This window comes from Sus scrofa, chromosome 7, assembly GCF_000003025.6.
Source record: "Sus scrofa isolate TJ Tabasco breed Duroc chromosome 7, Sscrofa11.1, whole genome shotgun sequence".
Classification (NCBI taxonomy): Eukaryota; Metazoa; Chordata; class Mammalia; order Artiodactyla; family Suidae; genus Sus; species Sus scrofa.
The window spans coordinates 52,593,061-52,664,014 of record NC_010449.5 but is presented as its reverse complement, the minus strand read 5'-3'; the positions used below and the strand labels follow the sequence as shown (position 1 = coordinate 52,664,014).

Below are 70,954 nucleotides of genomic sequence, written 5' to 3'. Positions count from 1 at the left end.
TCACCCTCAGATTTGATAGTAACACTAATTTCTACAATTCCCCCATGAAAACGGGATCACATTTGATTTACCATTTTGGCAGGGAGAGGGATTCTAATAGCTTGTGCTTATCCTAGCTACCAGCCTAAGACTCTTACCTCACTAATCAGATCCATTGTGGGGGTTATGCCTGTTTCAAAATATATTCCTTTCAACAGTATACTCAAAATAACCCCGTTTGGATTTGAGATTCCACTGGGTCTACAGTGGCCCAAAACTTGGTCTCTTAAAACATCTCCATGGACTGCCAGACCACACGCTTTCCTATTGTCCCCAGAAATTAGACTTAGCTTGGAGCCAGAGTCCTACAGAACCCCTCTCCCCAAGCCTGAGTGTTTTCCCTTCCCCTCCATCCCCAGATAAGTGAACACTTCAGGAGGGCTGAAAGGAAGGTTCACATATGCATCTAAGTGCTAAAACAGTTTTTCTTCAAAGATATTTGACTTTCTCTCCATTGAAAGTCTGGTATGTAAGTGGGAGATTTTCACTCTCCCTTGGCAGCTGGAGACAGACTTCTTTGCCCAACCGAAAGTCTTAGTAATGGCAATAACTAGGGATATCCTAGGTACTGTCTGATCTTTTTCATTTGTGAGGCCCAGTGACTAGACCCAGTGGGGCACAGGTAGGGGGCTGGTTTATACGCCCACGTCTGTTCTGCTGACCCCTCTACTGTGTTCCTTCTGTCTGTCTTTGCTACTGAGATCAGGGGGTTCATGTTCATAGCAACTCCTCCAGCCAGCATTCCAGGCCTAGCGAGGAAAGCCAGCAGAGCCTCACCTGCTTCTCATGGCAGAGAGTGGGAACATCTTCTGGATCCTATCAGAGGACAGTGAGAGGGTAGATGGGCTGGGTGCCTGCCAGGGACACAATAAAGCATTATTGCTTCCTGAAATCTCTGAGTTCCTGCATCTCTTGGATTTTTGGTCTTTTGCTGTCATTTAGCATGGATCAGCATTTAGTCCAGATTTGTACTGTCCACACCCATCTCCCAACCCCACCCAGATGATAAGAACCATCTGGCTGTTTGAACTTCTACAGAATCTCTGGTAAGTGAACCTATCAATAAATAAAACCTGAATTTAAATTATGTTCTGCCATCTTGGTCAAATAGCCTTAAAAAAGTTCATAAATTTCCCGTATATTTTTTTGGCAATGTATATTAACTAGCTCATACAGTTTCTTCCAGGAGTAATGCTTCTTTTTTCTCATCTGATTCTACTTCTCTTCCCCTGGGTTGCACAGAGCATGGATTCTGACCTCGGGCAGATCAACAGTGTCCTGTGGGGCAGGGTCTGGGTCTCAGCTTTGCAACTTGATGCTGTCAGTACCCCTGAGCTGATCACACTTGGGAAGGCTGTCTCATTCATTAAACTTACAAGAACATGGAATTGTCACACTAAAAACCCACCTTGCTAATTTTTTATGGGAAATGTAACCACCTGAAAGACCGGATGCTTGTCTTTATCTGACAAGTGAATTCTTCCCTTCTTTTGAAAGGAAAACTTCAAGGGAAGCCAGAATATCAGAAGGTTGTTGCTGAGCTTAGAACAAATCAGACAAACCTCGAGTTCAAATCCAGCTCTACTAGCCATGTGAACTTGAGATGTTGCTTAGCCTCTGTGAGTTAAGATGCCTCATCTTTTTTGAAAAATCCTTTTACTGATACTTGCAGATTGCCTATCACATGTGATCATTGTATGATCTGGGTACATAGTAGTGAGCAAAACAGACAGATTCCTCCCTTGTGGAGTTTTAAGCAGAAGAATGGGAGGGAGTACCAGCAGAGAGGGGGACCCAAATTAGATTGAGGGTTTTTTGTTTGTTTTTTGTTTTGCTTTTTAGGGCCAAACCTGCAGCATATGGAAGTTCCCAGGGTAAGGGTCTAATTGGAGCTGCAGCTGCTGGCCTACACCACAGCCACAGCAATGCCTGATCTGAGCCACATCCGTGACCTACACCACAGCTCACGACGACGTTGGATCCTTAATCCATAGAGGCCAGCGATTGAACCTGAAAGCTCATGGTCACTAGTCAGATTCATTTCCGCTGTGCCACAATGGAACTCCAGATTGAGGGTCTTTTTTTAGGAGTCAGTCTGAGTGTGTGATATTTGAGCTGAGATCTTGAAGGATGTTGGTAGTGCCAGGAAGAGCATGCCAGGCAGGCGAGATGACTAGTGCAAGGATTCTGAGTCAGGTCATCTTAGAGGGACAGAATGAAAACTTGCATGTTTAGAGGACCTCAGTATTGCAATATGAGGGTCACAGAGGGACAAGCCCAGCCCCTGCAAGGGCATTTCTATTGAACCCTAAGGTCAGAGGTTCATCCATTAGGATCAGCTACAATTGGCAATAATAAGAGAAACACTCAAATGATAATGGTCTTAAGCAAGACAAAGTTATCCCTTCCCCAGGAAGAAGACTGTGGGCAGTATGAGATCTGGACGTGGCCCATTTAGGGCTGGCACGGCAGCAGGAGTACAATAGAGGTAGAAGAACTAAAATAGCAAGACAATTGTCAGACATCAGAGACCTAAATCGTCATTGTATAAAGCCAATAGATAACATCTAAAGCTGAATGTAAAAAAATAGCACCTATGTTTATATTTTTATCTAGCAATCTTCTATCTATCCATTCATCCATTTATCATTCATTCATCTTTTTTTAAAAGGCATACCCACAGCATTATGGAATTTCCCAGGCTAAGAGTTGAATCAGAGCTGCAGCTGCCAGCCTACATTACAACCACAGCAACTTGGGATCTGAGCCACATGGGCAACCTACATCACAGCTCATGACAACACCAGATCCTTAACCCACTGGGCAAGGCCAGGGATCAAACCTGTGTCCTCATGGATCCTAGTTGGGTTCTTAACCCCCTGAGCCACAGGGGACCTCCTCATCTATCTTATTTATACAGGTTACTACCAGAAGTGAAAAATTAAGATTAGCTTATTTGTAGTTGTCTGGAGTAGGGGTTGAAGTTGGGGCTGGTCTCTAGTTTTCGCAGCTCTGGTCTCCTTGAGACAACCCAGTGATGAACTTCCTTTAAGTTTTCTTTGCTAGTCACTTATTTTGATCTTACCTGAAACAGAAAGGCCTCTAGGGGGACTCCCGCAACTTCTTCTGTTTCAGGAACTGCCTACTGAAAGTTGAATCTATTCCAAGTTCCCGTTGTGGCTCAGTGGGTTAAGAATCTGTCTAGTATCCATGAGGATGCGGGTTCAATTCCTGGCCTCCCTCAGTGGGTTAAAGGATCCAGTGCTGCTGTAAACAGCAGTGTAGTTTGCACCCCAGATGTGGCTCAGATCCCGTGTTGCTGTGTTGCTGTGGCTGTGGTGAAGGCCGCTGCAGCTCCAATTTGACTCCTAGCTTGGGAGCGTCCATGTGCTGCAGGTGTGGCAAAAAGGAAGGAAGGAAGAAGGAAGGAAAGGAAGGAAGGAAGGAAGAAAGAAAGAAAATGAAAGAAAGAAAGGAAGGAAATTGGATCTATTCCATTCAACCAAACGTATTTGAGCCCCACTGTTAAACTGCCATGGCAAACATGAGACTGATGGCCAAGCAGGAGCGATCAGTCTTCAGGAGGCTGTGGGTATATGATTGAAGTCAGCTCTGGGTAGGCGTGTTAAGGAAATTCAGCTGAGTAAATATGAAGCTCTAACTGACTTTAACAAGTCGTGAATTGGGCAGCATCCCATCAAGCAAGTAGAAATGAACTCTGAGGAGCTGCGCAAAGTGGAAGGTTTTTAAAGGCAGAAAGTGGGTGGGACAAGGAAGTCATAAATTATTTCAGGCAAGGTCGCCTTCCCTTGGGGCGAGGGAGTAGAATGGGTCATACAGATTACCTCAGTTGTGCTGATCAGGTGATTGCAGATTGCAGATTGACTGGTTAAAGGTCATATTCCTGGGAGTGACTTAAACTGTAACTGAGTCTTGGTTTGCTGTCCTAGGGGCAAGTGACTCCTTTTGGGTCTGTTGTTCTTTTTTTTTTTAAAAAAAAGAGGCATCCCCTACTGACACCCAGAGGTCTTGGAACCCCTGAGGCAACTGTCCTCTGACCTCAGAATTGATGTGGTTCAGAGATGGCTCTTTTCTGTTATTTCCAAAGGGCAGCAAGAAGCAGCAGCCACCATCTACTCGGCCTCAGGGGGTACACCACCTAAGTAAGAGGATGAAGGACCCTCACCCTGGCTATTGCAACACACACCTGAGGTAGAGTAACAACAGGACATGATTATACGGACTCCTGGGCTGGAGTAAGGTCTAGTCAGCTGCCCTTATCACTGGCTTTTTGATGATTGGAATCTAGGCCCAGGATGGGACATGTCCCTGTGGTTTTAACCAGCTGACACTTTGACCTTCCTGAAGAAATTAAACACTCTTGTTTCACACTAAACCTCTTTGGTTCCACCAACCCCTCATGAGTAGCCTCACAGCAGCAAGGTTGTGCACAAACCCTGGGTCCTCTCAGATCTCCTGAGTCCCTAGGGGGAAGCAGCTCTGTTTTGGCATGGCCGGTGCCTGGGCCAGTCCAGTAGCCTGGCATGAGGGATGCCAGCAGAACTAAGCTGGAGTGGATGCCACTGGTGCCCTGCCCAGTTCCCCTTTCCCTGGGGACCCATCTCCTTCCCAGGTGCTGTGAGTCAGCTAACAAGCTGCCCCTGGTCTGAAGAATTGCCAGGAGTCAAATGGAAGCCACCACACCTGGGAAGTGGTGCTCACTTTCAAACCCTTCCCCAGTTCTTGGCCTGGCCTTACCTCAAGGTGGGACTAGCTTAGGGGACAGTTTGGTCCCAGTTTCCCTGTGGGATCAGAACCAGACTCTAACCAAGACCATCAGTCTCACTTCTTACCCCGCCCTGTTATGCATCCCTTACTCCACTCTGCTATGAGCACACACTCCCCCAACAAGCAAATCACTTGAACAAGAATCCCCATCTCAAGCTAAGGATTCTGCCCAAGATGGATCAGGCTTCCTGCTGTGTAGACTGTCACTAGCAGAGAAATTTCATTTGAGCTCTTTTCTTTTTTCCCCCTCTCTTCCTCCCTCCCTCTTTCTTTCTTTCTCCATCCTACACCACAACCACAGCAACACCAGATCTGAGCCACATCTGCAACCTACACCGCTGCTCTTGTCAATGCGATATCCCTAAACTGCTGAGCGAGGCCATGGATCGAACCTACATCCTCATGGATACTAGTTGGGTTCTTAACCTGCTGAGCCACAGCGGGAACTCTCTGGGCTCTTTTGCAACAGGGCAAAACATATGTTCTCAGAGCAGTTGGAGTCAAGTTATTTAGGTTATGTGGCTGTAAGCCCAGTAAATCTGCCCCTGCAGAATTTAGGCTGGGTCTTACTCAGGAAGTTTCTCAGAGATACGGTTTCCCTGATTTCATGGAGTCTGACCAGAGAATACAATTCACAGCCATTAGGTCTAAGTGTGGGCCCAGACTTCACCCTGCCCACTGAGCAGCAGGTGAGGAGGAAACGGGGTGGATGCACCTTAAACACCAGCTCAGATCTTCCGTATGCAAACACACGGTCCATGGTTCTACCTTCAGCTATTCAGCTTCTCAATAGTTGCTCTGTTTATGGAGTTGGCTCCTCCATCACATACCCCTTCATGGAGGACAGATGTCCCCGGGAAAGGATGACCTGTACTTACCTCACTGGATTATCACGAGGATTAACTGAGATAGTTCAGGTAAAGCTCTTAGCACTGCCTGGCACTTGCCAGCCTCTCAGCTGGTGCCATTGTTGTCACCGTCTACTGGAACCACAGTTTATCTCTGGGCCCACCCACCTGCTGCTCTTTTCCTCCAGGCTGGGAGACCTGGGGTTTTTCCCTTCCTTCAAGGTGGGGTGGCTAACAAAGACCTCTCCCTCCATGCCTGAAAATCATCTTTCTAGCTCTTGTCCCATGGGAAACAGTCAGCACCAGCCCCTGACTCACAAGCTGGCCCGTGTTCAGCTCCTGTGGTGGGTCAGGTTCTCCACAAACCTCCATGTCATGGAACTGCAGGGAGTTGGACATAACCTTGGGAATGGTGAAACTGGCTTTTGCAGCAGAGTGGAATGGAAGGCAGCATTTCAAAGTGGGTCATGATATGTACCTGGCAGGCCCACACAGGAAGAACTGTTGATACCAATCAGAACGTAAAATGGCGTTCTACAGCATTTTTTTTTTTTTTTTTTTGTCTTTTCAGGGCCACTCCCGTGGCATATGGAAGTTCCCAGGCTAGGGGTTGAATCAGAACTGCAGCTGCCAGCCTACACCACAGCCACAGCATTTCCAGATCCGAGCCAATCTGTGATCCACACCACAACTCACAACAATGCTGGATCCTTAGCCCACTGAGTGCGTCCTCACAGATCTTAGATTCATTTCCACTACCACAACAGGAACTCCCCTATAGCCTGATATTGTTGGTGGAATTCCATGGGGTGGAGGAAAGCAGGATATGCCTGGAAAGTTTCAGTGTCTAGATGTGACACTCAGAAGTGTCCACTTTTGTTCTTCCTAACAATTGTTTTGAACTTGTGACGCCCAGTTTGCCAGCACCTTTCCTTTCCTAGGACACTTCTGATCTGTGGTAGATTCATTTTACTGGCTTCTCCCAGGAGGCCTACAGTCCTTCCCATGGACCTTCTGTAAAAATGTCTGGCTTTGCTCCAAGGCTCATTGGTGCCACATCAGACCACTTCCCTGCCAGGGAAAGAGGACAGAACAATCAAGGAACCATTTTTGCCTGTGTAATTAACCCGCTTGGCAGCTGGGACTCAGCATCAGGCTCTGGACCAACAAAGCAATGGATATTAGAAATAAGAGCCCCCCAGCCACTGCCCTTGGCTGGCAGGAAATGGGTGCCTTGAAAAGGAGGATATACCCTTTCATATAAAACCTACAAAAGCCAGCGATGTCATCTTTGAGTCCAACAGGATAATATGAATTAAGGCCTACATTGGTGGAACATCTTAACCTGGTTCAAACTGAAAAAGGAAACATCTCAAACTCTTAGTATATGAAAAGCTAATATGAGGTGGAAGGCAAGAGGTATAGAAGGTAAAACATCAGCAACAAGGGAAATACACTTCACAGACTAGCAGCCAGTTAACTATTTGGGAAGAGTGATCTGTTAGCTGCTTGGGGATAATTTCCCCACTGGTGGCCATGAGCCCTCATGGGTGTGGGACCAGGTGTCCTTACTTTACTGGCCTTTTACTGTTGTGCCGAGAGATGAGCCCCAGATCCATTCTTTCATCTTATGTTAGATAGAGGCCATTTGGGCCCATCTGATCCCAATGACTAGAAAGTCAAGGGGTGGACTGTATCAGGAGATGGTGGGACAGTCATGGCAAGTAAGCTGGGCAGGAGTTTGGCCTTTTGGTTATTTGGAGTATTCTCTTCCCCTGGGAACCCCTGAAAGAGCTATATAGGTGCTGGAATAGCACTGTGTTCTAAGTCTTGAGAGGGTCCTTTCCCATGGAAAGTGTGTAAGAGTTACAAGTAGTCAGTGTAAACATCTAAGAGAATTCTTCTGTTTTTGTATTTTGCTATCTGTCATCAGAATTTGTACATGCTTTCTAGTTTAGAATAGTTCTACTCGGACTCTAGGAAGCTCATCTTCCAACACCCCCAGTGGGAAAGGGAACATTGTACTAGATGTCCTTTCTGCCAACAGCTCAGGATTAAGAAAGAGAGAAGCAGGCTTAGGAAAGAGGAATGCTTGTGGAACTTGACCAGAGAGGAGCCTCTCTTTTTTGGCCACTGCTTGGACTCATGAATCAATGCGATGAAAGAGACCTCATCTACAAAGAGCCAAGAAGTGAGAGCGGGCAAAATTGTGAGAAGAAAATAAAGGGAACGGAGTTCCTGTTGTGGCTCAGGACACATGAACCTGACTAGTATCCATGAGGACACAGGTTCAATCCCTGGCCTCACTCAGTGTATTAAGGATCTGGTGTTGCCATGAGCTGTGGCATAGGTCACAGACATGGCTTAAATCCCTTGTTGTTGTGACAGCTGCAGCTCTGATTTGACCCCTAGCCTGGGAACGTCCATATGCTGTGGATGTGGCCCTGAAAAGACAAAAAAAAAAAAAAAAAAAAGAGAGAGAGAGAGAGAGAGAGAAAGGGAAAGAAAATAAAGGGATTTTTGACCATCTCTGATGAGGTCTGATATAATATGATAGATCTGATATTACATGTGACATCAGATGTGTTACATATGGTATTATAATATCCTCAGCATTGTATCAGAACCAAGCAAGGAGAATGGATTCCCTCCCACTCTGACCAAGAATTCCCCTGAAACAGGAGTGGCCCCAGAGCACTGAAGCCAGAAACAGTAAGGGATTGCCTCTGAGGAATGGGCTGGGGTGGGAGAGGTGGAGCCTCTCCTCACATAAATCCTTCTAAACTTCTGTCTTGATTGGAAGGGAAATCACACATATATAGTCCTTGCCTTCCTCTGCCTGGACCCCGTGACCCAGCCCTGACTCAGTCCCAGGCCTCACTCTGCCACCCCAGTGACATCATCTCCTCAGGAAACAGGTCAAAGGGGGGTCAAGTGCACAGTGAGGTCCCACAGCTGGATGGGGCCAGGACCACTGAGGTCGACCAGCTCTTGTTCCTTCTCTGGGGTTTATCCCAACCCACCCAGCCTCCCAACCACCCAGGTGTGGCTCTCAGCCCAATTCCACCCAAAGGAGCATCTGGCTTCTGGGGGCTGGGATCACTGTTGGCTGCCCCTCCTTGATGGCAGGAGCAGGGGAGCAACACAGAATCTCCCAGCCTGGAGGAGGAGAGCAGAGTGTCAGGACAGTCTTGTGATGGGACCTGTGACAGCGATGACACTGGTCAGCCTGATGATGGTGCTAGCCTCTGCCAAGCACCTCACTTGCATGAGCTCATGTTATCCCCATCAATATTTATTTATGAGGTAGGTACTGTTGCTCACCCCCACCACTTTACAGATGAGGAAACAAGTTAACTTAGAGAACCAGCGCTGAATCTGGACATTGGGGCTATAAGCTCAGGTTCATTCCAAGACACACAGCCTATTAAATCCTGGTCTTAGAGGTCAGGGTGCATGAAGATGTCAAGGCTCTACGGGGCAATGTAAGGAATGTTTTGAAACAAGTTTGGCTGCTATTGGATGGGTTGTGCCTCCTGGCTTCTCTCTGGGCACCAGGAGAAACCAAGAGAGAAGGGGAGAGGAGAGGAGGTAGGAGGAAGGGGGGAGGGGAGAGAAGAGGGGGCAGGAAAAGGAGAGGGGAGGGAGGAAGAGGTTAGAAGGGTGCAGAGGCAGAGAAGCCGTTACCATCCCCTCTGCTGTTCTGAGGTTCGCCGGCCAGGGCAGCTGCAAGCCCATCCCTGTGGAGGCTGCCCAGGGTGGCAGGAGTCCTGCTTAGGATAAACCAGATGACACCACAGATCTTTAGTTTCTAATCAGGGCATCACGTGAGTCCCCAACAGGGTGAGTGAGGCATGGTGTGGATCTCCACCCAGAAAAGCAAATTGTAATCAATCTGGTGTAGTGCGAGCCTCTTTTGTAAAATGAGTAACATAAATGGGTATTTGCTTATGAAAAAAGTCTGGAGAAAAATTCCACAAGCTCAATGGTGGTCATCTCCAGAGGGCTTAGATTAGAGGGATTTTTAACATCCTGTGTTTTGTATATTCCTTTCTTTCTTTTTTTTCGGGGGGGGGGTCTTTGGGGGGCCACATCTGTGGCATATGGAGGTTCCCAGGATAGGGGTCAAAGTGGAGCTGTAGCTGCTGGCCTACACCGCAGCCACAGCAACACAGGATCCTTAACCCACTGAGCAAGGCCAGGGATCAAACCTGTGTCCTGGTGGATGCTAGTCAGATTGGTTTTCACTGAGCCACGACAGGAACGCCATATTTCTATAATGCTTACATGTTTAATGATGCATGTGCAATGCTTTGGTAATCAGAATGCCAAAAACTGCTTTTAAACAGAAGAGGTGCCCTTGCGCTTCATCCATCATGGTCCCCAAACTTCCAAAACAACCAGCCTGTGCTGGTAACTCCGCCTCCGGGTACCAGGAAGTGTTTATGCATTGTAGGGGGTTTTGTCCTGACTGCGTATGATTAATTATTAAAGAGATGTCAATGCTGTCAGATAAGTTTAATGTTTAGTTTGAGGATTGAAACCTGAAAGTGTTTGTCCCTTGACTTTGCACACTGTTGCTTAGGGGTCAGTTTAAAAAAAAATGGAAAAGGGGGGCTAACTGTGATTTTTGCTCTGAAACACTTTTACTGCTTGTGGTACCACACTGCTTTCCTTATCTTCAAGCTCAGGAAAATAGGCTGCTGTTATAATTCATGGTCCAATAAGAAAAGGGAGACTTGGTAAGACGTAAAATGAATGATAAAATACACAATTCAAAAAGCTGAATAGGAGTTCCCGTCGTGGCGCAGTGGTTAACGAATCCGACTAGGAACCATGTGGTTGTGGGTTCGGTCCCTGCCCTTGCTCAGTGGGTTAACGATCCGGCGTTGCCGTGAGCTGTGGTGTAGGTTGCAGACGCGGCTCGGATCCCGCATTGCTGTGGCTTTGGCGTAGGCCGGTGGCTACAGCTCCGATTCAACCCCTAGCCTGGGAACCTCCATATGCCGCGGGAGCGGCCCAAGAAATAGCAACAACAACAATAACAACAACAACAAAAGACAAAAAAAAAAAAAAAAAAAGCTGAATAGCACTGATGGCAGGTGGAAAAGGAGGCCCCAGGAGGAGATATGGGGAGGATGCAAATAATAAAAGAGGGCTTACTGGATGAGGTGAGCCTCTTTGGAAGCAGGAAAGAGAGAAGGGTGTCTCAGATGAAGATGGTAGATTCTGTGACTAAGCAGGAACTCCATGGGCCAGGCTCCAGCGAGGCCAGGGATTGAACCCCACTGTAGTAGAGTGGGGCCTCTTTCCCCTGAGAGAGGCTGGGGTCCCTGCCCTAGCCGTGGCCCTGGGCTCTGGAGAGGATGCTGGACAGAGCCGGGTGAGAGGCCCAGCCTACTCAAACTCTGGACTCTGCCCAGGAATTTGCACTGAAATGAGAAGACAGGCCAAAGTTCAAGCAGGTTGGATCTGATCTGTCCCTGTGGAAATACTCCCTTCCGTCTGTCTGTGAGAGGGACTTGTTGACCACGAATGCGTGAGTAGGAAGAGGAGCCTACTGCTCTCTGTGCAGCTGTGTGTCTGTGTTTGTGTGTGAGCAGGGGTGGCTGGACTTCCCCAGGCTCTGCTGTGTGTGCACTTCCCTGTGTGTCTCTGCTCATGTGTGCGCCTGTGCTCGCCCCTGTGCATGTGCATGTCCTCTAGCATTTGCAGAGGGTTGGTTGCTCCTTGAGGGGAAGAAAAAGAGAGGGGACAGGAGTGGAGAGAGATAGGATCTTAGTTAGGGCTCTTATTTAGCCTTCTAAACTGAGCTTCAGCCAGAAAAAAAAAAAAAAAAAAAAGAGAGAGAGAGAGAGACTTTATTGGCTCGTTTGTTTGTTTGTTTTTGTCTTTTTGTCTTTTTAGGGCTTTAGGGATGCACCCGTGGCATATGGAGGTTCCCAGTCTTGACATCCAATTGGAGCTATAGCTGCCAGCCTACACCACAGCCACAGCAATGCCAGATCTGAGCTGCATCTGCAAGCTACACCACAGCTCATGGCAATGTTGGCTCCTTAACCCACTGAGCAAGGCCAGGGATTGAACCCGCAACCTCATGGATGCTAGTCAGATTCATTTCCACTGAGCCATGATGGGAACTCCTAGATTGGCTCTTGCAATTGAAAAGTTGAGGGACAGGACTGGTTTCAGGTATGGTTGGATCCAGGGACTGGAACGATATCTTCAGGATTTGTCTCTCCATCTTTCAGAGAAGGGAGAGTATAATACAATAAAATGATCACTTAATGGCAATGATTTTAACCTGTTGTGGGGACTGATGAAAGCTAGGTCCTGTCTTCAGGAAAATGCCTGTGTCAGATACATAGACATGATGTACATAATTCCTTCCTTTGCTTCCCTGTGAAATGGAAGGCATTTGCCTTGGTTCTGCTTGGCCTCTCAGGTTCAGAAGTAAGTGCAGGAAGAGGGGCCTTCCTCTGTTGCTAGGGCCTCTGGCCTCCTGAGAGTTGCCCCCTGGGGTGGTAGATGTTGTGTTAGGCTGCTGCTCCTCCCCCACAGCCCCCTCCCTCCCATGCTCCTCCCCTTACCCAGCCCCTCATTGGGTCCTGCCTGGCCTCCCCTTTCAGCCTTGGACCCTGACTCTGTCTTTCAGCTGGAAGGTCTGGCACATGGAGGACAATACACCGAGACAGAGGGACCCCATCTCTCTCACATCAGTGGCCAATGGTTTGGAGAACATGGGGGCCGAGCTGCTGGAAAGCCTGGTCTGTCCCCTCCCCCCATCCTGGTTTGGCCCCTTGACGGGAGGGGCCTTTGTTCACATCTTCCTCCCACCCCCACCTTCTCCGCATCTCTTTGCTTCGACACTTAGCAACCCTGCAGCATGTTGAGCCTGCTCATTCCACTCACGAAACCTCTGTTGCACACCTACCGTGTGTTAGCATAGCCTGCCCTCATCCAAAAGGTGAGAGGACTCAACCAGAGAGTGACATTTGAGCTGTGAGCTAAGGACAAGGAGAAACCACGTGATGGGGTTAGGGGACCTTGGGGAAGTCTCTGCCTCTGAGGAGCAGGCACTCATGTCCTTGCTCTGGAATGGCCAGGTCAAGGCCCACCACCCCGAACTTTGGAGCTCGTATGACACCTTCTTCCCTCCCAACCTCCCCTCAACATGTGTCCCTGCCTTGTGCAGACCCTGAGCTGCCTGTGGACAGGCTATGTGCAGCACAGAGCGCAGCACCCAGGAGGTACTCAGTGTGTTTTGGAATAGAATTAAGTTGCCCTCTGTGGAGTTCCCATTGTAGTGCAGTGGAAACAAATCCGACTAGGAACCATGAGGTTGCAGGTTCGATCCCTGGCCTCCCTCAGTGGGTTAAGGATCTGGTGTTGCTATGAGCTGTGGTGTAGGTCGAAGACGTGGCTCAGATCCTGTGTGGCTGTGGCTGTGGTGTAGGCTGGCAGCTGTAGCTCCAATTTGACCCCTAGCCTGGGAACCTCCATATGCTGAGAGTGCAGCCCTAAAAATAAAAGAAAAAAGTTGCCCTCTGGTTCCTTCCTGTGCCCAGCCCCCACCCCAGCCTACTCCTGAGGTGACCGTGAGCACACTGGTGGCAGCCTGGGTCTCTCCACACTCTAGGCCCCCGGCTGTAGTTCTCACTTGAGGCGAGAGGCACACTCTGGTCCATATCTGGTGGCTTTAGGAGGAAGGCCGGACCCCTGGCAGCGACTCAAGCCCGGCGGAAGTGGGAGGCAGCTGGAGCAAGGCTGGCCCGGAGCATTTGGGACGGTAGGTGGGCTCCAGGACGGTGGGCTGGGCTGGGAAAGAGGTCCCTGTGGGGAGCAGGGATGGGGACCCTGGCCCCCTGACAGGGAAGGAGCTCTCTAAACCTTTATTGATGAAAGGAGTAAACGTGTTTTAGCCAAGTGGGTTCCACTGGCCTCTGCCTCAGAGGTGAGCCCTGCCAGCGGCTCCCAATCTGCTTTGAAGCAGCCAGAGTGAAATCCCATTGGGACCTCTGATTTATACCATGGGCCACTCTGGTTGAAGGTGGAGGGGGCCCTGACTCAGCCTGGTCCCTTCTTCACTCCCCATCTGCCATCTGCCCCATTTAGTCGCTGGTGCACCTCGGAAACTTGAGGCTGAGTTTGAAAATCCTGAGACTGGGCCGGGCCCCTCGTTTCACGTGGGGAGGCTGAGGCCCAGAGAGGGAGAGAGGCAGGCCCAGGCTGGGTACACAGGCCACACAGGCAGCAAGTTCAAGCCTAGAGCTCAGCCTCCCAATGCCTAGGCCCACTGAGGGAATGGTCCTCACTGGCCAGCTCCTGAGCTGAGGGGAGCACAGGGTGAGGGTCTTCCATTGGTCTGCTTTGGGGGGGAGATGAGGAATGAACACCTCACCTGGGAGGCGGGAGGTGGGGGTAGAGGAGGAGATAGCTTCGGCAAAACAAAGAGCGTGAATGAGGCCAGACCCCTGGCAGTGACTCAAGCCCTGCAGAAGGGGGGGGGGCAGCTGGAACAAGGCTGTTCAGGTACCAGCCTTTCCTCCAGATTCAGATAAGGGACCAAGTGACCAGGCAAGAATTGGTACTTGCACTGGGTTTGGGAGGTGGTGGGGATATGTGATGGGGGCCAGTGGGCTGTTCACACTTCCTCTCGCTGGGAGGAGCCGTTGACTCAGAGGATGAGGTCCCAAGGGTGTAAATGCAGAGCCGGGAGCCTCCCCACCTTGCTCCACAGACAGGTAGAGATGAGACAGGGCAGGGGAGGCAGCCGCTGTGGTTTGTGCCTTTCTGTGCATTGATTAGCTTCTTGCTTATGGTCTCAGTTCACTCCTTCCTGAGCCCGGAAGCAGCATCATCACTGGGATCAGAGTGCTGCTCCAGGCTGAGGCACAGATGGTACAAACAGAGGCTGGAGGAGAGGATGGCCTGAGCCACTTCTTAGTTTGCTCTGGATTAGGGTTGCCTTTCAGCCCCATGGGACGTCAAGACCAGTGCCTGGCTCACTCCATGTTGCCTTTTTTTTTGCTTTTAGGGCTGCACCCACAGCATATGAAGGTTCCCAGGCTAGGGGTGGAATCGGACCTATAGCTGCTGGCCTATGCCATAGCCATAGCAATGCCGGATCCTTAACCCACTGAGCAAGGCCAGGGATTGAACCTGCATCCTCATGGGTGCTAGTCGGATTCGTTAATGGCTGAGCCACAACAGGAACTCCCATGTTGAGATATTATAGGGGATATACCTATAATATATCCCCTATAATATCTCCCCAGGCTTCTACCTGGAGGTGTTGGGGATCCCCATGGGGGTGGGTTTTGGTGGGGGGGCACTTGTTGACCCTGCTGGCCTTCTCCCCAGGAGGAGCCTGCAGCCAGCCCTGAGAGTGAGACGCTTCTGCAGGGAGCACACACAGCTGTTTCGATGGATCTGCACAGGCCTGCTCTGTACTGGTGAATGGGGGCCCAGCCTCTCCTGCCCTAGCCTGCCCAGCCCCCACCAGCCAGGTTTCAGCCACCATGTCTCAAGGCAGGTTCATTCACTTACCCAATAACTCAACAAAGGTTTGTTAAGCTCCAGCTCAGGGCCAGCTCTCATTCCAGAAGCTGGGACATCTGCATTAAGCCAGACCAGATCTTATTCCCAAGGTACTCTCTGATTGGTAGCAAGAGGAGAACAAATATTCTACATAATGCACACAGCCATCTGGGAGCGCCAAGGAAGGCTGTGGAAGTGATCAGGGAGGACTTCCAGGAAGAGGTAACATTTGAGTTTCACAGACTGAGCAGGAGTTAGCCAGGTAGAGGGACAGGGCAGTAGGAGTGAGGAGGCACACCTGCAGAGGAACACCTGAGCAAAGGTGAAAACACGCAGCATGTGATCAGGCAGCTGATAAATTGTCTAGCGTGGCCAGAGGGTGAAGTTCTAAGCCAGGAGTGCCAAAGCATGAGACTGGAGGAATGAGAAGGGACCTGGTATTGGATGGGGTGGGGGAGACTTGGATTTTACCCTCAGAGAGAGCCATTGAAGGATTTAAACAGGGAAGTGTCAGGGTTCACACTGTGGAACCCCAGAAGAGACAGCAGGAAAGACTGGAGAAGGAGATAGTGGGAAGACCAGGTGGTGGAAGATGCAAGGGAGTAGATTTGAGAAATCCCCGGGGAGCCACATCAGCCAGGCTTGGGAGCCATCAACCCTGCAGGACAAGGGAGGCCCTGGAATCTGGGATGCCTCTGGGTTCTGCCTGGGCCAAGGGGTGGCCAATGCTCTCCCCTAGAGCTAGGGAACAGGGTGGAGGAGGGTGGCTTGGCGGGGAATGGGTGGGGTGCAAGTTGTTTTGGACAGTGTGTTGGAAGTACTGCAGCCAGGCATCTGGGAGAAGAGGGGGTTTCCTAGGGCTGCTTGGAGAATGAATTTAGAGGTGGTTCAAATGCAGAAACCTGGGGACCAGCCATCCCGGAGGAGCTGGAGAGGAAGAGGAGCCCTGAAAAGGCGTGGAGATGGGGTGGCAACAGGAGACCAGGAGCAGAGTTGGTGCTGCAGGGTCTCAAGAAGGAGGGAAAGATCACCAGCATCTCAAGGGACCGGGGGACAGAGATGGAGCCGTGTCCACGGGATTTAGGGACCAGGAGTCATGGTGACTTAGGGAGGAGGTACAAAAGCTGGACTGGAGAACGGGGAGGAGAGGCAGTGCAGACAGTAAGTCTAGTCAGCTCTTCCGAGAAATTTATTTCTTAATGGGAACTGGACGGGAATATTAATGGGAGGGTGTGGCAGTGTCAAGGGAGGGTGTGTTTGTGAAGGGAGACGCTCTGAATGTGTTTATGAGCAGGGAATGAGAAGGTGAAGTGGAAGGAGACAGAGATGATGGGTGGAGCAGGGTCCCCTTGGGAGGGGAGGGTCTTCACAGCAGGGGGCTCGGCCTGGCTTGGTGGGTGGGAGCTAGAGAGGGGAGCTAGAGAGGGGCGGTGGGTGTGGGGGCCCTGTGTGGGAGAGGCCACGGACATGTGACAGCGGTGGCCCCCCAGCTCTTCATGATGAAATCAAAAGCATGGCCATCTGCTGAGATGGGGCTGGTTGATGGCCCCAGAAGCTCGCTCCTGGAGATGTCAGACAGTGAGGTCCACACTGGCAGGAGCTGAGCAGGGCCTTCTCCATTTTTAATAAGACTCAGATTTGCTTCTCTTAAAGAAACCACTGAATTCCTTCTAGCAGCTAATGGAAATGACCAACTCATCCCATGTCCACTTTTGTCAGGGCTATCAGAAAGTCAGTCTCAGTCATGAAATCATCCCTTACTTTCTGCACGTTTGGGTGATTTTGGTTTCTTCCAGCTTTTGGATATCTTTTTTTTTTTTTTTTTTTTTTTTTTTTTTGTCTTTTTGTCTTTTGAGGCCCTCACATGTGGCATATGGAGGTTCCCAGGCTAGGGGTCAAATTGGAGCTACAACTGCTGGCCTAAGCCAGAGCCACAGCAACGCCAGATCTGAGCTGCATCTGCGACCTACACCCCAGTTCACGGCAATGCCAGATCCTTAACCCACTCAGTGAGGCCAGGGATCGAACCCAAAACCTCGTGGATCCTAGTCAGATTCATTTCTGCTGTGCCGTAATGGGAACGTCAGCTTTTGGATATACTTAGTGCATCGTGTCTTCTATGGTGAGGTCCTTCATGTACTTTCTGAAAGCAGGCGTGGTAGAGAAAGGAAGCTCGAGTTCTCAGCACTCGTTCTGAGGCATAGTAATGGCTTTATTGCCTCAGGCAGACTTTCTCCATGGCTGCCAACTGACTGACAGAAAGGGCCTCACAGTCCCGATCCCAGAAGCATGTGCCTCTTGCCCCATATTTCTGGCCAAGTCCTTGGAGGTTTTTGTTGGACCCAGCTTGGGTCAGGTGCCCACCCCTGGGCCCAGGATGGGTCTCACATCCCTGAAGTGAGTCAGGCACTGCTGGACCATGTGGGCTAAGAGTGGGGCAGGGATCCTGTCACCAGTGGGGTCAATGGACCCTAGAAGGATGAAAAATACTTCCTAAGCCACATTTATCCTATTTCCTGCCTGGAGGACTCGTCCAGTCAGCAGCCCCCTCTCCTGCATGACGTGCTCTTCCTCCCTGCATCCCCACCGGCCACAGATAGACCTGGGTTGGACTCCCAGCCCCATCTCCTCCCTGTGTGGGTCATTTACTTCTCGACTCTAATGGGGATCAGCATAGCACCCACTGCGGTGTGACTGTGAGGAGTAACCTGGCAGTGCTATAAGCTCTGAGCTGGGTGCCCCTCTCCTGCCACCTCCCCCCTCCCACAGCCCTGAAAAGCCTCACCTGTGTGCTTCTAAATGACATCCACACAGGCAGGAGTCCTAGCACACAAACGTCTCTGTGAGAGGAAGGTAACTTTATTTTCCGTAACTCAACTTGCTTTCTTTTTTTTTTTTGCTTTTTGGGATCACATCCAAGGCATATGGAGGTTCCCAGGTTAGGGGCTGAATTGGAGCTGTAGCTGCTGGCCCACACCACAGCCACAGCAACGCAGGATCTGAGTTGTATCTGCGACCTACACCACAGTTCACGGCAATGCCAGATCCTTAGGCTAGTGAATGAGGCCAGGGATCGAACCCGTGCCCTCATGGATACTAATTGGATTCATTTAGGCTGAGCCACAATGGGAACTCCCTTATTTTCTATTTCAATTTCATCATTCCAAGTGAGTGATAGGAACTGAAAAATTTCTGTCAATTTCTCTGTCAATCCTGAGAATATCCCCATCCTTAGGAGTCCCTGGGGGCGCTTATCCACCGTCAGTCCTCAGGTGTCTACTCACCTGTCCATTTCTCCACTGGTCCTGGGTTCTCTGCCTTTGCAGGTAGCCATGGAGACATGCCCATCTCCATCACGGCCTGTCCTGTCTCCTTCCTCCCTGAGCCACCACAGCGATCCTTTCTGCTGCCCCAGTGCCTGCTCAGATGTGCAGGACCTCAGAAGCTTTCTATGGACCTGCTTACCCACACAATCCCTGCACATTCCTCTCTCTCTGAATTTTTTCTGCCTTCCTAGGGCAGGGCTCCTCTGCTCGAAATGCCACAAGCACACCTGGGCTTTTGCCACCTCCCCAGGCTCAGAGCCCTTTTCCTTGGGACCCACAGGGATCCTCTGACTAGTTTGGTAGCAGAGGGGGTAGAGGTAGAGATTTTACACTTATAACATTTCACCCCATTTTTTTTTTTTTTTAACCAATGGAAAGTCTGTTAGTCTCTTCCATTTTTCAAGGACCCTGGCTTTTGGAATTCATGAGCCAGGAAGAGCTATTTCCCCTCTACTATGTGTTATCTTATTCCTTACTTTTCTTTTTAAAAAAATTTTTTTGGTCTTTTTAGGGGCAAACATGCAGCACTTGGAAGTTCCCAGGCTAGACGTTGAATCAGAGCTGTAACTACCAGCCTGTGCCATAGCCACAGCAACTCAGGATCTGAGCCTCACCTGAGACCTACACTATAGCTCAGCAATGCTGGATCCTTAACCCACTAAACAAGGCCAGGGATTGAACCTGCATCCTCATGGATACTAGTCGGGTTAATTACCGCTGAGCCACGATGGGGATTCCTTGTATTCCTTTCTTGAGATATAGCATAGACTGACTTAGCTGCTTGAAGGGGAGAAGGGCAAAGTGGGGAAAAGGAAATTTCAGGAAGAAAAATGGTCCTTGATTAATACTCAGAATAGGATCCTGGCCTACCCATCTCTGTCCTCCACAGAACCTAGCATGGCTCTGGGACAGAGAAGGTGCCTCAGTGATGCTTGGCACTTCACGCTGTCTTGCCTCCTCCTTGTACATCTCCCTCACATTTGGTCAGCACTTTATAGTTTGCAAAGCCCTTTCATACTCTTTCTGTCACTTAACTCCCTAACAACCCTCTGACAAAGTAGAGACAGTTCTCATTTCCAGATGAAGAAACCAGGGCTCAGAGAGCTCCCGCTGGAGTAAGGTGGGCCGAGGGTAGGACTGCAGGGTCCTGCAGATGCCAGTGTCATCATCCATGACCTTTCTCTGTTTCATCCCCCACCTGCCCCCAGCTTTCGCTGCCTTTCTGCTGATTGCCTGCCTCCTGGATTTCCAGAGGGCCCTGGCATTGTTCGTCCTCTTCTGTGTGGTCCTCTTCTTCCTGGCCCACAGCCTGCTGAAGAGGCTGCTGGGGCCAAAGCTGCTGAGGTGTGTCAAGCCTCTGAGGCATCCCTGCCTGAACCTCTGGTTTAAGAGGTAAGTGAGCCTCTGGGCGTGTGTGTAGGGGGCAGGCACATTGACGGAGGGCCACTGAGTCAGCTCTGGGGTCACCACCAGGGCCTGGTATGGAGAACCTCAGTTCTTGTCCCACCAGAGGGTTCCTGGGCCATGGCAGCACACCTCACTTGCTTGCCTCCTGGGAACCCCAGGGCAGGCGTGGCCAGGTGACTTCAGAGGCAACTTTGCGGCATGTTTGTGGCAATTGGCCAGTTCTCCTCTGATTCTCTGCTCCAGTTACAACAGGGGATTATGACACCTGGGGACAGGAATCAACAGCTTCTTAAACCCTGAGATCCCAGCCTGTTTCAGCAGGGAGGGCCTGTATCAGTGCCGCCTATCAGATCAACTAGAGTGTGTGTGAGACATACAGCTGCAAGGGACCACCCTGGAGTCTGATTCAGTAGTTTGGATTGGAGTCCAGGAGTCAGTAATGTAGTTCTCCATCAGGGGATTCTGATGTAGCCAGGCATACATATCCCTGGACAAGAGTTTGGGATCCCCTAGTTTTCTTTCTTTTTTTTTTTAGGGCCGCACCTGAGGCATATGGAGGTTCCCGGGCTAGGGGTCAAATCAGAGCTGTAGCCACCAGCCTGCACCACAGCCATAGATCAGAGCCAAGTTTGTGACCTACACCACAGCTCACAGCAATGCCGGATCCTTAACCCACTGATCGAGGCCAGGAATCAAACCTGCGTCCTCATGGATACTAGTCAGGTTCATTTCCACTGGGCCACGATGGGAACTCCCTGGGATCCCCTTGTTTTCAAACTGGGTTCCTTGATGCTCTGGAAACCTTACAGATGCTGTAGGACAGGTGAGGGAGCTTGGAGAAGGGAACATCAGACACCTTGCCTCTCAATCTCCATTTCAATCAGCCAGCTCTATTTTTGTCTGTTTTATGAACAGGTTTGCAAAAAAAAAAAAAAATTAGCTGGAAAAAAATAAAAAAGTTTTCTATGACTTAAAAAATGTCTGAAGGCTAGCAATCTATTCCAGCACTCTTTTTTGTTGATGAAGAAACTGGTGCTCAGTACTCCCGTCATGGCTCGGCGGTAAACAACCTGACTAGTATCCATGAGGGTGCAGGTTCAATCTGGCCTCATTTGGTGGGTTAAGGATCTGGCATTGCCACAAGGTGTGGTGTAGGTCACAGATGTGGCTTGGATCTGGTGTTATAGTGTGGCTGTGTTGTAAGCCATCAGCTGCAGCTCTGATTCGATGCCTAGCCTGGAACTTCCATATGCCGTGGGTTTGACCCTAAAAAAAATTTGAAAACTTGAAAGAGGGAGTTCCCTGGTGGCTTATCAGGTTAAGGATCTGGCATTGTCACTGCTGTGGCTCTGATTACTGCAGTGGTACAGGTTTGATCCCTGGCTCAGGAACTTCCACATGCCATGGATGTGGAAAACAAACAAACACACTTGTAAGAGTCAAACAGACATCAGTTTTAACAATGGCATAACATTATGTGGGCAAATAGACCTGTAATTGAAGTCTGCAAAGGAGAACGAGGGAAGAGAAAAATACTTGAATAAATCATATCCAAGTAATTCCAAATTTGATGAAAATTATAAGCCCAAAGATCTAAGAAATTCTACAAAGCTATAGCACAAGAAACATGAAGAAGACCACACCAAGGCACATCAGAATCAAATTGCTTTAAGCAATAAAGGGAAAATCTTAACAGCTAGAGAAAAAAAAAGGTATGTTCAGAGGAACAAAGATATGGATGACAGCAGATTTCTTCTCAAAAACAATACAAATGAGAAAACAGTAGAACAGTAAAAAATAAAAACAAAAACAAAATTGTGTCAATCTAAAGTTCTTTACCAGTGAAATATCCTTCAAAAAGGAGAAATAGGACTTTTTAAGATGTACAAAATCTGAAAGAAATTTTTAGATATAAAAAACAGAGATGCACTACAAGAAATGTTAAAGGACAGTCTTCAAACAGAAGGCAAATGATACCTGATGGAAACCTAGATTGACACAAAGGAATGAAGAACACTGGAAGGGCAACTACATAGTACTAGTATCTAAACATAACGACTTATTTTTCTCATTATTTAAACCTATTTAAAATCAACTTATAAAGCAAAAACAGTGACAATTTATTGTGGAGTTTATATGTAGAAGTAAACAATCACAGCGCAAAGGCTGGGACAGAAGAAATTAAATTATACTGCTTTAAGGTTTTTACACTGCATGTGAAGTGGTATAATATCACTTCAAGGTAGACTGTGATAAGGTAAAGATGTACACTATAAATGCTAAAGCATCCCTCAAATAACCTAGCAAAGAATTATGGCAACAAGTTTTTAGAAAAAGAGGTAAAGAGAGTTCTCACTGTGGCTCAGGAGTGGATACCCAGCTAGTATCCATGAGGATATGGGTTTGATCCCTGACCCCACTCAGTGGGTTAAGGATCTGGTGTTGCTGCAGGCATCAGCATAGGTTGAAAGTGTGGCTCGGATCTGGTGTAGCCATGGCTGTGGTCTAGGCCTGCAGCTACAGCTCCAATTTGACACCTCGCCTGGGAATTTCTGTATGCCACAGGTATAGCTATAAAAAGACCAAAAAAACAAAAACAAAAACAAAAAAACAAAAAAAGGAAAAGAGATAAAAGAAGAATACTTTGGAAATAGTCAATCTGGAATTCTCAGGTGGCACAGCAGGTTAAGGATCCAGTGTTGTCACTGTTGTGGCTCAGGTCACTGCTATGGCACGGGTTCAATCCCTGGCCCCAGGATTTCTGCATGCCATGGGCATAGCCAAAAAAAAGTCAGTCTGAAAAAAGGTAGAAAAATAGGAAAAGGGGAACAAAGATGGAACAAATAGAAAATGAATAGCAAGATGGTAGATGTAATGACTCCGCATATCAGTAATCATAGTAAATATATTGACCAATAAGCCTCATGACCAAAGATGTAAAAATTAACAAAATTTTATTTATTAAAAAATTTTATTACAGTTGATTTACAGTGTTCTGTCAATTTCTGCTATACAGCAGAATGACCCAGTCATACATATACAGACACTCTTTTTCTCACATTATCTTCTATCATGTTCTATCAGAAGTCATTGGATACAGTTTCCTGTGCTACACAGCAGGACCTCACTGTTTATCCCACTTATTCCGAGTGTAATAGTTTGCATCTATTAACTCCAAACTCCCAGTCCCTCCCACTCCCTCCCACTCCCTCCCCCTTCCCCTCCCCCTCAGCAACCACAAGCCTGCTCTCCATGTCTGTGAGACTATTTCTGTTCTGTAGATAGATTCATCTATGCCATATCTTAGATTCTACAAATAAGTGACATCATATGGTACCTATCTTTCTCTTTCTGACTTATTTCACTTAGCATGAGAATCTTTAATTCCATCCATGTCTCTGCAAATGGCATTATTTCTTTCTTTTTTATGGCTGAGTAGTATTCCATTGTGTATACATACCACATCTTCTTAATCCATTCATCTGTTGACAGACATTTAGGTTGTTCCCACGTATTGACTATGTAAATAATGCTGCAATGAACATCGGTGTGCATGTATTTTTTTTTTTTTGTCTTTTTTGTTGTTGTTGTTGTTGTTGTTGTTGCTATTTCTTGGGCCGATTCCGCGGCATATGGAGGTTCCCAGGCTAGGGGTTGAATCGGAGCTGTAGCCACCGGCCTACGCCAGAGCCACAGCAACGCAGGATCTGAGCCGTGTCTGCAACCTACACCACAGCTCACAGCAACGCCGGATCGTTAACCCACTGAGCAAGGGCAGGGACCGAACCCGCAACCTCATGGTTCCTAGTTGGATTCGTTAACCACTGTGCCACGACGGGAACTCCTGCATGTATCTTTTTGAATGAAAGTTTTGTCCAAATATGTACCCAGGAGTTGGATTTCTGGATCATACGGAAGTTCTATATTTAGTTTTCTGAGGAACCTCCATACTGTTTTCCATAGTGGTTGGGTTTATCCCTGTAATTCAAAGTTGGGTTAACATTAAAAAAATCAATGTCATGCCTCATATTAACAAACTGAAAAGAAAAATGACGTGATCATGCCTATGGACTCAAAAAAAGTATTTGACAAAATTCAACAACCATGGATGATAAAAATTCTGAGCAAACTAGGAATAGAAGGGAATTTTCCTCAATCTGATAAAGGCCACATTTTTTTGTTGTTGTTATTTCATTAGCTCATGTCTTTTATTAACCAATATACAATTACTTATCTCTGGCTTGTTAAAACAATAGCTCAGGCAACATTTGCCACAATAAAGTCTGTCAAAGCGGCTGGCCATAAAACTCCAGCAGCACATTCATCTGAAGGGCACTCCCGACAACGACTGATTTTGCCGTTCTCATCCACCTTATTCAGGACAGCCAGCTTAACATTTCTCTTATGCTTTTCTCTTATTTTTGGGAGTGGTGTAAGACTTCTTCTTCCTTTTCTTAGCACCACCACGAAGTCTCAATACAAGATGAAGAGTGGACACCTTTTGAGTGTCGTAGTCAAAGTAGGTCCATCTTCCAGTTGCTTGCCAGCAAAGGTCAGTCTTTGCTGGTCAGGCGGAATTCCTATCTTATCCTGGATCTTAGCCTTTACATTTTCTAATGTATCTGAGGGTTCAACCTCGAGAGTGATGGTCTTGCCTGTCAGGGTCTTCACAAATATATGCATCTTGGTGGCGGTTCCACCGCAGATGGTGGAGCTGAAAAGAAAGGCCACATTTATTCAACGTTGAACTGGAGGTTCTGGCTTGTGCAGTTGGGTAGGAAAAAGAAATAAAAGGCACTTAGATTAGAAAGGAAGAAGGAAACCTTCTTATATACAAACAACGTGATTGTCTACATAGAAAATCCTATGGAACCTACAAAGAGCTCATACAACTAATAAATGAGTTTAGAAAGGCTGAAGGGTACAAACGCAACTTTTGAAAAACAGTAGTGTTTCTATATGCTAACAACAAGCAATCAGAAATTAAAATTACTTTTATCATTTAGAATAGCGTAAAACATACAAAATACTAAAGGATAAATCTGACTAAAGGAAAACTATAAAAATTGTTGCTGAGAGAGATTAAAGATTTAAACAGAGTGAGAGTTCCCCTTGTGGCTCAGAGGTAGCAAACCTGACTAGTACCCATGAGGATGTGGGTTCGATCCCTGACCCCGACTCAGTGGGTTAAGGATCCAGCATTGCCGTGGGCTGTGGTGTAGGTCACAGATGTGGCTTGGATCTGGCATTGCTGTGGCTGTGGCGTAGGCTGGCAGCTGTAGCTCCGATTCAACCCCGGGCCTAGGAACTTCCATATGCGGTGGGTGCGGCCCTAAAAAGAAAAAAAAAAAAAAAAAAAAAAAGAGCTAGTGAGAGAATAGACTTGCTGTCAGAGTGACTGGGTTAAAATTGCAGCTTTGCTATTTTCTAGGTGGGTGGCCATGGGCAAATCACTTAACCTTTCTGTGTCTCTATTTCTTCATATCTAATAAGATGGGGGTGGTAGCTGTAGGTCTCTCAGCACCTGGCATAGTTCCTGGCACATAATAGGTACTTGATGAACCTTAGCTGTCATGAGTGGTACCCAGTGAGTTGAAGATTGGGTTGGGACTAGACTTTAAACACCCAGTGCCCAGACCTGGGCTCTTGAGCAAACCCCAGCCCCAAGGAGGGAGGTGTTACTGGGAAAGTTGCATCTAGCCCTTGGTCTCAAGTGCTCAGCTCTGCATCCCAGACTGACATTAATGCTCTGGGCCTTTTGGGAGCAGAGCCTGTAGCCCCAAGTGCTGATTCCTAGGTCGCACAGGCCCCACCTGACCATTGCCAGATCAGAGGCTGGGCTGAGCTGAGCATCACTGCAGCTGTGAAAATTCCTGCCTCTTATGGAGCTATGTGCTTAGCCATATGCTAATCCAAGTACATACATCCTCTGATTTAATCCTCTCAGCAACCTTGAGAAATGGTGGGGTATGGTGGGGTGTGGTCTTTGTCTTCAATTTCCCAATGAGGAAACTAGGCTCAGAGAGTCTAGGGGCTCTGTCTGAGGTCACATAGCACTCTCTCTCCTCCCACCAGCCCTGAGAACCCTTTCCCTGGGGTCCTGGGTGCTATCATGTGGGGTGAAGGAGATGCTGACAGTGACGGCTTTCTGCCCCTCCCTGCAGGGGTCTAGCCCTTGCTGCTTTCCTGGGCCTGGTCCTGTGGCTGGTTCTGGACACTGCTCAGCGGCCTGAGCAGCTAGTGTCCTTTGGAGGAATCTGCGTGTTCATCCTCCTCCTCTTTGCTGGCTCAAAGCATCACCGTGCAGTGAGTATTCAGAGTGGGCTTCAGCCCCTTCTCTTTCTGATATCAGATCCCCTGATATCAGGACCCCTCCCTGTTTCACAGTGTTGTTAACACCTACCCCCAGGTGCCAGCCAAGCCTCCCAGAGATCCTGATGCACACCTGGGTTTAGAGTTCACTGCTAAGGAATTAGCACCCCTGCCTGCTAACCAGGCCCACTGCTGCCAAAGGGTGGCCTATTGTAAACTCCATGGGGGAATGTGATGATTGGCAACAGATCCAAAGCTCTGGCTGGGTCCAGCCCTCATCCTACAGACTAGCCAAGCCCCCCAGTGTGCCGTGGCCTCTGCCCTTACCCACCCTCTTCCCCGTGGTGCTCTCAAGGATCTGAGCTCACCAGGACCTTTCTATTGGATGACAGGTGTCTTGGCGGGCTGTATCCTGGGGTCTTGGACTACAGTTTGCACTTGGACTCTTTGTCATCAGAACAGAGCCAGGATTTATTGCATTTCAGTGGCTGGGCGACCAGATCCAGGTGTGTACATGGCATCGTGGGTTCCCAGGGGATGGAGAAGCCTCTCTGTTGAAGGGAGGTGTGCAGTGAGGCATAGAGAGAGAGACTGTGACCAGGATGATGGGTGTGTTCTGGGGCCCCAGACCAGGTGGGCAGTTGGGGGTTGGGCAGTGAAGCTGCTGCTTTCCTCAGGCCTGGTATCACCTGCCCAGATGGAGCAGTCCTTTCAGAGGCTGGGCCTGATGTGGAAGAGAATCTCAAAACAGGAAGGTTCTTAGGGTAGCTGGACACAAGGCTTGTGGCCCTCGGCAGTCGTCAGTGAAGGGACTTATAATAGTTATAAGTGCTTTAAAATTGCAAATGACTTACTTTGCGTATGTGTTTTTAAAAATAATGTTCAGGAATTCCCACTGTGGCTCAGCAGTAGCAAACCTGACTAGTATCCGTGAGGACACGTGTTCGATCCCTGGCCTCGCCCGGTGGGTTAAGGATCTGGTGTTGCCATGAGCTGCGTTGTAGGTCGCAAACTTGGCTTGGATCCTGTGTTGCTGTGGTTGTGGCCGGCAGCTGTAGTTCTGATTTGACCCCTAGCCTGGGAACCTCCATGTGCCGTAGGTGTGGCCCTAAATAAATAAATTAATTAAATAATATTCAGTTTATTGAAGTTATACTTTTTAAATTCCTTTTCTATTGTGGTAAATAACATAACACATAAAATTTACCTTTTTAGGAGTTCCCATCATCGCTCAGTGGTTAACAAATCCGATTAGGAACCATGAGGTTGCGGGTTCGATTCTTGGCCCAGTTCGATCCCACTGAGCAAGGGCTCAGTGGGTTAAGGATCCAGCGTTGCTATGAGCTGTGGTGTAGGTTGCAGACGTGGCTTGGATCTGATGTTGCTGTGGCTGCGGTGTAGGCTGGCAGCTACAGCTCTGATTAGACCTCTAGCCTGGGAACCTCCATATGCTGCGGGTGTGGCCCTAAAAAGGACAAAAAAAAAAAACTTTACCCTTTTAGCTTTTTTTTTTTTTTTCATTTTAACCACTTCTGTGTGTCATTAAGCTCCTTCACATCATTGGACAGCCATCATGATTTACTTTTTAAAATATAAATTGTCAAGACACAAGGTTAGTCCTATACTCACTCCTCTCTCGCTGTCTCCAATCTCTACGTGCTCTCTGCAGGAAGCAGGTGGGTTATGGCAGGGAAATCCCATGTGTCTGGGCTCTGTTTCCAGCCACGACAGTGGTATCCCTGGGTGCTGTGCAGGAAAAGACAGGTGCTGTTCTCATCATGTGCCCATTTTATAGATGGAAGCACTGAGGATAACAGAAGTGACTTGTCCCTGCAGTCACAGTTCTGGTCCTAAATATAGGTCTCATAGATGTGTAGCTGGATCGGAACACTAGGGCCAGGGCCTGGGATGGCGACAGGATGGGTCAAGAGGGGCAGGCACAGAGGGCACCACCTGTGACTACATTGTCTCTTTTTTTTTTCCTTTTGGCCACCCCAGGGCACATGGAGTTCTTGTGTCAGGGTTCAGATCTAAGCCGCAGCTGCAGCAACGCTGGATCCTTAACCCACTGTGCTGGGCCGGGGATTAAACCTGCAACCCAGCACTCCCAAGATGCCACTGATCCCGTTGCACGACAGCAGGAGCTCTTCCCATTGTCTTTTCTTTATTGTTCTTGTCCTAATTACTTTCATCTCAGAGTAGTTCTTTTTTTTTTTTTTTTTTTTAATACCTTTTATTTATTTATTTTTTGTCTTTTGTCTTTTGTTGTTGTTGTTGTTGCTATTTCTTGGGCCGCTCCCACGGCATATGGAGGTTCCCAGGCTAGGGGTCGAATTGGAGCTGTAGCCACTGGCCTACGCCAGAGCCACAGCAACTCGGGATCCAAGCCGCGTCTGCAACCTACACCACAGCTCACGGCAACGCCGGATCGTTAACCCACTGAGCAAGGGCAGGGACCGAACCCGCAACCTCATGGTTCCTAGTCGGATTCGTTAACCACTGCGCCATGACGGGAACTCCTCAGAGTAGTTCTTTTTCTCTCTCTCTCTTTTTTTTTCTTCGCATTTTTAGGGCTTCACCTGCAGCATCTGAATATCCCCAGGCTAGGGGGTCAAATTGGAGCTGCAGCTGCTAGCCTACACCACAGCCATAGCCATGCAGGATCTGAGCCACGTCTGTAGCCTATGCCACAGCTCAAGGCAACGCCAGATCCTTAACCCACTGAGCGAGGCCAGGGATCGAACCTTCATCCTCATGGATACAAGTCAGATTCATTTCTGCTGAGCCATGATGGGAGCTCCCAGAGTATTTCTTTACAATTTACTGAAAAGGTGTTTCTTCTGGAGGATGTCCTCAGAAAAAACATGTGCCCGTGAATGTGGCTTTAAGGATACAAGTAGTGCCCCAGCCCCTGTAAGGCCCAGGGCCTGGGGGCTATTCCTGGGGCCATCCCACCTGGGTTTGAGGAAGACCTGCAGCCTCTGTGTCCCCCTGTCCCCTGGGCTCCTGGGAAGCCACAGAGCAGTCAGGGCTCCTCCAGCTCCCCGCAACCTGGTTCTCCGGCTGCTGTTTCCTTTTTCCTCCCTTCCCAGCCTCACTCCAGGTTTTTTTCTTCTTTTTTTCCTTTCAGATCTTCCTGAGCTACACTGAGGCCGGCTCCAGCTTTGTGTTTGGGGAAGCTCTGGTCAAAGATGTCTTTGCTTTTCAGGTCAGCTTGACTCTTGGCCCACAGAGCCTTTAGCAGCCTCTGCCCAGTGCCCACAGCTAATTGGGAGTTTGAGCCAGACTCAGGCAGGGTGGGGTGGGGAGGGGAGGGGAGGGGACTCCCACAGGCAGAGCAGATGCTGGAAGCTAATGAGGCTTAAGCCTAGGGGTCCTGAGAGAGGCTCCAGCAATGTGCTCACCTGCTAGTATGTTTTCAGTATATTCTGTAAAATTTACAAAAGTAAGTTATATCTGTATTTTTTTCCTAAAAAATGAACCCCCAAACCATAGATTGCTAGGAGGCTGAGGACAAGAAGAGGCTGAGGACATGCCACTGTAACTTTAGCCCCTGACAGGAATCCATACAAAGAGCAGTTTCCAGGAACTCTGAGGCCCAGATAACCCTCCCAGGGTGCTCTTCCTTCAAGGCCCCTCCCAGGCCACCTCTGCCAGGAATCCTGCCCTTATTAGTCCAGCTGTAACTGTAACTCCCTCTTCTGGACCCTCTTACAGTCTTACCCTTACAGTCCCCTCTCCCTCCCTCCCCCCTTCCAACAAAAATGTATTGTATGCCTTCGGTATTGCAAAATATTATAGGGGACATTGAGATAAAGGCTCAGAGACCTTACCAAGTGGGGGTAGAGCCACGGTCCTAGTTTACAACAGGGAAGCCTATGCTGCACATGTGATAGTGTGACTGCTTCTCTGTTTCGGAATGGAGCTGTGGTTGTATTTCTTTTCTCCAAAGCACCCAGGCGCCAACTGTAGTAAGATTTCTAGCACAGCTCCTCTGCCTGCTTCAAACCCCAATTGTCTATGGACCCTGAGGCCGCTACAGGCTTAAGGTCAACTTCCAAATGCCAGGTGGAGAGAGAGAGAAAAAGAAACCTGGACCCTGCTCTCACCCATTAGCTGGCCCCAGTTTTCCACCCTGTTGCCATAGCACCGCAGATGGGAATTTGTGCCACCTACTCCAGTATGTCCTGGACCACTGTCACCATGGGGCCGCTGTGTAGAATCCCATGTGTATGTTCTAGAGAGTTCTGCTTTTTGCCATTATTCAGCCATTGTTCTCAGAGCCTTCCCACTGTGCTGGGGCTGTTGGGCCCCAGAGGCTTCCAGCCCAGCCATGGGCTTGGTCATGGATTTGTGGGCCGGTGTTGAGCCAGGTCATGAATCCAGACACCTCCAGCCCACCCCTAATCATGAGTTGTGGTCAGGTCCCCTGGGAGCTCCAGCATCTGTTTGCACCAGCAACTCTCTGGGAAATGTCCACTTTATCCAAAGGATTCTAATAATGTCAGCTCTAGGAGAAAAGGGGTAGGGGGACTGGGTTCCTGTCCTCTGAGGACAAATTCGTCCATCACGCTTCTCTGAGACCACTTCCATGTAGAGAAAAAATTGGAAGGGGCAGCCTCTGTCAGCGCCCTCCAAAGGTCCCCAAACACCATTCCTGCCGGGCAGAGGAGGGGAGGGGCTGCTCCCTTCCCATCTGCATTTCCAAGTAGGGGCTACCTAAGGTTTCAGGGAAGAGCAGGGCGACTTCTTATAGCCACCAGACAGAGACATAGCAGTGGTGGCTTCTCACCCTTTACAAGACAAACATCCAACACTCTGCAATTGGACCTCCCCAGGCAGCCAGGTTCGAGGATAACTGGCACAAAAGAAAGAGCCTGGGGAGTCCTTTTAGGGAGAGATTGTTTCAACTAGGGACATGAAGATGCCTCTTGAGGAGGTGGCATTTGATGTGGAGCCTCAGGGCAGGAAAAAATGGGACACACAGAGATAGGCAGGAAGAAGAAGGCCTGAACAAAAGCGTGGAGGTGAGAAAGCGAGCAAGGGTGCAGGGCACTGGTCAGTTCAACAGGCATTTAAGCTATCTGAAGGAAGGACGTGTTCAGGGATAAACTGCAAGTCTGGTGGGGCTGTATTTTGAAGAGTCTTAAATGCCAGGCTGACACTCCTGGATTTTGTCTCCATCAAATAAGGGGCCTTGAAGATTTTTGAGCAGGGAGGGACTTGATTGGAGCTTTGGCACTGTTAGCGTGTCAATAGTAGGTGGGAAGGCTCCTTGGAATAGGGGACCAGTGAGGAGGCTGCCTCCCATCCAAGTGGTGACTCAGGGACCAGCAGACGGCCACAAACCGGGAGAGACGTCACCATAGGAAATGAAGTGGGGGAGGGAGACAGCTGAGAAACCAGCTGTATGAAGCTTTTCACGGAGCTCCATGTATTGCAGCTGTGTTTGCATTTAGCTATTTGAGGGCAAAGCCTGGGTTTTACTCATTCTAGTGTCCCCTGACTCTGAGCCCTTCAAAGCCCTGCCCGGTGCCTGGAGCACTGCTTTTTGCCAAATGAATGGAGTGAATAAATATTGGTTCTCCTGTGCATGTGGGAAGCCCCTCTGCCTACCGGGAAGGCCTGGCTCTGTGAGCCCTTGGCTGTGGGTTGGGCTCCCATACAGCCAGCCTCTCCCTGGCTGGGCCACCATTCCCATGACTGTGTGCTCCTGAGCAGCTTGTCCTTTGGCCCAAGACCAGGGCTGAGCTCTTCTTGCTCCAAACCTCCCCAGCAGAGGCCAGAGCTTCCCAACCCACTGGAGCCAAAAGCTACCCACAGGCTTAGCAGTAAGATCCAGGGCCCCCGGAAACCATTGTATCCCCTGCTGACCTGAGATCCTGGTGGAACAGAGAAGAAAAACTTAGGGAGAAGGAAGTCATAATAACAGCTGCTAGTTAAGGAGCAAGGACTATGTGCTTACTTCATCTTCACAACAGCCCTATGGGGAAAATACTGTCATTATCCCCCTCCCTTTTTAAAAACTGAAATATAGTTGATTTAGAATGTGTTAATTTCTGCTGTAGCAGAGTGATTTGAAGGTGTATGTGTGTGTGTGTATTTAATCAAAAGGCAAAACAAAACACAACTAACCCCACCACCACCCCAAACCAGATTAATTTCCATAAGTGGGAAATCCAGAGGCTTCAGGTCCTGCTGGATTCAGGTACTCAACATTACCTGGGATTTGCCTTACTTATATCCTGGTTCTGTGTTCTCAGGATTGGCTTTTGTCTTAGTTTTGTGTAGGTCTCTTGAAGTATGGCAAAGAGGTACCAGGCTTACATCCAACCAACTTAGCAACCTTAGCAGAGAGAGAGAGAAAGGGAGCCTGATTTCCATTAATTGCAGAAGGAAATCCAAGAGTGGGCTCTTTTTAGCCTGGCTTGAAGTATCTGCCATCCTTGAACAGGTAGCCAGGGAGGATACATGACTTTGGGAGGCCAAACCTGGAGCCTCTGGGCTGAGAGTGCAAGAGGGGTGCTTTCCCAAAGGGAATTAAAAGTTTGTTCCCCACAAAAAAGACCAAAAAAAAAAAAAAAAAAAAAAAAAAGCCAGAAAAGGAGTTCCCATCGTAGCTGAATGGAAATGAATCTGACTAGTATCCATGAGGATGGATATAGGTTCGTTCCCTGGCCTTGCTCAGTGGGTTAAGGATCCTGCGTTGCTTTGAGCTGTGGTGTAGGTCACAGACGTGGCTTGGATCTGATGTTGCTGTGGCTGTGGTGTAGGCCCGCAGCTGTTGCTCCAATTTGACCCCTAGCCTTGGAAGCTCCCTATGCTTGGGGTGAAGCCCTAAAAAAAAAGAGAGAAAAAAATTAAACAGCTTTTTCCCAAAAGAAGTAATGGAAGGGACACCGGGCAGTCCAAGCAGCTGTGTCCACCAGAGACCCCACCCGCCTTGTCTCCCATTCCAGCACTGAAAGTATCACCCAGCTTGCTGCTATGTCCATCCCCTCGTCAGTGTTAGCTATGTGTCTTTCCTCCCTTTTTCCAAGAATGTGCACACACCTGCTACTTACCTCTCTCCCTGGATCACTCTTTGGGCCCATGGACTCGTAGACCATTGGGCTGGGAGGAAGCTCATTGATCTTTGGGCCTCCCCTTTGTATTATAGGTGGTCAAACCACCCCCCAGAGAGGGGAAGTGACTTAGGCACAATTTTGCAGTGAGTTAAGTCAGAACTGGGGATAGAACCGAGTTGTTGTACTGGCAGTCATGTGATGTTTTCTTCCTCATACTTGTAGAAGTCAGTGACATCATGTGTCCCTTCCAAATACTGAAAGTATCCCTAATAACAGTAGTGGTAAATTTGAAATCTATTAATGGTTGCTAAAGACTTTGAGACTGGGAGTTCCCATTGAGGTGCAGCAGAAACAAATCTGACTAGTATCCATAAGGATGTGGGTTCAACCCCTGGGCTCACTCAGTGGGTTAAGGATTCAGTGTTGCCATGAACTGTGGCGCGGGTGGCTCAGATCCTGTGTTGCTGTGGCTGTGGTGTAGGCCAGCAGCTGCAGCTCCAATTCAACCCCTAGCCTTAGAACTCCCATATGGCACAGATACTCCCCTAAAAAGCAAAAAAAAAAGACTTTTAGATTGGATGTTCAGTCAAGAGAGAAGCAGTAAGGGAGGTGGGTTTATCATTAACCAGGCTCAGCATTTCCTAGCCAAACACTAACTGTTCCCTGGCCCCTGGAGGCTCTGTTCTCCAGTTAGTGTATTAGCGAGTGGCCTCCTTAGCAAAGGCAGGTGGGAATGAGGGTGGATTTCAGACCAATGCTCCATGGCCACAGAGTTCCCATTCTCAACAAGGTTCACTAATCACAAAACTTCCTTCACACCCTGCCCTCCCCCCACATGCGTGCATGAGCACGAACACACACACACACACACACACACACACACACACACACACACACACGTCAAGCTTGGGGCTTGTCCTCAAGCTGAGAGTGGCTTTGTTAATGCTGAATCGAACGGAAGACTCAGGAGTTTTCTTTCTGTTCTTTCCATGAATCATGTGGACCAAGTCCAAGGCCTTGGCCCATGTCTGCCTGGGGAAGTCTCTGAGCTAGCTTAGATTTTCACAATCCAAGCTGCTTCCTGCTGGGCCACGGTCCAGCTCATCGCTTCTCCAGGAAGCTGAGTCTGCCTGGGACTCCTTCAGCCTTCCATCTCCCCTGGCACAGCCAACGTGGCAGCCACCTCCTGGCTGCATCATCTTGATTAGTCATTCTGCCTTGGCTCCATCTCCCTTCTAGTAACTTTCCACCCCCACGATCACCTCCCTCCAGGCTCCCACATCCTTCCTGGTTCTGGCTGAGCCTGGAGCACACACTCACTCGTTCCTTCCCTATCATCACTCCAACCTCTAGAACATGCACCCACTCCCTAACTCTGCAGTGCTGCTTAAATATTCTCTCTGAGGAACCCCTAGGGAGAGAGAAAATGTTTTCACCTCCCAAGGGTTTCGGGGTGTCTGCCTGGTGCATACTCTGCAATCCCCAATGGTTATCAGTGCCAAATTTGGCCAAAAATAATAAAAAAGATCAGATAAGGACGAAAATGTGCCACTGGATCTAATAATTAAGGTGTAACTGTAGTGAGCAGGATTTTCAGAGGAAGAAATGGAAAGTAAATGGAAATGGGGTGGCTGCTGAAACGAGGGAGATGGGACGATGGAACTGGAGCGATCTTAGGAGAATGTGGCATCTGCAGAGGCCTCAGAAGGAGACTTACACAGAGACAGGCATGAGGGGCAGAGCGGTGAGGCCATTCTGGGGGAAAGGACAGCATGAGCAGGAAGTCAGGAGGCATGTCGGAGTTCCCATCATGCTCAGTGGAAACAAATCTGACTAGCATCCATGAGGATGCAGATTTGATCCCTGGCCTTGCTCAGTGGGTCGGGGATCCTGCACTGCTGTGGCTGTGGTGTAGGCCAGCAGCTACAGCTCTGATTCAACCCCTAGCCTGGGACCCTCCATATGCTTCAAGTGGAGCTCTAGAAAGACCAAAAAAAAAAAAAAAAAAAAAAAAAGAGGCATGTCCCCCTAATTTATCTGACCTTAGCGTAAGTTCCTTCTTCCCTCCTGTGCTCTTGGTGGCAGGCTGGATATTGCAGCCATCCCCTCTGAGGAATTTTCCAGCTCTGGGATTTTGTGGTTCATTGTGGCTGGGGGCTAGTGACAGGGCTCTGTGTACAGGGTCTAGGCCTTGAGGGCTGGGGGTTTGGGGACTGCCAAGCAGTCTCAGGAAGTCATCAGAAGCTCTGGCTTAGCTCCCTCCAGGGAGAGGAGGCAGCAGGGCCAGGTCCTTGGTGGGTTTAGTTTTGCCTTCGGAGCCTGTTTCCTGGGAAGATGGAGTTGGCTCAGAGGGTCTGGTCTAGACTCTAGAGCAGTGATTCTTAGAGGACAGTGTCCAAACCAGCAATATCTAGAAAGGCCAAACTCTCAGGCCCACCCCAGACCTACTGAATCTGAAACTCTCTGGGTTGGGGCTCAGAAATATGCATTTCTAATAAATCCTCAGGTGAAGCTGCTGGCCCAGGGTCCACACTTTGAGAACCACTGGCCTAGAGGCATTCTAATTTCCTTCTCCCTTGAGTGAGGGTGAGCACTAGTACTAGTAGACCAGCCTGCTCTAAATTTCCATGGAGCAGTGGTGGGCACGCCCTTGGGGCTGCTGTGCCCCGGGCTAAGATGCTCCCCTGCAGGGCTGCCTCTCCTAAAGACAAAGAAATGAGGCTCCAGGACTGGCTCCAGAACAAACCTCCTCAGGGTCATGGCAGGGCCTCAGCAATCTGATTCGTGGCCAGGAGGTACTCTGTCCGTCTGGGCAGGTAACCAGTATCTCACAGCCTCGGTGTGCCCTTTGGTGCAGTGAATTGACATTAGCCTCCGTTGCTTTGAGGATCCATGAATCACCACATATTGGGTACCTGGCTCATAGCAGGACCGCACAGTACACGAGGAGCAGGACTTCATGGCACTTTCTACCCCTCCCCAAAGGCAGGCTCTCCAGCTGCCTGCCCTGTCTTCTGCCATCTCACATACCAAGGTCCCAAGGGGATTTCCTGGGTTGAGGCAGGAGAGCGTATTGGCCTCAGGGACCTTACCTAGTATTAAATGTCCCACCTTAGAAATCACCCCTCTTCTCTTTCACTCATCCTCCTCTCTCCCTGGACAGTCAGAGCTTCCCTTCCATCAGACACCCCCATCTCACAGAGAGGAAATGTCCCTTGGTTGCTGCCAGGAGAAAGGCTCAATTCTGCGGTCAGATCCCCCGCTCAACTTCCTGGCCTCGGCCATCTCAGCAACCCTGCCAGGCTGCTGAGCCATCGCCTGCCTGATAAATTGGACAGGCAGTCTAGACAGTACGTGATCTTCTCTGCGTGTTACTGCAAGGGAGAGCAGAAAGCCGTCACCACTCCTCGTGCTGGGGGTGTGTCCAGCACCAGGAAGCCCGGGCCGGAGGCAGGGAGGAGTCAGGGGCAGGAAAAGGGTTTCTCCACCCAGTGCCTGTGTTCCCTGTCAGGTGACATTTCCATGCAGTGAAGCTGGTGACAGAGATGCCAAGTGGAGCAGGTCCAGATAAAACCTGCAGCCCTCATCTGGAAAGGGAAGGGGGAAGGCAGGGCTTGTTTCTCTCCCCAGGGGTGCTGCCTGGGCCACCGTCTCTGCTCATCACAGACCACTCCATAGTCCAATTCCTTTTGAACTGGAGCTTGAACTTGATTGCTCAAGACTCTCCCTTCTGAGAAAACAATAGCAGGTCTTCCTCCCCCTGGCCCCCTCCAGCCCCTCTTCCTTCCTGCACAGCTAGGCCTCTTGAAAGATCTGCCTAGCCTGCCATCTCTCCCTCTTCTGCTTGGTTCACTGACCCCTGGCCACTGCTCTCATCCTGGTCACCAGGGACCCCAAATCGCTAGGTGCCCAAGGGCCATCTCAGTCCTTACCTTTCCAGAGTTCGCTGACATCCTGGCACAGCTGACTGACCATCCCTTCTAGAAAAGCTGCCCTCAATTTCTGTCTCACACCTCTCCTGGGTGTCCCCCAACCTCTCTCTTTCTTCTCCATCTCCTCCATGCGCCCCCACTTCCTCTCGCCCCCTGCAGGGTTCCTGACCCGAGGGCCCTGTCCTCAGTCACTATTCTTCTCACTCAGGGCAATTTGCTCAGTGAATCACATCCCGCCCACAGCCTCAACCTACATGTCAGTGCTGACGAGGCCCGAACTGAGGCCTGGCCCCGACCTCTCCTCTGAGCCACTCCACATCCCACATGGGTGTTCCACAGCACTGCAAACCCAGCAAGTCCCAAACCGAGCTGCTGAGCTTCCTCCAAACTCTCTTCTGGCCATGCTGTCTTCCCTTGAGAAGCATCCACCTTGTATAGAAAATGATAGGAGAAGATGAGAAATTGGAAATGGAGAAAGAAGGAAGCAAAAGTCCCACAGTCCTAGCACACGGAAGCAACGAACTGACTATGTGGGTGTAGGCTTCCCAGCCTTTTTTTTTCTATGCTTTTAACATTATAGTTTCCCCATTTAACATTTTAGCTTTAAGAATGCTCTGATGTTCTTACCAGCTCTGCATCACTTGTTGTTTTAAAGCTGCTTGGAGAGTTCCTGCCGTGGCTCAGCGGTTAACGAACCTGACTAGTATTCATGAGGAAGCGAGTTCGATCCCTGTCCTCGCTCAGTGGGTTAAGGATCTGGCATTGCCATGAGCTGTGGTGTAGGATGCAGACATAGCTTGGATCCTGTGTGGCTGCGGCTGTGGTGTAGGCTGGCAGCTACAGCTCGGATTCAACCCTGAGCCTGGGAACCTCCATATGCCGCGGGTACGGCCCTAAAAAAAAATAAATTAAAAAAATAAAGCTGCTTGGAACAGGTAGCACATTCCAGCAGTACGAAAGGGGTTATGGTGAAAAGCAAGACTCTCTCCCACCCCTGACCCCAAAGGCACCCAGTTCCCTCCCCATGGCAGCCATCTTTCCTGGTCCTTTGCATATCCTTTTAATGATACCCGCACTCACACACGTAGGGCATGCAATGCTGCCCCCGCCTTTCTTACTCATAAAGCAGCACATCATCCGCCCTGTTCTACACCTTCCCTTTTTTTCATGTAACAACCTACCTTGAAAATCATCCCCAAACTGCTCATAGGGAGCTTCCTCCTTCCTGTTTCCTGACTTTGCATGCACCGCTGTATGGCCACACTGCAGGTTCTCAAACTAGTCCTCTGCTGAGGGACGCTGAAATTGTTGCCAGTCCCTGCGATTTTAAGTCAGACCACAGTGGGGAATCACTGGGGGAGAGTCAGGACGCTGGAAAGAAGGGACTGGATGTGAGGAAGTTTTTTTGTTTGTTTGTTTTGTCTTTTTGTCTTTATAGGTCCCAGACTTGTCTTGGATTTGATGTTGCTGTGGCTATGGTGTAGGCCAGCAGCTACAGCTCCAATTTGACCCCTAGCCCGGGAACCTCCATATGCCATGGGTGCAGCCCCTGAAAAGACAAAACAAAAACAAAAAACAACAGTGGTAGACTCAGGTCCTGCTTCTCTACCATAGCCCACAGGATGGCTGGGTGGCTAGTTAATGCTTAGAAGGGAACAGAGAGGCCAGGTGCCTCCACAGGGGTCCCACATGTGATTTCATGCACTGAATTCAGTGCTTACTCCCTCACCCTGTCAGACCTCTTTGCCGCAAGCCCTTGATAAAGCAGGCTGCCTGGGGTCTCCAAGGCCCTGGGTGGTACCCTGACACCTATTACCTCTAACCCGAGGTCTGTGCTCTTCCCTGGCAGGTTTTGCCCATCATTGTTTTCTTCAGCTGCGCCATGTCAGTTCTCTACTATGTGGGTCTCATGCAGTGGGTGATCCTGAAGGTGAGTTTCCACATCCTAGCCTGGACCTTCCCAGAGGCATGGGCTCCCAGGGCTCACACTCTCCCAGAATGCCTTGCTCCCAAGCCCAAACCCTCCCCATGTCCCTGCTCTGAGAGCCTGGACCTTCCCAGAATCCCCAGCTCCTAGGGTCGACACCCTCTCAGAGTCCACTGCTAGCCAAACATCCCTTTGCAGAATCTTTTGTCATGTTGCTAAGGAGAAATGGCACCAAAATCCAATGTGGTCTTTGGGGGAGGTCAAGTTTACAGCATTGAGGCTGCACTGAGGAGAAGTGTCAGGGGAAAAAATAATTTATGCCAAAAAGATCTTGAGAGCAGTGGGCCACATTGGCCAGACTTGGCTGATATAAATATCACATCCTGAACTCATCTTTATAAAATCTGCTGCTCAAAACCAGGATGCGGGAGACAACATCGGACAGAATTTGGACCTGATGAGAGATTGAGAGGTTTTAGCTAACTGAGCTCAGAGTAAACCAGTACCATCAGGTAGCTGCCGGGAATGCAGCCTTGGTTATGTTAAGAGTGCACGACGCAAGCAGGAGGGAGGCAATTATCCTCAAATCTGGAGAATGTGTTCCACCAAGGGGCTGTGACAAACTGGGAGAGTGAAAGGGCCTGAGACCATACCTTCCAAAGTATGGCTGGAGGAAGTAGGGATGAAGGGCCAGAAAAGAGGAGGTCAGGGCGAAGGAGGTTAGAGGTAGGACTCTAAACAGTTACAGAAGAGGGAGTTCCCATAATAGCTCAGAGGTTGATGCACCTGACTAGTATCCATGAGGACTTGGGTTTGATCCCTGGCCTCACTCAATGGGTTAGGGATCCAGAAATGCTATGAGCTGTGGTGTAGGTCTGACACAGCTCGGATCCCATGTTGCTGTGGCCATGACATGGGCTGGCAGCTACAGCTCTGATTCGACCCCTAGCCTGGGAACCTCCATATGCCACAGGTACAGCCCTAAAAAGACCAAACAAACAAACAAACAAAAAACATTTACAGAAGAAAAGATTAGGGGGAAGTCAGCCTGCGAGGTACCTGAAGTGGAGAGAAATTCCAGGGAAACAAATTTCACGTTGATCGAAAGGGAACTTTTAAATACCGTGTTTCCCAAATCCTTTTCACAAAACTCTAGCTTCATAGCAGCTTAATAAATGCTACTAGGAAAAGAGATCTTATGGTCAAAGAATTTTGTGAAGCTAGGCTAGACACCAGGCTAAACAAATTTAGACATGTTTCGTGCAGGACTTCTCAGAGCCTTTACTAAACCAGCAAGACTTGGTCATCTCCAAGGTATGCATGTATAGCAATTCCCAAGTATATTTGACTAGGAAATCTCTTTTTCATAGAAGCCCTCCTCCGTGGAGGTGTGGAAGGAGAAGATGAATGGACCTTTTGGGGAAATGTAGATGAGGGGGTCCTACCTGGGTTGGGAGTTGGAAAGAAAGCATTTAAGGTACTTCCACCCATGACTCTCTCTACCCCTGGAGCTTGCTGATGCCAGTCCACAAAGAGCACGCTGCTTCCTTCTAGATCTCCTGGCTGATGCAGGCCACCATGGGTACCACGGCCACGGAGACCCTGAGTGTGGCTGGAAACATCTTTGTGAGTCAGGTGGGTACTGCAGCCTCCTGGTTTCAAGGAGGGTGGGTGCCCTGAGGCCCCAGAGTTCTGATTCATCAGCAGAAGAGCCAATCAAAGGCCAAAGAGTCACCAAAGGCTGCTACTTTGGAGTGTATTTGGGGATATGCTCATTGCCTGGGTAGCATCTGCCTGGCACCTCCTACCACCCCAGGCAAAGGCTATTTTCATCAGCTTAGGGACTCACAAGCCTCCAGATGGAATCCAATGTTCTCCTTTTATATATGTGGAAATTGAGCTCGAGGTAGGAATGTCTTGCCAAAATCCTTCAATATTGGCCAGGACTTGGAATCCACGTCTCCTTCTTCCTGGCCAGTGTTCCTTCCATGCCATCAGCTTGTCTTTTTTCCCCTCCTTTTTTCTGCAAATGTATTTTCCAAAGTAAATGTGACTCTGAAGGCATTATCAGTCCTGAATCTCTTTCAGAAGGCCCAACCCTGCTAAGGATGAGACTCTAGTGACCATTTCAGAATCCTGGCCCATCTGCCCAACTTTTGAGTCGCCAAAAGACATACTCGCCGAAATATGCTGTATATCATTGGGCAATTTAAGAAACTTTGGGGAGCATTTACGTCTTTTTTGCTATGATGCAGTGTGTTGATTTCAAAAGTTTTTTTAAAAGCCAATTAAGACAGAAGTACTCTCAGATAAATTGTCCAAAAATCCCTTAGATGTTCAAAAGGAAGCAGACGAGAAAAAGATATTTCAGTATCAGCATTTATTTTGTATGAAATACTGCAAATGTGATCAGTGGTTCTTGCTGAAAAAATACAAATCTTAGGTGATCATGACATTAGGTGATATGAGGTTGCTCCAAAGGTGAATTAACTTTGAGAGGATGGGGAGCCTTCAGAACTTAGTGGTATTGGAGTTCCTGTCATGGCTCAGTGGTAATGGACCCAACTAGTAACCACGAGGATGCAGGTTTGATCCCTGGCCTCCCTCAGTGGGTCGGGGACCTGGCGTTGCCGTGAGCTGTGTGTGGTATAGGTTGCAAATGCAGCTTGGATCCCTCGTTGCTGTGGCATAGGCTTACAGCTGTAGCTCTGATTCAACCCCTAGCCTGGGAACTTCCATATGCCGAGGGTGCAACCCTAAAAAGACTATATATATATATTAATAGTATCATTTCAAGCTCAGTGTTGGCAGGCCTGGGCCCTCTCTTCTTCTCCGTCCGCAATCTGTCCCCAGGGGATTGTGCCAGCCCCTCGGTTTAATGCTTCCTCTCCCCTAAACTCCAATCTGTTACATCCAACTGCCCCCTTGACCCTCCCCTGGGGTCACCACGGAGGAATCTCAGATTTACTAGGCTAAGTCCAACAAGCAGAAACCTCTCTCAATACACCTGCGTATCTCCAAGCCTTTCCCTTCTCAGTAAGTGGCAGTGCATTCCACGAGGTTCCCATGAGGTTGTTCAGATGAAAGTTGGTCCTCTGCTTCCCTTGCTCCCAGCTGCCTCCAGTCCACCAGCAAGTCCTGCAGCTCCGCCCCGCTTCCCATCCCAACCTGCCCTGCTGCCCTTTTCTCCTTCGCTACAAGCCACCCTTGCCTCTCACCTGGACACTGAATTGCCGCCTCTCTGTTGCTCCTCTTGCCCCTACTATCCATCCTTCAGAAATTCCAGTTAGATCATGCCACTCTCTAGAGATCCCTCCCCACCCTAACTTGCCCCCTGCCCTCCATCTCCTCACCCCTACCCCATAGAACAGTCTGGAACATAGTAGTGCTATAATTATTTATTGAATGAATAAATGCATGGCTCAAGGCTTCCCCAGGTGCCCTGAAATTAACACACCATCTTAAGCCCCTGCTCCTTTCTGGCAGCCCCCATGGCTTCATTAAAAGTTCAGGCCTGGAGTTATACCTGTTTCTGGCCCTTTGCGTGAACAGAGGTAATTCTTTGAACCTCTCTGATCTTCTGCTCTCCTGAAAAATGGGGATGACCACCTGTTTCTCAGAAGGTTTTAAGTAATGAGTGTGAAGCGCTTAGGGGGGGTGTCTGGAAGTGGGAGGCACTTGACCCAGGGGAGCATCTTCAGGCGCAAAGAAAGGGTGGGGGATCCTTCCATAGAGCTGGGCCAATACTGATGGTCACAGAGCTCAGCCAAGTGCAGACCCCGCTCCTCACTACCCACCTCCACTGTGTCTCTTTCTCTGGGGTCCTTAGGACTCACTGTGACCTGCCTGCCCACTTTGGGGAGCCAGGGGACACTCCAAGTGCCTGTGCCAGCCTGGTGAGCTCTGCTTGTCTGACGTCTTTCCCATTTGCAGACCGAGGCTCCTCTGCTGATCCGGCCCTACTTGGCAGACATGACACTCTCTGAAATCCACGTTGTCATGACCGGAGGCTACGCCACCATTGCCGGCAGCCTGCTAGGCGCCTACATCTCCTTTGGGGTATGTAGAGCCCTCTTTCTGCTTGCTGGAAAGACCTGAACTACCCCCCCACCCCCCTACCCCCTGCCCTTGAGGGATCCCCACAGAGCTCCTGGACAGAGCAACCTGAGGTTTTTTTCTCATGGGCAGTGTCCTGAACCAGGGCCGCTGTGACGGTGAGAGGAGAGGCTTCACCTGAGTAAGGCGGGTTGGGCGGGCTGGACCATCCGGGCTTCTCACACAGCCAGTAGGAGCAAAGGTTTCCAGTGTTCTGCTTACTGAGCACCTACTACGTACCAGACAAAGCACTAGGTGCTTTCGTATCTTCATTTCACAGATGAGGAAATTGAGACTCAGAGTTAAGTGAGATGCCAACGCCAGGATTTGAGCCCAGATCTGTCCGACTCCAAAACTAACACAGACCCACACCTTCGCTGCCCCGGGGATCTGTCCTACTCTTTCTGCACCCTCACCTCCTTGCCTCTTGTGCCCCCTCTGAGCACACGTCCTTCCTCTGCTCCCATATTACTCCTTGTGCAGCTTTTGGAGCACCATTCATTTCCAGGTCAAATTCCAGTGGTATGAATGGGCTTAACCAATCACATCACTGCTGCCTGGCAAAGAGGAAGGAATCTTCGACATGACCCCTACAAAGTGCCTGCTAATAACGCTTTGCATTTGTGTAAAGCACCGTACTTGTTTGTGCTTTCACATGCACGTCTTTAAAGATCCTATTTTTTTCTCTATTAACTATCAAAGAAGTTCTTGCTTCTTGCAGAAGTGAATAAAGTTTTTAAAAAAATCTTCTTCACTCCCACTTCCCATGGAGAACTAGATGACAAGAGCAGTTCTCAAAGGGTGTGTGTGCTCAGGCCAGCAGCGCCAGCTTTACCTGGGAACTTGTTAGAAACACTAATTCCTAGAGTTCCTGTTGTGGTAACGATCCCGACTAGTATCCATGAGGATGTGGGTTCCATCCCTGGCCTCACTCAGTGGGTCGGGGATCCGGTGTTGCTGTGAGCTATGGTGTAGGTCACAGACAAGAAAAGGCTTGGATCCGCATTGCTGTAGCTGTGGCGTAGGCCGGCAGCTCCAGGTCTGATTTGAACCCCTAGCCTGGGAACTTACATATGTTGGGGGCATGGCCCTAAAAAGCAAGAAAAAAAAAAAAAAAAAAAAAGGAATGCAATTCTAGAACTCTCTCCCTTTCCCACATTCTGCCTTGTAGCTCAGCCTCCTTTCCTTCCCTTTCTCAGGCCAGAGTCCAGCCCCTAGCCCCAGGCAGTGGGGCCTCCTCGCAGAAGAGGCCTGTGTACCCATTTCCCTCTAGCTTTACAGAAAGCACAGAGCCCGCAAGGATCAGCCCTGTGGCAGCGGGTCTCCAGCCACCGTAGCTGGCCCGGTGAAAGGCCCATAGCTGACTTTTCCCTCCTCCCGTCCCATCTCTGGATCTGTCCCCAGTCTGTTAACAGGGAAGCTCTCTTCTGCCTCCGCCTGGCTCCTGGATGCCACTGCAGCACCCTGGGCTTTTCCCCAGAGCCCTGTCTCTGTAGCCTCTCCACTCTCCTTTGACTCCCTCCTCCAGGCAGTTCCTCACTATATCTTTGGCTTTGCCCTTAGCCCCTGAATTCCCGAGAGATCCCCCTTATTTTCTCCTCCTTTTTCTTTGTTGCCCAACTTCTGACTCCCTCTGCCCTGCACCCCTCCTACTGCTAAAATCTGGCTAGCTCTAGACCTGCGCTTTCAGACACAGTAGCCAATAACCACACATGGCTATTAAGCACTTGAAGTGTAGCCAGTCTGAAATGAAATCCGCTCTGAGATTTAGTATGAAAAAATGATTAATATATCTTATTAATAGGTTTTATGTTGATTACATGGGTAGAAAGATAATATTTTAGATATATTGGGTTAAATAAAATACATGATTGACATTAACTTCATCTGTTTCTTTTTACTTTTTAAATTGGCTTCTAGACAATTTTTTTTTTTCTTTTTTGGCCACCCTGTGGCATACGGAGTTCCTGGGCTAGGGATCAGATCCAAGCCACAGTTGTGGCCTAGGTCACAGCTGTGGCAATGCTGGATCCTTAACCCATTGTGCTGGGCTGGGGATCGAACCTGCATTCCAGGGCTCCAGAGATGCTGCCAATCTCATTCATCACAGCTGGAACCCCTAGACAATTTTAAATCAATCACAAGTGTGCTTCCCATTATATTTAGATAACACTGGTCTAGATCTTCTCCTTGGTCTGAGATCCCAAGGGTCACTTGACTGAATCCTTTCACTGCGACCTGAAAAGGGACATTGTGACATGTCCTTTTTCAGCATGTTTCCCAAAAGCTTTAAAGCAGGCACTAGCTTTGTCTGTGCTGGCCCCAGATACTGGGTCTCCTTCCTTACCCCTTTGGTTCAGGACCAGTGTGAGATATGTGCTTTGAGCTGTGAACACAGGCTGGGTTGTGCCCCTCAATCAATTGTTCAAGAGTGGAGCCTCTGAGACCAGTTCTGTGAAGTCCCAAGCAGGGCCAAGTGAGAGTCCATCACATGCTTAGTTTTCACTTCTTACTGCCCACCTCACAGCAGTTTTAAGAATTAAATGCAATAATAGACAGAAAACACTTGGCATAATGTTCAAGAAGTGGTCAGGGTTAGAAATCCATCCTTTTAAAACTGGCTCGTTTTATGCTATGTAATTGTCTGGGTTTCTAGCTTTCTTGGTAAAGATATTTTTGAACATTCAAATGAGGGGCTCAGACCCTCTCTGTCTCTTTACATGGGAACCCTTTGGGTAGAGAGAGGAAGGTCTTGGGCGGGAGTGGGTCCTGGATGCTTGAGGAGTCGCTGGCTTGAGGAATCGCTGACCCAGTGCCCCAGACAGCCCTGCCCTGCAGGACTCAGCCCTTTCCAAGATGAGCAGAAATGACCACCTCGGGCATTTGAGGCTGTGGCCACAACTGGCCCACTCAAAGGGCAATGTCCAAGAGTGGGGCAACTGCAGTATGTGTTCCTGCCGAGACTCCACTGAGTTGACAAACCAGATGTAACCTCTAAGCTGAAGGAGGGGAAAGGGTCCTGGCTGGTGGAGGGAAAAGCCCAAGATTCCAGGGTCAGTGTTTATTGTGCCCACTGGAGCTTGGGAGCCAAGGAAGAAGCCAGCAAAATCCCAAAGCCCAGCCCAGAAAGCCCAGAGCGGACATCTGCCTGAGGCTGGCTATTCCCGCAAGGAGCAGGACCTGTGCCTCCAGTGCCTGCGATGGGGGCACATGGGAGGTGGGTGCCAGTGCACATCTGGGGTTTCTGTTTAGCACTGAAAGGAAACAAAGGGGTTTTAAAAGAAGAAGGGAGTTCTGTGGCACAGTGGGTTAAGGATCCAGTGTTGTCACTGCAGCTGCTTGGGTTGCTGCTGTTGTTGCTGTGGTGCAGTTTCAGTCCCTGGCCCAGGAACTTCCATTCACCATGGATGAAATAAAAAAAAAAAAAGAGTAAGGATACTATATGGGTTTCAGAGCCTCAGAAGGTCTCTAAGGCCTGGTCCCCTTCAGCAGTTCCTGGTATTTCATGGGCTTCTTTGGTCCTCTGCTTTTATTAGCCTGAACATGTAGCTTAGTGTTGCTAAGCTACATGACCCCTCCTTTTGTTCCTTTTTTATATAAAAATTAAGAGCTGCCTTTGATTTGTTACAAACCTTAACAAGAAGAAGTCTATTTTACTTTTCTGTTTTTAAAAGCCATGTAGGAGTTCCCGTTGTGGCACAGCAGAAATGAATCCGACTAGGAACCATGAGGTTGCGGGTTCAATCCCTGGCCTCACTCAGTGGGTTAATGATCCATCGTTGCTGCAAGCTGTGGTGTGGGTTGCAGACGTGGCTCGGATCTGGTGTTGCTTTGGCTGTGGCGTAGGCCAGCAGCTGTAGCTCCGATTAGAGCCCTAGCCTGGAACCTCCATATGCCACAGGTGGGGCCCTAAAAGGTAAAAAGACAATAAAAAATAAAATAAAAGCAATGTATACCATCATGGACATTTAGAAACACACAAAAACATCTGAAAGAAAGGAAAATCACTCTGGAGTTCCCTGGTGGCCTAGTGGTTAGGAATCCACTTTCACTCCCGCAGGCCCGGTTTATTCCCTGGTCTGGGAACTGAGATCTGAAATCCCACATCAAGCCACTGCATGTCGCAGCCAAGAAGGAAAAGAAAATCATTCTGGCCCCACTAGCCGGAGACAACCAACTGGTTGACATTTTGGTGTGTTTCTGACCTTCTTTTCATGCATAGTTGTGGAGTTTGTTTTCATCCCCATCATTGTGGTTGTGCTCTATATACAAGTTTGTGGGCTTTTTTCCACGTTATTGCAAAGCCTTGGTAACCATCGTTTTTGATGGCAGCTTGACAGTGTTTAGCCATTCCCCCATTGTTAGATGTTTGGCTTGGTTCTAATTTTCCCATCTGGTAAATAACATAGCGGTGAAAAAGTGTTCCATCTCTGTGAAGAGAACTGGGAAGCCAAGGGTTTGGGACCACAGTGAGGGTACAAATTCAGGACAAGAGGATCCCAGGGGCTCTGGTTGCTCTGTCATCTTGCTGGGAAGGTTTCTATAGCGTAGCTCCAGGAGGCAGACCCAGGGCCAAAGGAGGCAGATTTCCTTAGAAATAGCTCTTTGACTGCAAGAGGGGATATAGTGGGCTGTCTTGAAGTAGTGAGTTCCCTGTCACCGTAAGCATTCAAGGAGGGAATCCTACAGAGGAAGGACATTCCTTCACTACGAGGTCAAATTAGGTCACACCTTGGATCCACCCAACTCTCAGATTCTGTGAACTTTGTCTGATGTCATCACAAACCAATGATGAACCAGCCCTCAGATGAGTGGTCAAAGAGAGACAGCCTGGAAGGGAAGGAAGAACCTTGAACTTGGAGCCAAAAGACATGATGCGTCTAATTCCCTCTCTTCTTTTATCTTGGGCAAGTCATATTTAACCCTTGGAGGCTTCAGTTTCTCTGTCCATCAAATGGGATAAGGAAATTTGCCCTAACTTCCAGAAGAAGTACTATGGGGAGATAGAAGTTTCTGTGCACGCAGCCTGTTACCCTCTGTACATAAAAGATGTTATTATTATCCATAATGTTGAGAGCCGTACCAGTGATGAGGACACACCAGTGGAGTGGAGTACCATGTCCCCCTGCCTGGGCCACACTTCTTGGCTCCTCACTTCCTCTGCTGTCTCTCCATAACCCTCATTCTCGCTCTTGCAGATCGATGCCGCCTCCTTGATTGCTGCCTCGGTGATGGCCGCCCCTTGTGCCTTAGCCCTCTCCAAGCTGGTCTACCCAGAGGTGGAGGAGTCAAAGTTTAAGAGGGAGGAAGGAGTGAAACTGACCTACGGGTGAGCACAGCAGGAGAGCCTACAGAGAAGGGAGGAGGACGGGGGTGGGGGGGCAGCAGTAGGTCCCAGTTTCTCTGCCCATCCCCATCTTCCTCCATGCCCAGGCCACCTCCCCTCTCACTGCCCTGGTTGTTGGCCTCCCTTTAAAAACCCAGATTCCAGTTCTTGCATCATATTTTCCAGGCTCTGACCAGCAAGAAACATGAACTAGTCTTTGGAGAGTGACCTGATTCTTGGGGATGTGTCTGGTGTGTGTGTGTGTGTGTGTGTGTGTGTGTGTGTGTGTGTGTGTTGAGAAGAGTTGTGAAAAAAAGCTCCATGCCACCATCTCTGCATACCTTTGTGTTTTGACCCCCGGTGTCAATCACATTGACATATTGAAACTGTCCTTGATTTTATTCACCTCCTAACCTCTCTTCATCATTGTCTCAGCAAATTTTGTGTAACACTTAATCCTTAAAAAAATGTGGAAATACACTACTTTTGACACATGTGCTTGGGGATTCAATGGGCAGCCTCAACTTCACATCTTCCTGAAAGTCTAGAGCAACCCTGCCATAGAGAAGATAATGTGAGTCATACCCATAATTTAAAATTTTCTAATTTTCTATAATCATCTTTTTTCTATTTTATTTTATTTTTATTTTTTATTTTTTGGCCATGCCTGTGGCATGTGGAAGTTCTCCTGCAAGGGATCAAACCTGTGTCACAGCAGTAACCTGAGCCACTTGCAGTGACAATGCTGGACCCTTAGTCTGCTGCACCACAGGAGAACTCCTAGTAACCATCTTTTAAAAAGTAAAGAGGAGTTCCCGTGGTGGCTCAGTGGTAATGAACACGACTAGTATTCATGAGGACGTGGGTTCGATTGCTGGCTGCTTAGTGGGTGAAGAGTCTGGCATTGCTGTGAGTTGTGGTGTAGGTCACAGACACAGCTTGTATGCCACGTTGCTGTGGCTGTGTCATAGGCCAGCAGCTATAGCTCTGATTTGACCCATAGCCTGGGAACTTTCATAGGCCTCAAGTGAGGCCCTAAAAAGCAAAAAAAATAAAAAGAAAAAAATAAAAAGAAAGGTGATTTTGATAAAAGTTTTTCTTGACTCACTATACCCAAAATATTGTCATTTTAATATGTAATAAATATAAAATTATTAAGATATTTTACATTATATTATTATTAATAATAATAATTTTTTTTTTTTTGCTTTTTAGGGCAACACTCGCGGCATATGGAGTTTCCCAGGCTAGGGGTCACATCAGAACTACAGCTGCCAACCTATGCCACAGCCACAGGAACATGGGATTCAAGCTATGTCTGTGACCTACACCATAGCTCATGGCAATGCCAGATCCTTAACCCACTGAGCGAGGCCAGGGATCGAACCCGCAACCTCATGGTTCCTAGTTGGATTCATTTCCGCTGAGCCATGATGGGAACTCCCACATTAATTTTTTCGTACTAAACCTCTGAAATCTGGTGTGTATCCTTGCAACACATCTCAATTCAGATTAGCCTCTTTTCAAATGTTCAAAATTCATGTGTGGCTATCAGTTTCTGTCTGGGCAGCATCTGTGCTATGAGTCCGGGTCTTTGTTTTTTTTGTTTATTTGTTTTTTGGCCATGCCCGAAGCTGTGGAAGTACCTGGGCCAGGGATCAAACCCTCACCTTAGCAGTGACCTGAGCCACAGCAGTGACAACTTAGGCCCAGCTAGGCCACCAGGGAACTCCCAGAATCTGGGTCTTACCCTAGCGTTTGGACTAGCCCCTTCCTCTCTCTTGTCTCAGTGTAAAAACAAGGACCACTGGCTCTGGAACACTCTGTTCAAGGTTCCTCTTTGAAACTTTAGCATGGGGAGCTCTGCTTCCTTTGGGGATGGACCAATCACGATGGCTCTTGATCCCATCAACAGAGATGCTCAGAACCTCTTAGAAGCAGCTAGCAGTGGGGCTGCCATGTCCGTGAGGGTGGTGACCAACATCGCAGCCAACCTGATTGCCTTCCTGGCTGTGCTAGCCTTCATCAATGCTGCCCTCTCCTGGCTGGGAGACATGGTGGATGTCCAGGGGCTCAGCTTCCAGGTACAGTTCCGTCTGCCCACTTGGCCTGCTTGGTGGCTGATGGTGGGTGGACACCTGCAGAGCCCCTGCCAAGTCCAGTCCCAGCAGCTCTTCTTGTCTTGTGCCTCAGCTCATCTGCTCCTACGTCTTGCGGCCTGTGGCCTTCTTGATGGGTGTGGCCTGGGAGGACTGCCCAGTGGTGGCTGAGCTGCTGGGGATGAAGCTGTTTCTGAACGAGTTTGTGGCATATCAGGAGCTCTCCGGGTACAAGCAGCGCCGCCTCGCAGGGGCTGAGGAGTGGGTCGGCTCCAGGAAGCAGTGGATCTCTGTGAGTGTCCCCGTCCCCTCCCTGTGGCAGGGTGTGATATAGCTGCTCCCTTGGGCCCAGCTGAAACACACTGAGGTGGCACTCCACCTCCCACATCCCACAGCCCTGGGCAACAAGACAGCCTTAGGCTTTGCTGCCATTTTTCTCAAGGCCTCTTAGGAGATTGAGATGCAAGAAAGGGCCCTGTTGGAGGTGTCTGAGCGCCAACTATAGACCGGCACCATCCCGTGTGGCCTTGAGCCAGCCTCTCCACCTTGTCTCTTCTGTTGGAAAAACTGGTGTGGTACCTGCCACGCTCACCCCAAAAGAACAGATGTGAGCATCCAATGAGCTAAGAGAGTGGTACAGGGAGACCTCACCACCACATTCCCTGGCAATATATTGGATTCAGTTCAGGAGTTGGTTGGTTCTGTTAAGACTTATTAAAGGAGTTCCCATTAACTGCTAACTGGGCTCAGCAGTTAACGAACCCAACTAGTATCCACTAGGACGAAGGGTTCGATCCCTGACCTTGTTCAGTGGGTTAAGAATCTGGCATTGCCAGGTCTGTGTAGGTTGCAGACGCAGCTTGGATCACTCATTGCTGTGGCTCTGGTATAGGCCAGCAGTGACAGCTCTGATTTGACCCCTAGCCTGGGAACTTCCATATGCTACAGGTGCAGCCCTGAAAAAGCAAAAAAAAAAAAAAAAAAAAAAGACTTGAAAAAAAACTACTCCAAAAACTTTCTAAAATACAATTCTCTAAAAAAAACCCACAGCTGTATATAACATGATTGAGAAAGAAAAAAATTACCATCTCATCATTCCCAAATAGCAGCTATTATAATCTATAAGTAATTGTAATTCCAATGAATATAAAGATAATATAATTCCATTATTTGGCTATTATACACAACGCTGAAATGAATAGCTTTTTGCCTAGAACTTTTCCCTCCTCTCGGATCATTTCCTCGGGAGCTTTCCCAGATGTGGGATGACTGAGTCACATGGCGTGAGTTCTCATGCGGTTGCTGCCAGTAACTTTCCCAAAGGGTTATAGCAACTGAACCCACCCCAGCTGCGCCTGTGAGCCCTGATTTCACCACTCACTGAGCAGAACTGAGTAGCCTCTTATAAAAAAACAAAAACACCTTTTCCACTTTAATGTGCAAATAATAACCCATTGTTTTAATTTGTTTTTCCTGTGTAGAGTAAAAAGCCCAGATTTCCCCCAACTTGTCATGCTTAGCTCCAGTGTCCCTCTCTCCTCTAGAGACAGTGGGTGGTATGTGCCTTCAGGATCTTTGAAAATGAACTTTATTCCCTTAGTAAATATTTGATGAGACCTCTGAGGTGCCAAGGTATGAGGGATAAAAGTATCAGGGGTAAAAAGGCAAACTAGATAAGCATGGTCCCTGCTGTCATGGAACTGCTGGCATGTCTGTGGCTGTGGCATAGGCTGACAGCTGCAACTGCAACTCGACCCCTAGCCTGGGAATTTCCATATGCCAGGGGTGCATGCCCTAAAACAAAGCAAAACAAAACAAGAATCCCACTGCAGTAGCTCACTTCACTACAGAGGCACAGGTTCAATCCCCTGCCCAGTGCAGTGGGTGAACTATCTGGCATTGCCTCAGCTGCAGCTCAGATTTAATCCCTAGCAAGAGAACTTCCATATGCCTTGGGTGCAACCATTAGAAAAAAATGTTTTAAAACAATGAATGGTTAAATTCTATGAAGGAAATGAAGGAAACAAGGAAGGGGTGTCTTCCTTGACTGGAATGGTCAGAAAAGGCCTCCCTGAGGTGTGATAGTTGGCCTAAGACTTGGAAGGAGAAAAAGGGACCAGGAGAAGTTGGGAAGAGCATTCCAAGCAAAAAAAGAGACACATGCAAAGGCCCTGAGGTTGAAAAGCACTTGTTTGGAGAACTGAGAGGAGTCCAGTTCAAACAGGTGGCAATGGTAAGAGAGTGGCACAGGCCAAGGAGCAGTAGGAAGTTACTGAAGATTTGACATTTTACATTCTGAGATTACTTGGGCTGCTGCTAGAGGGCGATTGTAGGCAAGCAGGATGCAGATACTTTAATGTTTTTCCATCAGTTTATGTAAACTCTGCATGTTATAAAGATATTAACCCTTTTCTGTTACATTTCCCACGTATATTTTTCCTAATCTCTACTCCACTCCCCCTTCATTCTGTATTCAGGGATTTTTCTTTTAACACCAAATTTACACCAAATCTTTGCATTTCTTCTATTATTTCTAAGTTTAGAAAGTTATCTCCTGTCCAAAAATTTGGTAATGGTGGAATTCTTGAAATAATATAGTGAAGTAGTTAAAATTGTGCTCTTTGGAGTCAGACAAAACTGAATTCAAATTCTGACACAGCTGCCTTTTTGCTGTGTGAACCTCATCTGTTACTTCTATGAGCCTCAGTTTGTTCCTCTCCAAAATGTAATAATACTATTTTGTAACAGTAACAATTTGGGGGGGAGGTTTAGGGCTGCAACCACAGCATGTGGAAATTCCCAGGCTAGGGTTTGAAATGGAGCTGCAACTGCAGGCCTACACCATAGCCACAGCAATGCCAGATGCAACCTACACCACAGCTCACAGCAATCCTTAACTCACTGAGCGAGGCTGGGGTTCGAACCCGAGTCCTCATGGATATGTCTGGTTCGTTTCTTTATTTGATGTTTAAAATATTAATATTTATCTGCTTCAATGACCTAGAATTAGTTTTTTATATGGTATGAGTTATGCATCTAAAAGCCAATTTTTTCCCCCAAATTGTTCTGTTTTGGCTCTTAACCCTTCTCTTTAAGAAATGACATAATTGCTTAGAGCAAAAGGGAAGGAGAATCACCTTGCTTAAATACCTATCCCGTGCCTATCACCTGCTATACATTTTATGATCCTTCCAGGCAGGTATTATTATTCTTCACATTCTAGACAGGTACTATGATTCCCACATTCCTGATGGAGAAACTGAAACTTAAGGAGGCTACTGACTTGCTCAGCCGGAAAATAGGCCTAGACAAGCCTGGAACTCAAGTTGATTGGGCTCCAAATCCAGCACTGTCTCTGCCAGTCTCCCTCGGAGGGCCTCAGTCTGAAAGCACTGTTGGTAAACAGAAGCCCAGGACTGCAGCACATCTGGAAGAGCCGTTCACCCCCAGGCCACTGGGCACAGAGCTTGGCAGAGCCAAAGTGAGAGGGCTGGGCCAGCCGGACTCATACCCAGAAAGACTGCTGATTAAGATAAGGAGATTCCGAGTTCCCACTGTGGCATAGCAGAAACAAACCCGACTAGTATCCATGAGGATGCAGGTTTGATCCCTGGCCTCGCTCAGTGGGTTAAGGATCTGGCATTGCTGTGAGCTCTGGTGTAGGTGGCAGATGTGGCTCAGATCCTGTGTGGCTGTGGCTGTGGTGCAGGCCGGCAGCTGTAGCTCCAATTAGACCCCTAGCCTGGGAACCTCCATATGCCATGGGTGTGGCCTTAAAAAGCAAAAAAAAAAAAAAAAAAAAAAAAAGATAAGGAGTTCAAGGACAGAGGAGAGGGAGACTATGTTTGTGAGCTGGTGCAGTTTGAGCTGACTTAGTGGTGAGCGCGCAAGGCCTGGGAAGGGGCAGCACCAAGAAAAGAGCTTCCACGGTCGAAGACACATGGGAAGCAGGTGAAATGAAGGCCGGGGAGCCTGCGTGGTGTGGGGGGCTCAGCCATTCCATCTGAGGGAAGCTCCTCCCCACTCACCCTCTGTCTTCTCAGGTCAGAGCAGAAATCCTCACAACGTACGCCCTCTGTGGATTTGCCAACTTCAGCTCCATTGGGATCATGCTGGGCGGCCTGAGTAAGTGTGCTGTGGGGGGGCCTCCCCAGCATCCTGGAGAGTCAGGGGTGGACTCCAGTCCTGGCTCTACAACAACATCCCGGGGGGTCTGTGGGCCTCAGTTCTCCCATTAGTCTAAGGCAGACCCTCAACCAGACAGCCGTGGAGCTTCCTCCCAGCCTGGAATTTCATGATTTCTCAGCTGCTTAGCCCAGGAAGTTAGCACCTTGGCCTTGCAGGCCAAGCCTGGATCTGGGCTCTGGGGAGGGATGGGGGCTGAGGTGCTGACCTTCCCCCTCAAGCTTTGTCTTGCCAGTTCCTGAACCCACAGTGGACAGGCAGGCCTGGTGGGGCCTAGGAAGGGAGGCTCTGCACAGCTCTCAGCTCTTCACAGGAAAACACTTCCAACCCTTGCAGTGTCTGGCCTGGTGGTTTAACCATCCTGTTTTACAGAGAAGGAAATTAAGCCTTGGAAAAGCGAAATCATGGCCCAAGTTACTCAGCTAATAATTGGCTGAACCTGTGTCTAATCCCAGGTCTGCCTGACTCCAAACTCACCTTCTATTCCCACACCTGCCGCTGATGGCCTGCGGGAGGTGTGGAGTGCTACTTAGGGGCCCACATCAGGCCAAGGAGGATTCCCAAACCTAACGAGTGTCAGAAGGATAATGTCTGTCCCTCTGGCCACCCGGAAGAGGAAGAGGGATCAGCAGATGTGGCTGGAGGCAGAAAAGCATGCGAGGTCCTGGCCCTTGGCACTCCTGTTCTCTTGCAGCCTCCATGGTCCCGCAGCGGAAGGGCGACTTCTCCCAGATTGTGCTCCGGGCACTCTGCACCGGGGCCTGTGTGTCCCTGGTGAACGCTTGTGTGGCAGGTGAGTGCGGGCCTGGCAAGCTCCGGACTCAGAGCCCTGATTCTCTAGCTGGCCCTGATCCAGGGCACCAAGGTTCTGGCTTCTCCAGAAGGCCTTGATCCGGGTTGGGGGGCAGGAGGCAGATGGGCCCTGCCCACCAGCTGCTTTCCCTGCACAGGGATCCTCTACGTGCCCAGGGGGGCTGAGGTTGACTGTGTGTCCTTCCTGAACACGACCCTCAGCAGCAGCAGCTTTGAAGTGTACCAGTGCTGCCGCCAGTTCTTCCAGAGGTGAGGGCCTGGGTGGCGGGGCCAGGGAGCACCAACAGTGATGTGGCGCAGAAGGCCTGAGTACCTGAGGGATGCCTTTGGCACCAGGGCCGAGGATAAAAATGTTGTGGCCATGGAGTTTCTGCTGTGGATCAGCGGTTAACAAACCCGACTAGTATCCATGAGAATGTGGGTTTGATCCCTGGCCTCGCTCAGTGGGTTAAGGATCTGGCGTTGCCATGAGCTGTGGTGTAGGCCGGCGGCTACAGCTGATTCAACCCCTGGCCTGGGCACCTCCATATACTGCTGGTGCGGCCATAAAAAGACAGACAGAGAAGGATGGAAGGAAGGAAGAGAGAAATGTTGTGGCCATGGCTGATGTGACCAAGGGAGGAGGATGTGGGGGCTTGGGGATCAGACTTGGAGAGGAAGTTTGGACCAGAGACAAGAAGCAGCTTTCCCAAAGGTGCACAGCCATTAGTGGCCAGCACAGTCAGGCCTGGAGCTCAGACTACAGCCTTTGCTTCTTTTCAGCACCAGCCTGGAGTTCAGCCCAGAGGCCCTGGACAACTGCTGTCGATTTTACAATCACACGATCTGTGTATAGCAGGGACAGGACATCTGTGTGCCTTCAGGGGGCTTTTCTTTCCTTGGAAACAGCTGTCCCCATCTTTCTCTCACCAGCCTCCCCCTTGGGGAAGCCACCAGGCTTGGACTTACCTCAGATTGAGAAGACTCATGGGGAGAATGGGCAGAGTATATAAGTGAGTGAGGGGAGTTCCTGTCATGGCACAGCAGAAAGGAATCTGACTAGGAACCATGAGGCTGTGGGTTTGATCCCCGGCCTCACTCAGTGGGTTAAGGATCTGGCGTTGCCATGAGCTGTGCCCCCCACTCCTCACCCGCTTCTGTTCTCCAGCCCCTACCTCCCAAAATGTGAATTCTCAGAGTCACCTCTGCCTCTTCTTCCCTCTATGCCCAAACAGCAGCCTGCTCTCCCCACCCTCCCTCCTCCCCACCTTGGGTCTCTCACACTGGCCCTTTCCTTCTGCTCAGCACCCTTAGCCGGGCATTTCAGCTGCCTCCTTCCCTCCTCCTCTCTGGTCACTGAAATCTGGCTGTGGCTTAACTCCTGCCTGACAGCTTTTCCTGGAGACCCTTCCTCCCCTCTCAGAGACTCCACACTGCCCTCCCCCAAAGCACTTCCCAGACTGGTGTCCCGCAAGACCTGTGGAAGTATCCATCATCCACTAGGTTTGGGAAACACTGGGCTAAATAAAGTTAGGGGGGTTGTTTATTTGCTTTTTGTTTTTCACTATGGACTTATTAGAGCTTGATGTGGATATGATAGGAGACAGTTTCCAAATTTGGCCATAAGAATCTTTTTGATGGGGAGTTCCCGTCGTGGTGCAGTGGTTAACGAATCTGACTAGGAACCATGAGGTCGCAGGTTTGATCCCTGGCCTTGTTCAGTGGGTTAAGGATCTGGCATTGCCATGAGCTGTGGTGAAGGTTGCAGACGCGGCTCGGATCCCCAATTGCTGTGGCTGTGGTGTAGGCCGGTGGCTACAGCTCCGATTAGACCCCTAGCCTGGGAACCTCCATATGCCGTGGGAAGCGGCCCTAGAAAAGGCAAAAAGACCAAAAAAAAAAAAGAATCTTTTTGATGGAAGTATCTCTTAGTTGAGGACTCTGTGGAGAACAATTTGGAAACATTGGTTAGTGTCAAACTGCTTTACTCTGCATGACACTTGCAAATGTTTATGTAGTGCCATGTGTCTGACGCCATTCTTAGTGCTTCACACTTTCTAACTCAATCCTTACAACAACCCTGCGAGGCAGGTACTATTATTATCCCTAGTTGAGGAATCAGAGTCCCTGAGAGGTTAAGTAACTTGCCCAAAGTGGCACAGCCGGGAAGGGGAAGAGGCTGGACTTGAACCCTGCTACCCAGTTCCATTAGCTGTGGTATGAAATCTCCCTGCTAGGCTGTTAGCAGTCAAGGAACTCTGTTGTGAGACTTGTCCTTACCCCTCTCCCTGCCGTTTGTCTCCAGCACAGTCCCTCTGCTCCAGTAGGTCAGGCGTCTGGGGTGTTTCCTCTGCCCTGAGTCTTCGTTTCCGGAGTTCCCATCACCCAGCATGCCCTCCCCTCCCCGCTTTTGCCTAGGCTGCTGCTGCCACCTCCATCCCCATTTCCCAGCAGTTCTGGCTGCAGTGACTTGCAGAGCCCCTGCCACAGTGGCCCCCGAACCCCTGTTCTCGCACTCACCTCTGTCCGATCAGGCTTCCCTGTTGGGGCCTGGCCCAAAGCACAGGGGATACAGGGTCTGTTCAGCTGTTACCCTGATTTGTCAAGGATTTGGGTTCCACTGGGCACTGGCCTTGCTCCTTGTGGCCCCCACAGGCTGGCCCTGGGTCCCTGTTCTCAGGGCCTGAGTCCTTCCCCTTAGCTCTGTGGAGCAGAGTTTTGCCTGACTCCCATACCCCCTGGCTAGGCTCCTGCCTTGCTCTTTGCAGCCCTCCATCAGCTCCTATCCCTGCCTCAAATCCCCTCGAGCTGTCACAGGACACCCTCCTGATGTGGACTGCACAGCTGTCTCCTGATATTGGACGCTGCTGCCTTCCCTGTTAGGTCATGGAGCCACCTGAGGGCTCACCCCTCCCTCCTTCCCTGGACACCTGTACATTCATCACCTGGTCAGTTTCATTCCCTGGAAGACTGTAAGCCCCTTGAACACAGGACTCAGCATAGTTCTGGGCCCATAAAAGTGTTAATAAATGTAGGTGGAATTGAATTGCAGCTGCTCTCAGAGCCACCAGCACGCATGCCATGCTATACAATACAAATTGCTTTCAGCTCAAGAGCTGTTCTGATCCAGGGGACAGGCACAGAATTACAGTCTTTTTGGTTATCTGAGTAGCAGACTCTCATTTTCTCCACCCACTGTGTTCCTTCTTCCTCTTCTTGTACCTGCAGAAGTTGGGAGCCCCTTGAGGGTAGGATTACAAAAATGTGCTACTGAGAGAAGGCGCTGGTGCTGGTACTAGATGTCTGAGCTTAACTGCAGCCTAAGCATCAGCTTCTGAGTCAGGATTGGCACAGATGCCTCCACTCACCCCTCCCCCAGCCATGACAGGCATTGCTAATCAATCACAGCATTCCTTGCATTGAATCCAGAAGGGGCTTCAGAATCCATATTAGCTCAGGGCTGGATGAGCCCATCACCAAGTGATTCAAGGTCAGAAATTCAAGAGAAAATTATTTGCCACTCCTTTGTGAAGAAACAGATCCTAAGGACCCAAACTCCTATTGATTTTGCATCACTGGCCCAGGAAGGTCTGAAGTTTTTGAGAAAGACTCTAGAAATCAAAAGTGGTTAAAGCAGAGAGGGATTCCTTGCAAAGAATGAAGCCTTTGTAAGTGGTTTGTCCACTCCAGGTTAATGTATTATTTGTTTATATGTAAGGAACATATACCAAATACCTACTATATTAGTCGACTTGGGCTGCCATAACAAAATACCATAGACTGGGTAGCTTCAACAACACAATTTATTTTGTCATAGTTTTAGAGGCTAGAGGTCCAAGATTAAGGTGCCAGTAGAGTCAGTTTATGGTGAGGTCTCTCTTCCTGGCTTAGAGACGGCCACTTGCTGTGTCTTCTCATGACAGAGAGACAGACACTCTCTAATATTTCTTTTTATAAAGGCACTAATCCCACCCATCACAGGAGCGCAACCCTCATGACTTGATCTAACCTTACTTCTATTCCCAAAGGCGCATCTCCTGATACCATCACATTGGGCATTGGAGCTTCAACATACAAGTTGGCGGGTGGGGGAGGCAGCACAATTCAGTCTGTAACACCTACTATGTTGCAGACTCTGAGCTAGCAGGGGGGCAGCAGTGAACCAGACCCTGAAATGAGCTAAAGAACTGGAAGTTTCCTTCAAGAAGAGGGTCAGCTGGGAAGGGAAGCCACAACAGAGACTGGGCGGAGGTGGCTCCTAGAAAGGATCCTTTGAGAGGAGGGAAGAGGAAAGTGACTCCAGCAGGACTTGTTAGGCATCCGTAGGTGACCTGGTCAATGGCATTTTTTGAGATTCTTAGTGTATTAGAGAGGGAGTGTAATACCCAAAATTGGACTATACAAATTACCATTTAAATTGTCGTATATTTTAACACGGAATTCACTGTGGTATCAGGTTATCCACAACCTCAAGACAGAATTTTTTTTCCAGTTAAAGCCCAATTCAGTAATTTAAAAAGCCATTTTTAGGAATTCCCTTGTGGCACAGCAGGTTGAATATCCAATGTTGTCACTGCAGCAGCCCAGGAACTTCCAAATGACATGGGCCTGGACCAAAATAAATACACAACAGCAATAAAGCCATGTTTATTAATATCAAATATTTAAATGTGATCACATGCTTTTGCATAAATTAGGTTTCTTGAAATATGTAGATTCTGTGTTCTTCTATATTTAGCATGGTAACAATCTTGCATGATATACAAGATCTACTTCTCACTTTAAGTCCTGGTGGGGTGGCCTTTTAGTCACATGGCTATATGAATGACCTCATTTGGAGAGACCAGTAAAAGTCAACACTGAAAGCCCTTTCTGGATTCGAGACTCCTGTCCCCCTCCTGCTGCCCTCTGCTGCCCCCTGCATGTGCCTGCTGACCAGCAAAAGGAATTGAAAGGCCTGGATGCCCAGAGCCTGGTGAGAGCAGACCTTTCCCAGGCAGGACTGGCTGTGGCTGCCCATGGAATTGACTGCAGAAAGGTTCAGAGCAGCCAGAGAGTGCTGCCCCTGGGCGGCACAGAGGGGCTGTCCTGCCCTGGAGCGGGGGTTAGAACAGTATGGCCTTCAGGAGAGATCACAGCCATGAGCGCAGTGGGGTGAGGCCGGGAGAGCAGCCCCTTGGTGAGCCCAGGCCTCACTTTCATGTCTGGGAGCAAGGGGCACATGAGGCGTGGGTGAGCAGAAGCCTACGTGAGGCCTCACCCAGTGGGGTCCTCTCTCTGTGCCGAAGACTACTCCCCCCACCCCAGTTTGTCCTGGACCAATATTTGTATAAAAGACAATACAAGTGAATTACTGAGAAAATAATAATAAAAGTATATGACGTACAAGCCTCAATTCTTTTCTCTCTTAATTTTTATTTTATATTAGAGTATAGTTATTTACAATGTGTTAGTTTCAGATGTACAGCAAATTGATCGTTATAATACACATATCTGTTCTTTTTCAGATTCTTTTCCCATATAGGTTATTATAGAATACTGAGTAGAGTTCCCTGTGCTATATTGTAAGTCCATGTTGTTTACCTACTTTATGTATGATGGGGGGAATTCCTAATTTATCCCCCCCCACGCCTTTCCCTTTTGGTAACTATAAGTTTGGTTTTAAAGTCTGTGAGTCTGTTTCTGTTTTATAAATAAGTTTATTTGTATCATTTTTAAAGATTCTGCATATAAGTGATATCATATGACATTTGTCTTTGTCTGACTTACTGTGTATGATAATCTCTAGGTCCATCCATGTTTTTGCAAATGGCATTATTTTATTCTTTTTTTATGGCTGAGTAATATTCCATTGTATGGATGTACCACCTCTATTCATTCCTATGTCAATGGACATTTAGGTTGCTTCCATGTCCTGGCTCTTATAAATAGTGCTGCAGTGAACATTGTAGTGTGTATATGTTAAATTACAGTTTTCTCTGGATAGATGCCCAGCAGTGGGGTTGCTGGATCATATGATAGTTCTATTTTTTTATGGAACTCCATACTGTTATCCATAGTACATTCCTATTAAGAGTGTAGTAGGATTCTCTTTTCTCCACATCTCTATAGCATTTATTGTTTGTAGACTTTTTGATGATGGCCATTCTGACTGGTGTGAGCTAATACCTCATTATAGTTTTGATTTACATTTCTCTAATAATTAATGATGTTGAGCATCTTTTCATGTGCTTTTTTGCCATTTATAAGTATATGTCTGTTTTTTGTTTTTTGTTTTTTTGTCTTTTTTTGCTTTGTTTAGGGCCACACCTGTGGCATATGGAGGTTCCCAGGCTAGGGGTCTAATCAGAGCTATGGCTGCTGGCCTATGGCACAGCCACAGCAATGCCAGATCTGAGGCAAGTCTGTGACCTACACCACAGCTCACAGCAACACTGGATCCTTAACCCACTGAACAAGGCTAGGGGTTGAACCCACAATCTCATGGTTCCTAGTCAGATTTGTTTCCACTGTGCCATGACTGGAACTCCAGTATGTATGTCTTCTTTGGAGAAATGTCTATTTAGATCTTCTGGACATTTTTTTATTTGTTTGTTTATTTGTTTTTGATATTGAGCTGCATGACCTGTTTGTGTATTTTGGAGACTAATTCCTTGTCAGTGCATCATTTGCAAATATTTTCTACTATTCTGTGGGTTGTCTTTTCATTTTGTAAAAGCTGTACAGGAGTTCCCATCATGGCTCAGTGGTTAACAAATCCGACTAGGAACCATGACGTTGAGGGTTTGATCCCTGGCCTCGCTCAGTGGGTTAAGGATCCGGCATTGCTGTGAGCTGTGGTGTAGGTTGCAGTCTCGGCTCAGATCCCATGTTGCTATGGCTCTGGTGTAGGCCAGCAGCTACAGCTCCGATTAGACCCCTAGGCTGGGAACCTCCACATGCCTCAGGAGTGGCCCTAGAAATGGCAAAAAAAAAAAAAAAAAAAAAAAAAAAAAAAAAGCTGTGCGAAAGCTTGTAAGGTTAATTAGGTCTCAAATGTTTATTTTTGTTTTCATTTTCATTATTCTAAGAGGTGGATCCAAAAAGATATTGCTGCACCTTCCTTGAGTGTTCTGCCTGTGTCTTCTTCTAGGAGTTTTACGGTATTCAGTCTTTTTTTGTGTATGTGTGTCTTTTTTCTTTCTTTCTTTCTTTCTTTTTTTTTAGGGCTGTACCTGCAGCATATGGAATTTCCCAGGCTAGGGGTCAAATTGGAGCTGTAGCTGCCAACCTACGCTACAGCTACAGCCACAGCAACACATGTTCTGAGCGTGTCTGTGACCTACACCACAGCTCACCTCAATGCCAGATCCTTAACCCACTGAGTGAGACCAGGAATCAAACCCACATCCTCATGGATACTAGACAGGTTTGTTACTACTGAGCCATTACAGGAACTTCTGTATTCAGTCTTACATTTAGGTCTTTAATCCATTTTTAGTTTATTTTGTGTATGATGTTACAGAATGTTCTAATTTCATTCTTTAACATGTAACTGTCCAGTTTTCCCACCACCACTTAATGAAGAGACTGTCTTTTCTGCGTTGGATATTCTTGCCTCCTTTTTCATAGATTAATTGACCACAGGTGTGTGGGTTTACTTCTGGGCTTTCCATCTTGTTCCATTGATCTATATTTTTGTCTTGTGCCAGTACCTTTCTCTTTTGATGATTGAAGCTTGGTAGTATCATCTGAGGTCAGGGAGCCTGATTCCTCCAGCTCTGTTTTTCTTTATCAAAATTGCTTTGGCTATTTGGGGTCTTTTAGTTTCCATACAAATTTGCTATTGGTAATTTGATAGGAATTTCATTGAAATTGTAGATTGCCTTGGGTAGTATACTCATTTTGACAATATTGATTCTTCTAATCCAAGAACATGGTATATCTTTCCATCTGTGTCATCTTTGCTTTCTTTCATCAGCATCTTATAGTTTTCAGAGTACAGGTCTTTTGTATCCTGAGGTAGGTTTATTCCTAGGTATTCTATTCTTTTTGATGTGATGGTAAATGGAATTTTTTTCCTTAATTTCTTTTTCTGGTCTTTCATTGTTAGTATTTAGAAATGCAAGAGATTTCTGTGTGTTAATTTTGTACCCTGTAACTTTACCAAATTCATTGATGAGCTCTAGCAGCTTTCTGGTAGTATCTTTAGGATTTTCTATGTATAACATCATTCATTTGCAAACAATGACAGTTTTACTTCTTATTTTCTAATTTTGATTCCTTTTATTTCTTTTTCTTTTCTGATTGCTGTTTATAGGACTCCCAAAACTATGCTGAATAAAAGTGGTTGTCTTCTTCCTTATCTTAGAGGAAGTGCTTTCAGCTTTTCACCATTGAGTATGATGTTAGTTGTAGGTTTGTCATGTATAGCCATTTTTATGTTGAGATAGTTCCCTCTATACCCACTTTCTAGAAAGTTTTTATCATAAATGGATGTTGAATTTTATCAAAAGCTTTTTCTGAATCTATTGAGATGATCATATGGTTTTTACGCCTCAGTTTGTTAATATAGTATATCCTACTGATTGATTTGTGTATATTTAAAAATCGTTGCATCCCTCAGGTAAATCCCACTTGATCATGATGCATGATTCTTTTTCTTTTTTTTTTTTTTTTTTTTTTTTTTTAGGGCTTCACTTGCAGCATGTGGAAGTTCCTAGGCTAGGGGTCGAATTGGAGCTGCATCTGCGACCAACACCACAGCTCACAGCAATGCCAGATACCTGACCCACTGAGCAAGGCCAGGGATCCAACCCGCATCCTCATGGATACTAGTCGTGTTTGTAACCACCGAGCCACAGTGGGAACTCCTGATGTATGATTCTGATGTTGGATTCAGTTTGCTAGCATCTTACTGGGGATTTTGCATCTATGTTCATCAGTGATATTGGCCTATAATTTTCTTTTTTGGGGATATCTTTGTCTAGTTTTGGTATCAGGATGATGGTAGCATCATAGAAGGAGCTTGGGAGTATTTCTTTCTCTGCAGTTTTTTGGAATAGTTTCAGAAGGATAGTTGTTAACCCTTCTCTAATGTTCACAAGTAGAATTTGCCTGTGAAACATCTAGTCTTGGATTTTTGTTTGTTGGAAATTTTAAAATTACAGTTTCAGTTTCAGTTGTTTGAAATGGGTCTGTTCATCTCTTCCATTTCTTCCTGGTTCAGGCTTGGATGATTGTACTTTTCTAAGAATTTGTCCATTTCTTATAAGTTCTCCATTTTATTGGCATATAGTTGCTTTGTCTCTTACGAGTCTTTGTATTTCTGTGATGTCAGTTGTAAATTCTCCTTTTTCATTTCTAATTTTACTGATTTGAGTCTTCTCCCTTTTTTTTTCCTTGATGAATCTGGCTAAAGATTTATCAATTTTTGTGCTCTTTTCAAAGAACCAGGTTTTGGTTTCATTGATCTTCTCTATTGTTTTCTTCATCTCTATTTATTTCTGCTCTAATCATTGATTTCTTTCCTTCTACTCTCTTTGAGTTTTGTTTGTTCTTCTTTCTCTAGTTACCTTAGGTATAGGTTAAGTTGTTTATTTGAGAGGTTTCTTATTTCCAGAGGCAAGATTGTATTGCTATAAACTTCACTGTAAGAACTGCTTTTTTTTTTTTTTCTTATTATTTTAGGGCCACATCCGTGGCATACAGAGTTTCCCAGTCTAGGGGTCTAATTGGAGCTACAGCTGCCAGCCTATGCCACAGCGACAGCAACGCCATATCAGAGCCGTGTCTCCGACCTAACCACAGTTCACTGCAACGCTGGATCCTTAGCCTACTGAGAAAGGCCAGGGATCGAACCCACACCCTCATGGTTTCTAGTCAGATTCATTTCTGCTGCACCACGACAGGAACTCCTGTAAGAGCTGCTTTTGCTGAATCCCATAGGTTTTGGATCATGGTGTTTCATTTTCATTTATCTCTAGGTATTTTTTCATTCCTTCCTTGATCTTCAGTGACACATTTGTTGCTTAGTTGCATGTTGTTTAGTCTGTTTTTTTTTTTACTTGTAGTTGATTTCTAATCTTAATGGTGTTGTGGTTGGAAAAGATGCTTGATGTGATTTCATTTTTTTTTTTTTAGAGACCTGACTTTATTTTTTATTTATTTTTTGGCTGTGCCCATGCTATGCATAAGTTCCCAGGCCAGGGATTGAACCCATGCCACAGCAGCCATCTGAACTGCTGCAATAACAATGCCGGGTCCTTAACCCACTGTGCCAAGAGAAATCCTGATTTCAATTTTTCTTAAATTTACCAATGCTTGTTTTGTGGCTCAATATATGACCTATCCTGGAGACTATTCCCATGAGCACTTGAAAAGAATATATAGGAGTTCCCGTCGTGGTGCAGTGGTTAACGAATCCGACTAGGAACCATGAGGTTGCAGGTTCAATCCCTGCCCTTGCTCAGTGGGTTAAGGATCCGGTGAGCCGTGAGCTGTGGTGTAGGTCGCAGATGTGGCTCGGATCCCGCGTTGCTGTGGCGCTGGTGGAGGCCGGTGGCTACAGCTCTGATTAGACCCCTAGCCTGGGAACCTCCATATGCCACTGGAGTGGCTCTAGAAAAGGCAAAAGGACCAAAAAAAAAAGAAAAGAAAAGAATATATATTCTGCTGCTTTTGGATAGAATGCTCTATAAAAATCAATTAAGTTCATCTGGTCTAATGTGTCATTTAAGGCTTGTGTTTCCTTGTTGATTTTTTTGTCTGGATGATCTGTCCATTGCTGTAAGTGAGGTGTTAAAGTGCCCCCACTGTTATTGTGTCACTGTTGAGTTCTCCTTTTATGTCTGTCAGTATTTGCCTTATGTATTGATGTGTTCCTATGTTGTGTGCATATGTATTTACAATTGATATATCTTCTTAGATTGACCCCTTGATCATTATGCAGCATCCTTCTTTGTGTTTTGTAGCAGTCTTTATTGTAAAGTCTAATTTTGTCTATGAGTATCATTTGATTTCCATTTGCATGGAATAACTTTTTCCATCCCCTCACTCTCAGTCTGAATGTGTCCCTAGACCTCAAGTAGGTCTCTGGTAGACAATGTATATACTGGTCTTATTTTTTTTTTTTTATCCATTCTTTAGGTTTGAGTCTTTAGGTTCGAATGTTTAATCCATTTACATTTAAGGTAATTACTGATACATATGTTCTTATTGCCATTTTGTTAATTGTTTCATTTTTTGTTGTTTTGCTGGTTTGTTTGTTTGCTTGATTTTTAGGGCCATACCTGTGGGATATGAAAGTTCCCAGGCTAGGGGTTGAATGAGAGCTGCAGCTTCCAGCCTAGGGCACAGCCACAGCAATGCAGGATCTGAGCCATGTCTGCAACATATGCCACAGCTCAAGGAAACACTGGATCCTTAACCCACTGAGTGAGGCAGGGCTTGAACCCATATCCTCATGGATACTAATCAGTATCATAACCCACTGAGCCACAATGGAAACTCCCTTGGATTTGTCTTTGAAGGTCTTTTTTCTTCCCTTCCTCTTTTGTGCTCTTCTCTTGTGATTTGATGACTCTCTCTAGTGTTGTGTTTGGATTGCCTTTTCTTGTTTGTGTGTGTATCTGTTGTAGGTTTTTGATTTGCTGTTACCATGAGGTTTTGATACAGTACAGCAGTCAATATATATACAAGATTGTTTTAGGTTGCTGGTCTCTTAATTTCAAATACATTTCCAATATCCTACATTTGTGCTCTCCTCTTCTTAGGATTGCTAGTATTGATATCATATTTGTGTGTAGATGATTCCCTACCTTTACTATATGTTTGCATTTACCAGTGAGCTTTCCCATTCATAATTGTATTGTTTCTAGTTGTGGCCTTTTCTTTTCAGCTTAGAGAAGTTCCTTTAGCATTTGTTATAAAGCTGGTTTGGTGGTGCTAAATTCTCTTAGTTTTTGCTTGTCTGTAAAGCTTTTGATTTCTCTGTTGAATCTGAATGAAAGCCTTACTGGGGAGAATATTATTGGCTGTAGGCTTTTCCCTTTCATCATTTTAAATATATCATGCTACTGTCTTCTGGCCTGCAGAGTTTCTGCTGAAAAATCAGCTGATAACTTTGTGGGAATTTCCTCGTATGTTATTTGTTGCTTTTCCCTTGTTCTTTTAAATACTTGGTCTTTAATTTTTACCAATTTGTTTAATATGTGTCTTGGCATGTTCCTCCTTGGGTTTATCCTGAATGGGACTCTCTGTGCTTCCTGGACTTGGGTGACTGTTTCCTCTCCCGTGTTAGGGAAGTTTTCAGCTTTTACTTCTTCAAATATTTTCTCAGTTCCTTTCTCTCTCTTCTCCTTCTGGGGTCTCTACAATGCAAATGTTGGTGTGTTTACCATTGTCCCAGAGGTCTTTTAAACTGTCATTTCTTTTCATTCTTTTTTTCTTTATTCTGTTCTGCAGGGGTGACTTCAGTTTACTTATCTGTTCTTCTGCCTCATTTATTCTGCTATTGATTCCTTCTAGTATATTTTTCATTTCAGTTGTTGTATTGTTCAACTCTCTTTGTTCTTTAAATTATCTAGCCCTTTGTTAAACATTTCTTTTGTCTTCTTGGTTCATGCCTCTATTCTTTTTCTGAGACCTTAGATCATCTTTACTATCATTAGTCTAAATTCTTTGTTTTTTCTTTCTTTTCTATTTTTTCTCTCTTTTTTTTTCTTTTTAGGGCCTCACCTGCAGCGTTTGGAAGTTCCCAGGCTATGGGTCAAATTTGAGCTACAGCCACAGCCTACTTCATACCCACAGCATGCCAGATCAGAACCACCTATTCAACCTATGCCACAGCTTGCAGCAATGCCAGATCCTTAACCCACTGAGTAAGACCAGGGATCGAATCCACATCCTCATGGATACTCTCTGATTCTTAACCCCCTGAGCCACAGCAGGAACTCCAGTCTGAATTCTTTTCCTGGTATACTGCCTATCTCCTCTTCACTTAGTTGTTCTTCTAGGATTTTATCTTGTTTCTTTGTCTGAAATATTTTCCTCTGCCATCTCATTTTGTCTAACTTTCTGTGTTTGACATCTCTGTTCCACAAACTGCAGGACTGTGTTTCCTCTTGCTTCTTGTGTCTGCCCTCTGGTAAGTGAGGCTGATAGAGAGGCTTGTGCAGGCTTCCTGGTGGGAGGGACGGTGCCTGCCCACTAATGGGTGGAGGGAGCTGCTCTGGTGAGCAGGGCTATATCAAGGGGTGTGTTTAGAGGTGACTTTGGGCTCAGAAAGGCTTTAGGCAGCCTCTCTGCTGATGAGTGGAGCTCTTTCCCTTCCCTGTTAGTTATTTGGCCTGAGGTGTCCCAGCACTGGAGCCTACAGGCTATTGGGTGGGACTGGGTCTTGAGGTAAAAATGATAGCCTCCAAGAGAGCTCATGCCAATGAGTACTCCCAAGTACCCACACCACCAGTGTCATTGTCCTCATAGTTGCCCCACACCTCCCCAGAAGACCCTTCAAGATCAGCAAGTAGGTCTGACCAAGGCTCCTCTGAAGTCACTGCTTTTTCCCTGGGTCCCAGGGCACATGGCCAAGAGTATGTGCTGTCCAAGAGTAGAGTCTCTGTTTCCCTCAGTTTTGTGGAGTTGTTGCAGTTAAGCCCCACTGGGAGTCCCCATCATGGCGCAGTGGAAACGAATCTGACTAGGAACCATGAGGTTGTGGGTTCAATCCCTGGCCTTGCTCAGTGGGTTAAGGATCCAGCATTGCCATGAGCTGTGGTGTAGGTCACAGATGCGGCTTGGATCTGGTGTTGCCGTGCCTCTGGCATAGGCCAGCAGCAACAGTTCCAATTCAACCCCTAACCTAGGAACTTCCATATGCCACAGGTGTGGCCCTGAAAAGCCAAAAAAGCACCCCACTGGCCTTCAAAGCCAAATGCTCTTGGGACTCCTCCTCCTGATGCCAGACCCACAAGCTGGGGAGCCAGACATGGGTTCAGAACTCTAACTCCTGTGGGACAGCCTCTGCAGTCTATTATTTTCCAATCTCTGAGTCATCCACCTGGAGGGTATGGGATTTGATTATATCACATATGTGCTCCTCCTACCATTTTGTTGTGCCTTCTTCTTTGTCTTTGGATGTAGACTCTCTTTTTGGGTGGGATTTGATTATATCACATATGTGCTCCTCCTACCATTTTGTTGTGCCTTCTTCTTTGTCTTGGATGTAGACTTTCTTTTTTTTGTTAATTGTTCAGCAGTTAGTTGTGCTTTTGGTGTTTTTGTGAGAGGAGGTGAGCTCAAGTCCTTCTACTCTGCCATCTTCCCCAATTCTTTGTTGTTAGATTAAGTAAACATAAGATTACTCTGTCAAATTGCTGTGCAGTTTCTGAATGTGACTTTCAATATCTGTACTTGCATTATTACAGTCCTATAAGCAGTGGAACACAGCTTGAACACACCAGTTCATGCCGTGAGTAGCTCTGTCCTACAGTATTTACTGTTAATGAAAACTGTCCAGAGAATTATCTCCTCAGACTTGTCTGCCTTTCATATTCTTTAAGGGGAACTGGGGAAAGGCTGTAGAACTCTGGCTGGAATCCACGAACCCTGCCTTTCACATGAGAGAAGGCACACAAGTTTGCAGGGACAATAGAATTCCAAATACTTTATGCAAATGCTCCCCACTCAAGGAGTGGAGCCCTACCTCTTAAGTGTGGGCTTTGCTTAGTGACTTGCTTCCAAAGAGTACAGTTGGAAGTGGGGGAATGAGAAAGGAACTTTGCAGTAGAGAATCTTGGTGAACACTTCCTCAGCCAAGTGATCATGTTAACCTTCTCAGTGATAAGTCCAGGTAATACACTTACAGTTGATATGTTATACTGAGAAGAGCGCTTCACCTCTGTGGCCTCCTCCCCAAAGTCCATAATGCCAGTCTAACCACAAGAAAAACATCAGAAAAACTCAAATTGAGACATAGTCTACAAAATACTGACCAGTAATCCTCAAAACAGGTAGGGTCTTTAGAAGCAAGGAAAATCTGAGAAACTGTCACGACCCTCAAAATCCAAAGGACACATGATGACTAAATGCAGTGAGTTGAATTTTGTCCCCTCCAAAGATATGTCCAAGTGCCAGCCCCCAGTACCTGTGAATGTGACCTTAGTCGGAAATAGGATTTTACAGATGTAATTAGATGAAAGATGTCAAGATGAGATTACCCTGGATTTAATGTGAGCCCTAAATTCAATGACTGGTGTCTTTATAAGAGAAAAGAGAGAGCAATTTGAGGCAA

General features: G+C 47.8%; 1 protein-coding gene and 1 pseudogene across 3 annotated transcripts; one reads left to right on the top strand and one right to left on the bottom strand.

Moving 5' to 3' along the window:
* Positions 11,087 to 57,587, top strand: SLC28A1 (solute carrier family 28 member 1). Of its 3 annotated transcripts, NM_214112.1 has the most exon segments (18): positions 11,193 to 11,214; positions 12,331 to 12,442; positions 13,379 to 13,464; positions 15,039 to 15,130; positions 19,750 to 19,933; positions 26,113 to 26,254; positions 26,653 to 26,766; positions 29,391 to 29,468; positions 39,109 to 39,189; positions 40,741 to 40,821; positions 43,120 to 43,245; positions 48,480 to 48,610; positions 50,523 to 50,691; positions 50,801 to 50,998; positions 54,750 to 54,831; positions 55,586 to 55,684; positions 55,842 to 55,953; positions 56,467 to 57,587. In NM_214112.1, coding segments are annotated over 17 exon segments (1,944 nt in total). In that variant the 5' UTR covers positions 11,193 to 11,214; positions 12,331 to 12,346; the 3' UTR covers positions 56,540 to 57,587.
* LOC100623503 lies at positions 23,811 to 25,119 on the bottom strand (annotated as a pseudogene).

Coding starts and splice junctions, on each gene's coding strand:
- SLC28A1 (XM_021098294.1), top strand. CDS start 12,347: ATGGAGGACAATACACCGAGACAGAGGGACCCCATCTCTCTCACATCA. Junction 19,934..26,112: donor CTGAACCTCTGGTTTAAGAG/GTAAGTGAGCCT, acceptor CCCTCCCTGCAG/GGGTCTAGCCCTTGCTGCTT. Junction 48,611..50,522: donor GGAGTGAAACTGACCTACGG/GTGAGCACAGCA, acceptor TCCCATCAACAG/AGATGCTCAGAACCTCTTAG.